At 41.6% G+C, this 72,089-nt stretch overlaps 2 protein-coding genes and 1 long non-coding RNA gene across 5 annotated transcripts; 1 reads left to right on the top strand and 2 right to left on the bottom strand.

Annotated features, from left to right (window-relative positions):
- Positions 1 to 14,040: 14,040 nt before the first annotated feature.
- Positions 14,041 to 26,473, top strand: LOC104605771 (putative importin subunit beta-4). 2 transcript variants are annotated; one of them, XM_010270658.3, is made up of 21 exons: positions 14,041 to 14,453; positions 14,948 to 15,080; positions 15,306 to 15,442; positions 15,564 to 15,609; positions 19,576 to 19,788; positions 19,883 to 20,383; positions 20,463 to 20,597; positions 20,670 to 20,885; positions 20,967 to 21,056; positions 21,160 to 21,407; positions 21,482 to 21,570; positions 23,729 to 23,769; positions 23,914 to 23,944; positions 24,052 to 24,174; positions 24,282 to 24,499; positions 24,618 to 24,713; positions 24,811 to 24,923; positions 25,188 to 25,323; positions 25,419 to 25,523; positions 25,631 to 25,953; positions 26,051 to 26,473. In XM_010270658.3, the coding sequence occupies exons 1-20, from the start codon at positions 14,179 to 14,181 to the stop codon at positions 25,829 to 25,831; spliced, it is 3,147 nt and encodes a 1,048-aa protein (XP_010268960.1). In that variant the 5' UTR covers positions 14,041 to 14,178; the 3' UTR covers positions 25,832 to 25,953; positions 26,051 to 26,473. The 2 variants fall into 2 exon arrangements, with proteins under 2 accessions (XP_010268960.1, XP_010268961.1); XM_010270659.3 differs by having other exon boundaries at positions 14,042 to 14,453; positions 24,613 to 24,713.
- Positions 26,474 to 37,649: 11,176 nt separating this feature from the next.
- LOC104605772 (uncharacterized) lies at positions 37,650 to 57,123 on the bottom strand. 2 transcript variants are annotated; one of them, XR_016081432.1, is made up of 3 exons: positions 54,207 to 57,123; positions 42,248 to 42,837; positions 37,650 to 38,856 (listed from the first exon to the last, which is right to left on the bottom strand). It is a non-coding gene; the product is annotated as an uncharacterized LOC104605772 (long non-coding RNA). The 2 variants fall into 2 exon arrangements; XR_016081433.1 differs by having other exon boundaries at positions 42,248 to 42,523.
- A 596-nt stretch (positions 57,124 to 57,719) lies between these two features.
- On the bottom strand, positions 57,720 to 60,100 carry LOC104605773 (uncharacterized). Its single transcript, XM_010270661.3, has 5 exons — positions 59,894 to 60,100; positions 59,770 to 59,803; positions 59,090 to 59,668; positions 58,213 to 58,557; positions 57,720 to 57,991 (listed from the first exon to the last, which is right to left on the bottom strand). The coding sequence occupies exons 3-5, from the start codon at positions 59,666 to 59,668 to the stop codon at positions 57,872 to 57,874; spliced, it is 1,044 nt and encodes a 347-aa protein (XP_010268963.2). The 5' UTR covers positions 59,770 to 59,803; positions 59,894 to 60,100; the 3' UTR covers positions 57,720 to 57,871.
- Between the last annotated feature and the right edge of the window lie 11,989 nt (positions 60,101 to 72,089).

Raw genomic sequence — 72,089 nt, 5'->3', positions numbered from 1 at the left:
CCGACTACTGGGTGCCACTACCGAGTTCTTCATCTCTCCGTTTGTAACAGATCTAACAGCCTAGTTCTTCATCTCTCCGTTTGCTCTCCGTTCGTCCGCCAACCACTAGGCACCGCCACCACCACCACCGTAGCAATAGACTTCCCATTCTTTCCTTCGTTCTTTGATCTTCACTCTTTAATGGATACAAGAGGTGATGGTTAGACACTTCTGTCACCACACAATGATTGGATACAGGAGGTGATGGTTGGATGCTTTTGTCACAATAGCAACCCCTGTACAAACTCACATCTCCAAGCCTTCTCTTAGTGTCCTCTTGATCTTTGTGAGGCGGGTACATATCGGGGATTCTCCATCCTTGACGGGGCCGGGGATGGGGGTTGAATCTTTACCCCGATATTGGGAATGGGTACGGGGATTTTAGCCACGAGGCAGGGATGGGAGGGGATGCCCCACCCCATTCCCGCCCTGTTGCCATCCCTAGGTACGGGGTATCCAACTATCCATCTATAGAAATCGTCGATTCTATTACCACCATCACCACCGTCGCCACTACCACCCAACTCTTCTTCGGTTTCATCATCATCGACAACTGAAGCAGCAAATGATGAACAGATCAAAGCAGTGGAAGAGGAGGAGCAGGAGAAAACTAAGAAGCAGTAAGCTTTTTCTTTTCGCAGGGGCAAGTTGATATCTGTTTTTCCTTTTTGCAATCTATTGGATATCTATTTCAAACATTTGCATGTGGTTTCTGGCTGAAACCCAAAAAAAAAGGAACCAGAAATGGCAGAGATAACCGAGATTTACTTTCATGATGAAGAGCGAGGTTGATCATCTGGAAGACGGGTATAGATGGAGAAAGTATGGACAAAAAGTTGTAAGGAATAGCCCTTTTCCAAGGTACTAATCTGCCCAAGGTCGCCAAAAAAGAGATAGCTATGGGAAAGTCTCCTTTGCTCTCCTTCGTAGTTTGCAATGATGGGCTCTCCTTCCGATAGTACATAGCAATGTCAGAGGCAAAACAGGGCAAAACAGCAAATGCGTGAGACAGAGGGAAACTCAAAAGTGACTCAAATCATGTGGGACTCACACGATTGGATTAGGTTGCTCTCACGCAGGATCTACTCACAGGAGTAGATTCCATTTCCTACACAAGAGAGCGCCCATTTCATATATATATATATAAGATACGTGAATAATTTCAATTGTGAGACTTACTGGTTTTTCAATAGAAATTAAGCCATCGTTATACTTTGAATATTCCTTTTGCTAGTAAATTATTCGCTTTTAAACATTAAAAATTACATATATTTATAGAGACAACATGTTTTGCTCTTACCAAACTTAAGAGCTAGATATGCAAATTAATAGGCCAAATTCTCTAAATAATTTGTCTTTTTTATCTCTCCCTTTTATGTAGTATGTGATGTTGTCTGATTCAGGGTGTTCCGAACCGATGATACAATCAAATAGTCCTGCTAACCGACGAGGCTGAGGTGGAAGGATAAAGTCGTGCATCAAAATCTGCAATTAGGAGAAATGTTAGATGCCCGAGGAGTTGTTTCTTAGGTAGGTACTCCGATGCTCAAGTCAATAGGATCAAGAAGGATGTGGTCAAGCCGAGTAGGTTGAAATAGCACTAGTCTAGGCCAAAGATAAAGTGCAAAGAGGTATTCAAAGAGTGCAGTTCAAAAAATCCCTTACCTCGAGTGAGAGATGCCTATTTATAGTTGGGTGTTTGTGTCCCAAATGGATAGGGCTCCTGGGGTTGTCAAGATGAAGGCTTCTGCCGAGGTCTTCGGGAGGTTTCCTTTTCCTCGACAGAGTTTGCTTCCTTGCCTGTGTAGGACGCTCCTTTGTAGTCGTGATCTTCCGTTATGCATGGCATTGACATGGCCTAAGAGGGGAGCGGCCACGGACATAGCCACATTGCATCCTCGGCCAGATCAACCATCACCCAAACACCACTCCCCCAATTCTAAAGTCGAGGAGTGTAGTGTTTGGTCGCAGTTGGGCATGGAAGAGTTCTGCGGTCCTCGACTGAGGAACTCAAGTTTCTTTGAGTTGGCTGGCTCAAGGTAAGACTGGTTTGCTAAGCAGACTAGTTGGTTCAACACTTGTATTGTTTCCATTACAGGTCAGTAGACGCATCATTTCGTCTTCTTGAGATCATGTGTGTACAAAGTGCAACGTCAAATCGACACCGTTGATTTGAGCAGATATGGATTGTTGGTTCTCCCTATAAAGGGGAGGTGGTGAGCCATTTCACTTTGTCATTTTGAGTGAGCAATCATAGGAGCTCGGTAAGAGTTAGTCCTTGGCTGGTGTTTCAGGTGTCCTACGATGTAACTCTTCGATAAGATGTCTCATCTTCGTTCTCGTCTTCTTGTTCTTTCTCTTCTTTTAGCTCTTGCACGTCGGGTAGTAAGTCCAAGTTAGGGTCTCACCCCAAGGCTACCATGCTCATGGCCCACAGATTGGTGATGCCTGATCTAAGAATTGAGGTGTGAATGGGTGTTGATCAGGGCCATCGGATTGGTATCAGGTAGATTTAACGGTCAATTTGATGGTTTTGGGGCTGAAAGTTGGGCTTTCTAGGTTTTGGGTGTTTTGGAGAGGTTGGATGGGTCTAATTGGGTGTTTGGGGAAAATTGAAGGTTTAGGCGGTGGACCGAGTAAAAATTGGGTGTTGATAGCTGCCCCTATTTGTTGTGAGGTAGGAAACTATGAAACAACAAATACCAAAAAGAATCACATAGAACCTTGCAAAGGGCAGGCTTGGAAGAGGGGCAAGACAATGAAGGAGGATTATGGTGAGAGAAGGCGAAGAATAAGAGTTCCCGTGCAACATCGTTTCATCATTATCAGACCATTTTATTCTTGGAAAAGTGACCTCACCTAAGTATCAAGAACCTTCAAAATCAGGGTATATTTGCCGTAAAGGAAGAAAAACTAACAAAAATCTACGATAAAAGCAATTCATCACATTAAACAAAATACTTTTGCCATGGCAACCCCTCCTAGGTAAGAACCTTGCGGAATTAGGATATTTGCAAGAATTTCTTTTTGGAAAACGAGCCATCTTGGGTAAAAACCTTACAAAATTAGGGTAAACTTGTGAAAACTAATTATTATTAGAAAAATGACCTCTCCTAGGTAAAGACCTTACGGAATCAGGGTAAACTTGTGAAAATGGATTACTTTTGGAAAAACGACCCCTCCTAGGTAAAAACCTTATGGAATCAAAGTAAACTTGTAAAAACTGATTACTTTTGGAAAAATGACCCCTCATAGGTAAAAACCTTACAGAATCAGGGTAAAGTTGTGAAAACTGATTACTTTTGGAAAATGACCCCTCCTGGGTAAAAACCTTATGGAATTAGGGTAAATTTTTGAAAACTGATTACTTTTTGAAAAATGACCCCTCCTAGGTAAAAAAACCTTATGAAATCAGGGCACATTTGTCGTAAGAAAAAGAAAACACATAAAAAACAACGATGAAAGAAAATTATCATGTGAGAATCAATTACTTTTGGCAAAGTGACCCCTTGGTATAAAAAACCTTACGGAATTAGGGCACAATTGTTGTAAAGAAAAACATATAAAAAACAACTCATAATGTGAGAACTACTTACTTTTTGTAAAAACTACCCCTCCTAGGTATTAGAAACATTATGGAATTAGGGTGCATTTGTCGTAAACATATCAGAAACAACTCATAATGTGAAAACTGATTACCCTTTATTTTTTTTAAAAACGACCCCTCCTTATGAAATCAGGGTACACTTGTCACTAAGAAAACCATGTTAGAGACAAACAGATTACTCATCAAGACTAGGTAGGACAAAAGTTTCAAACTTCTTGCAAGGCACAATCACAAAATACCAACAAATATTATTTATTTTTTTAGTTTTTTTAGAACATTTTGAAAGATTTTAATAACATATTTCAAGTTTAAATAGATGTCCTGAAATTGATATACCATAATTGCTCTTTGACATAGCATTATGTGAAATAATTGTTAAAGAGTTTTCGACATTATTTCTCCTTCAATCTTTCGTTCTTTCTCTCTTTTTTTTTTGTTTTTGTTTTGCTCTTTTCTTGGTTTTTTTTCTTTTTCCTTTCTTTAATTTTTTTATTAGAATTTATACCATCTCCACTTAATTAAAATACTAGTACAAGTCAAAGCAAGGAGACTTTCAAACGGGATTTCTAAAGCAAGTTAAAGCATAGTGGTTGAAATGACCAATGGGATTTTCTTATGCAAGTCAAAGCATATAGGCTACCATGACTAACGAATTTTCTGACGTGAGTCAAAGCATAAAGGCTAATATGACCAACGAAAGACAGATACGAGTCAAGGCAAAGAGGCTGATATGACCAACGGAAAACAAACATAGGACAAGGCATGAAGGCTAATATGATCAATAAAAGACAAACGTGGGCCAAGGCATAGAGGTTGATATGACCAATGGAAGATAGACGCGGGTCAAAGCATAGAGGTTAACATAACCAACGGATTTTCTGACATGGGTCAATATGACCAATAGAAGATGGACGCGGGTCAAAGCATAGAGGCTAATATGACTAACGGATTTTCTAACATGGGTCAAAGCATAGAGATTGACATGATCAGTGGATTTTCTAACGTGGATCAAAGGATAGAGGTTAACATGTCTAACGAAAGACAGACATGGGTTAAGGCATAGAGGCTCATATAACCAACAGAAGACAAATGCGGGTCAAAGCATAGAGTCTACCATGACCAACGGATTTTCTAACATGGGTCAAAGCATAGAGGTTGACATGACCAACAGAAGACAAACGTAGTTCAAGGCATAGAGGCTAATATGACCAACAGAAAATAGACACGAGCCAAGGCATAAAGGCTGATATGACCAACAGAGATAGACATGGGTCAGAAAAACCAACATATAAGAAAGGAAAATGATATAGTATGGTGGTAGAGACAAGATAAAAGGGGGTATGCATTAAAAAGATCTAAGCATCTCCTCAAATTGTGGTACAAGAAGTATTCAAATATCAAGCAATGTATAAGAACATGAAATATTGGAATGGTAAGAAGGAAAAGCTTCAATACTCAAGGGCAAAAGCACCTTCAACCTTAACTCATATGAGAGTAACTATGTCTAAACGAGCAAAACCCGGTTCACATCGTATGAGAGTGTGTATCTTCTCTTCAAGATCATCACTTAAAACTCATTGACTTCAAAAGCATGTACAATAGAATTGTAAGGTGCTGAACAAGGAATTCACCATAAGAAATGCCTTTATCACAGGGGGTTTGCCCTAGTTTTTCTTTTTTGTTTTCTTTTTCTCTCTTTTTATTTGGCTAACACAAATGGTGAGTTATGAAGCTAATACTTCAATAGAGAGAGTTACAACTATGATCCTTCATTGTCGGCCAAATAGGTTTGTCCAGTGCTGATTTGCCAATTTCTCAAAGATCGAGGAGGTCTTGCTCATTAGGACGAAGCGTGGCATGGGATGGAGGTTACAAATGATGGATTAAAAGGCCCAAATAACAATTAACATAGGCATTGGATGCTTGGATCATCTCTTTAGGGATTTAATCCAAGGTCTACCCTCATCATCTTTTTTTCTCTTTCTTCTCTCTTTTTTTTTCTTTTTTTATTTTTATCAAGGCTCTCTTCATAGCCATATAGGTGGAGATTGCTCTTCATATTCTTCATCAACATGAACCATGCCTTCTTATTGAATAGGGAGGACTTAATTTTGGGATGAAATGTCAATAAGTATGGAAAATCATAACTAGTGTGTGGACATCATCGATAAAACCATCTTAATTGCCATAGTTTCTTCTAACTATTTCTTGATTCTCCATTTGCCAATTCACTATTGCATTGGTCTTCATTGCCTAACATTCATTGAGTATTTTATTCTCAATAAAGCTGTTGAAAGTTCATTCTCCTTTTTCTTTCTTATTTTTCTTTATTTATTTCTCTTGTTTTTTTAACCTTTTTCTTCATTTCTCTTCCTTTCATTTTCATTCCTTCCTTTTCTCCTCTTTTTTTTTCATTTTCTTTGAGCTCTTGCTCAATTAATGTAATTACATTATGCTTGCTTAGACACCCACTAGCTAGGAAGTGTTTATTGTGAAGATAAGATTAACAAAAAGGCTTAAAGGGCCAATTAGGGGACTTTACTTTATATTATTAGGATTGAATGTACAAAGTCAAACAAGCAGCCAAGGATGACCTCCCTTCATTTCATTATTGAATGCATGTCATATACTGAAGAAGTACATGTTGAGTATAGTATATGCCAAGCAAAACCCCTTGGGCACTCTCATTCTTCTCTCTTTTTTCCTTTTTCTTCTCTTTTTCTTTATTTTCCTTTTTTATTTTTCATTTCTTTCAACCCTTTGATGACCCATGAGGTGTATCCCATGGATTTGACTAATTTGCCAAGAAAAGGTCTAGTGCATGAGCTTAATTGGCTAATAAGTGATTTTTTGACAATTCACAAGGTCATAAGGAATAAAAAATGGCCAAGGATGGCCTCTAGTATTTTCTTTGATTAATTGGCAGAGCACTAGATTAGGATGGTGTCTTTGTTCTGTGTTGAGTAAGGCATTAAAGGGAACGTGTCATGCTTTGGCAGCTGCAATTCTGTCCCAGTTTGGACAAAGATGATGGTTTTAATATGGGTTAGGAGGTCAAAAAAAAATTCAACTATAAACCTCTTGATTAACAACTAACTTTCCTCATGCATGATTTTGGGACTTTGAGAGAGAAGATAAATTACTACAAAAGAAGGGGCTTTTGGTGACGTTATATTCATGATGTTTAGGAAAAACGTTATATTAAGTATGTGACATTAATCAGTAATGTCATGAAACAATTACTTTTCACAATAGCTTTTCAAAATTGTCATCAAATGTTCACTTCTCCTAACGTTTATTTTTATTTATAGTGACATCTATGCAAAACATCAACAAATAGCAACTTCTCACCACCACGGGCCTTTGCCGCCAAATTGCGCAAAGTGCCTTCAATGACATTTATTTATAAACGTCGTGAACATGGAGCTTATCGCCACCACTGGCCTTTGTCGTTGAATCGTGCGAAGCGCTTTTAGTGACGTTTATTTGTAAACGTCACAGAAAAATCAAAATCTTTTTACCACATTTTGCAAAAAGTTTTTTGATTGTTATAAAATTAGCAACTTATTTTTGTGTCAAATGAACTTTTACATTCCTACAAATTAGTTTTAAAATTGTTCAATTATTTTATATTTTATTATTAATTATCAATTAATTAATTAGGTAGAGAAGCCACCAAAATTCTTTTTTTATTGTGAAAATTTTAGCAAATTTATTATTGTTGCTAATTAACTTTTACATTTCTATCAATTAGTTTTAAAAATTCTTTATAATTTTATATTTTATTAATTAATTAGGCAGGGATGCCATTGGATTTGCCTCACCTAGAGGTGTAAATGGATCGTACTAATATGAGATCTAATCCTATTCTATTAAATTTGGATCTCCCAATATGGATCTTTCAAATAGATCGGATAATAGGATCTGATCATAAATCAGACTGGATTCGGATCCCCTATTTGATCGGAGAAGATCTGGTCCGATATATATGTTATTTATTTATATAAATATATAAAATATATATGTTATTTATTTATTTATAAATGTATTATTTATATTGCATTTCTGTAAATATATTATATTATTTATTTTTTTATAAAAGACATGTATATATATGATCAAAATAGTTCAAAAGATACTTATATTTTTTTGTATTTCTTTATTTAAATTGTCATATTTTATTTGTCTTTTAATAATTTATTTATTTTTTTAAAAAATCAAATCGGATTCAAATTCAAATCTACGTTTATGAGATCTGAGATCAGATCTCCTCTTAACAGTGTCAGGTTGGATTCGAATATACCCTAATTTGTATCCGATCCAATCCGTTTACACCTAATCCATTTGACATTTGTATTTATTGCTCTACAAATATCAAGTCTCTTATTTGATTAACTATCAGATGGAGGCCAGGGGACCCATGCCCCCCCTATGCCCTAGAAATTCATACTTTTGAAAGTCTATTTTCCCCCCTTCCCCACTCCCTACCTTAATGGTTGGCCCCCCCCCAAATAGCCAATCAATTTTTGTTCTCCCCACCCCACCCACAAATCCACTTTAGGTTTTGGCCCATCTCATAAAAAAATTGCTGGTTGCCCCTGTCAACTATGGTTTTTAACATTCCTCCTATGTAAAAAACGTGAGTCTTACTAGAAAAAAGTTATATAAACATGATAACTCATTAGGCTTATGTGTGATGCATCTAAAAGGTCTTTGTACCTTGTTGAATGCCTCAACAATTAATACAGGAAAGCTTGTATTACTATTATTATTTTTTTATTTAACTTTAAAACTTTTATCAATTTGTTATGAAGTGAATTAATTATAAATTTATGTTATAGATAATTTGAAAAAAAATATTTATATTAATGAATATTTTAAACGATTAAATATTTAAATTGTTTTTTATTAAGTGAAAATTTTAATTTATTATTATTTCATTTTAATTTTATTAATGTAGTTAATAGTTTCAAATAATCAATTATATTCTTGTTTTTAATTAAAATTTGAATATTGAAATAAATTTATCTATTTTATAATTAATTATATTTATAGTATATATAATATTTTATATATAGTATATACTATATAATATAAAAATATATTCATTTTTTGTGCTATTGAGCCAAACTCAAACTCATCGAAAATTTAATCGAATCAAGCTCAAATAAAAAATAAGGATTGAGTCAAATAGAACTAAGAAACACAATTGAGACACCAATAAAACCTAGTTGGCTAATGACTAGGACTTCAGCTTTAGACAAATAGTAGTTGACTTGGGACTAGGAACAAGCAATTCCCACTTCATGACTATGACTTTGATTTACTAATAGAATTCTGACTAGCTAAACTCCTAACCTGATTTGGAAACCCCACTCTTAATATTACGGTGATTATGAGTTTATTTATTTATTTGTTACTTATCAAAAAAATAAACTAATGACTCAAATAATCAGAAAACAACTATTAAAAATTAAAACATCACAATCCAAGAATACATAAAAAAGAGGTAAATCCCATAATTAGATCTTTTACACCTACATCAAACCACCACCAAGGACTACAAGAAAAGTAAGATCTAGCCACAGAAATCTTACAACGGACAATAAAAACTATTGTACTACAATCGAAATTTTCTTTCAATTAGAGATATAACTACAGGTTATGCCTGTAGCTAAAACCGTTGGTACATATCATATATTACAACGGTTATAGGTCCACTGTTGCAACAGAAAGACATCTAAGGGTACATATCCCACATAGCAAACATGGGAAGGGAGGAATTTTCCAAAATATTCTATATTTTTCCTTCCCATCCCACACACCAAATAAAGCCTTAGATTAGAATGTAAAGGCCTCTTGATAAGGGTGAAGAATGACGCACGGATGCTTTGTAAATTGATGCTGGTGATCTTGAAGTCCATAGTTAAAAATATGTTTTGAATCAAGGGATTCCCAAGTGATTTTAGAGGTGGTGTAGGTGATCAATCCAGCCAGACATGCCAGTGACGACCGATAGGGAGGGCTTTACCAATTCAGTGGGAAGGACCACCGTTGCCCAAGGCTGCAGTGATGACAGTGGTTTCTTTAACAATCAATAGAGGGAGAGAATCCGTTACTACCTCGCCACTACACCCCCCTATCGAGAGGAAGGGGGAGATGAACAGTGTATCCGGGGAGAAAGAATGAGAGAGAAAAAAATGGGGAAGAGATTAGAGGGAAGAGGTTTCATCGCTGCTGGTTCACTATGCCGTGAGGTGAAAGGAGTTGTAGCCACAGAGGGTGGCAGTGCTTGGTTTGCTTCGAAAATTTAGGGGAGTAGAGAAAGTTTGATAGAGGGTAGGGAGATAGTTGTGGACTGCTACGAGGAGAAAGAAAAAAGATCGAGTAAAAAAAATATGAAGGATATCAAGAGAGAGGGATAAAGGGATTCAAGAAGAGTTACTGCTGCTGCAGTAGCCATGGAGAAGAGAGGAAAATGGAGGGGTGAAGGGATGAGAAGGAGAGAGGGAGAGAGGGAGAAAGGGATTCAAGAAGAGTTACCGCTGCTGCAGTAGCTGTGGGGAAGAGGGGAAAATGGAGGGGTGAAGGGATGAGAAGGAGAGAGGGAGAGAGGGAGAAAGAGAAAGAGAAAGAGAAAGGAAGAAACAAAGAAAAATAAGGAAAAGCCTTAGAGAGAAGAGTTCTGAGGGAGAGAAACCACCACCCTGTTTGCCGCTATGTCTAGAGATTCAAGAAAGTGAATAGTGTCTCGAGGTGGTCCCGTGTTGGTGGAGAGATAGAGACACTGAGAAAGAGAGAGATAGAAAGGAGAGAATAAGAAGAGGTTGTTCGGTTGAGAAGAGGTCGGTGGAGAAGAAGCCGCCACTGGTTTGCTCGGTTTTTAAGGTTGAAGGAGCCGAATTATGTTTTTGTGATAAAATAGCTCAGATTGGGTTTTATATTAGGGTAAAAGGGTAATTTCATAATTTTATGAAGTTTAGGGGTATTTTGGTTAAATCGATTAGAAAAGGGGGTAAATAGGGGTATTTTTGGATAAAATTTGACAGGGTAGGATTTTTGGACATTTTAGATCGATTAGTGGGGTCAGATTGGCCTGTTAGTGCTTGAATCAAGAGAATTTGAAAGGGTAAACGGAGGAATCTGAGTTGAAATTTTGTAGGATTAGATTTTTGAATGTGTTGGAGTAATTGGCAATATTTGATTGATTGAAATGTCTTTGGATTGGGGGAATTTGAGGTACGAGTAATTCAATCAATGAAAATGTTCAAAATAGAATATCCTTTGATGGATGGGCAAATGGAGGAATTTTGAGTTGAAATTTTTTAGGATGGTATTTCTGAGTGTCCTAGATGAATTGACATGATTTGATTGGTTCAAATGTGTCTAGGTCAAGGCAATTTTCGGTATGAGTAATCCAATGTACGAGAAAGCCTGAAATGGAATCTTCGTTTGATGGCTGGGCAAATCGAGGAATTCTGAGTTGACATTTTGTAGGATCAGATCTCTGAATGTCTTGAATGAATTGACAAGATTTGATTGGTTCAAATACATTCAGATTAGGTAATTCGGGGTATATGTGGTCTGACTAATGAAAATGTTCAGAATGGAATCTCCGTTTGATGGATACATAGATCGAGGAATTTTGATTTTAAATTTTATAGGATCGGATTTCTAAATGTCTTGGATGAATTGATAAGATTTAATTGGTTCAAATGTGTTTGGGTCGAGGGAAATTGAGGTACAAGTGATTCGACCAATGTAAAAGGCTCAGAATTAAATCTTTGTATGATAGAGTTTTAGGAAGGCATTGGTAAGGTTTGGGGGACTTGGGAAATGTATTGTGATATAGATTTGTGACTCTAAGATTAATAGGTAAGGAGAGAGCTTGAATCGGAAACATTTCCATAGGAGGGGCAAAATGAGAGTTTTTGGTCTAAAATTTAGTGGATGGGTCGATCAAGAGGTTGAGGAAGGTTTTGCTAAGGTTTGGAGGCCTTGGAAAAAGTGTCATAATGTATATATGTGATTTCATGAGTAGCGAGTGATGAAAGGGCTCAAATCGAAACCTTTTTCATGATAAGGGCAAAATTGGGATTTTAGGTCTGAAATTCAGTGGATGGGTGATCGTGGGGTTGATGTGTTGAGAGGTGTTGGATTATATGTTATGATGGAGATCTTGAATTTAGAGAGTGACTACCAATAAGAATGATCTATTTAGAATCTTTTTAAATGAATGAGTGAAATGGTCATTTTGATATTTGAAACTTGACAATTGAGAGGTTGATGAAGGTTTTGATCATGTCTAGAGTATTTGGATTGTGGGTTTTAGTCGTAGTGTTTGGTTCGTCAAAATGGAATATTTGATTGGTGAATGGCAAAATCAAGGAATTTAAGGTTGATATTTGGATTGTGGGTTTTAGTCGCAGCGTTTAGTTCGTCAAAATGGAATTTTTTATGATGGATGGTGAAATCAAGGAATTTATGCCTAAAATTTGGTGTGATTGGATGTTTATAGGTTTTGTTTCATATGATGGGGTCTGGAAGTGTGATAGGTGTGGTGATGGAGCATAGTAGTGGCCATTAGAAAGGAATCTTGTAGTTTTAATAGTGGATTTGAGGGTGTTTGTGTCGAAATTTGATCTTTTAGGGTTTTGACATGTTTTGGAGAGAATGGTGGGGTTTGATCAAGCATTTGGAGTGTGAGGAGTGGATCAGAGAGGGGATTGAACAAAAATTGGGTGCTGACACACATGATGACATGTGCGACTTCAAACTTTTGAAAATATTAAAATTGTCCTTCGAAATAAAACACTATTCATCATCTTCTATGTAGTGCAAAATCAAAGTTGCATTTAGAACTAGAAAAGAAGTTCCAGTTTTTACCTTGTTAGTGTGGTCTTGTATCGTAATAAGAATAAGCACAAGTCAAAATTGAAACTTTAGAGAGGGAAAAACACTTGATTTTTCCTCTTAATTAAGTGGTTTTAGGTTGACTAGTTGGTTTAAGCTTATGAATGCTAGCTAGGTCTAATCTAAAACCCAAATCAGTAGCAGGAAAAAAAAAAAAAACTAAAACACTCATCCGATGAAGTAAAGAAAACGATTAGGGGAGCTTTGATATGTTCCTAGATAAACCTCAATTACCTTGCAATGTTGTCCCTCTTCCCCTAAAACGTATATGGAAGCAGTGTAGTAGTGGAAAGCCAATCCATTTCTTTGTTTTGATTTCTCCAAGTAGTGATAGAGAAAGAAAAAGAAAAAAGAAAAGGAAAAGACGGATGGAAACCCAGAAGCGTGAAAAACAGGGGGACTAGTGGTGTATAGATTGGCTACAATGTCCTAGAGGAAACTTACTAGATATATAGCAGCATGGGCGCAAATAACCAAAGTTTTTTGTTGGCGGTTACCCCTTCTTACAAATTCATTCATTGTTGAGTGAGTTACAAGATTTGACATTGAGTTTGTGCTTCCCCGGGCGCTTCATGAGATTGGGAGATTATAGATCTAATGTTATGGCCTTGTGGCCATGGTTAGGTTCGGTGGCTTATTCAAACATTATTTGAGAAAGTTTTCATGAGGATATTAGTTGTTGTTCATGCATTTCAATTGAGAAAGTTTTCATGAGGATATTAGTCATTCATTCGCTCTAATCCCTCAATGTTGCCACCGCCACAAAACTAGACTCACCAAACTACTAAAATGAGAGAAGACAAACCTAGTTTAAGATCTAACTTCTAACTCTCTGCATGAAACTTTTGGCCTTTCCCTTCCCTTTCTCTTTCCTTATCTCTACAAATTCAAGAAATGAAGGATAGTAAGCAGTAGAAGATATGAGTGCTACCCCAACAAAGTCCAACAAAGTCCAAGTGCTACTACCATCACTCACACACCGAAGCAGCTACGAGTGCTACCCTAGCAAAGTCTGAGGATGCCAGTACCATTTGGATCTTGTAAAGGATAACCACTTCTGGACTGTTCAAGTAACGGTTGTAACTTATTCAAGGACTATTCATCATTGTGCTGGTTTATGAATAGATCATATTCAAGGAACAATAAACTTCGTTGACTACATAAATACAAGATATTAGTTTTATCTTTATTTATTTTGTTAGTATTTGAATGGTTGATAAAGAAAATTAGATGACATCTAAGAAAGACATTTAAATTCTTTCATATGCCACTTAATAAATTAATTAATGGTAGGTACTAAATTAGCATGTTTTGAAAGTTCAAATATTGGATTATCCTGCTTTAAAATTCGAGGACCAAAATGACACTACGCCCGACTCGACCCCTTGAGCGTTAATGGCCCCCACCCAACAGCCAGAGCTTCCCGTCCTTAATAAAAGAGACGGCATACATTCGTATCCGTATAAAACGGTAGCGCCGCCCGCTCGCATAAAAAGCGAAAACCGAACCGTTTCATCGGGCGTAGGGTTTTGCTCTTCTTTTCTTCCCATTCTCTTCTTTACTACCTCGAAGTTCGAACAGAGTGCCTGTCTGAGAGGGAGAGAAGACTAGACCTGACGATGGCACAGTCATTAGAACTGCTTCTAATTCAGTTCCTGATGCCAGACAACGATGCCCGGAGACAGGCCGAGGACCAAATTAAGCGATTAGCGAAGGACCCACAAGTTATACCGGCGTTGGCTCACCACCTCCGAACCGCCAAGACCCCCAACGTCAGGCAGCTCTCAGCCGTTCTCCTCCGCAAGAAGATCACTGGCCATTGGGCTAAGCTCTCTCCTCAGCTCAAGCAATTGGTCAAGTCTTCCCTCATTGAAAGCATCACGCTCGAACATAGGTATCTCTCCTGCCTCAGTTTATTCAATTTATCAAGTAGTTGATGATTGAGACCCATTGTAACTGATTTGAGACCGTGTTCATACTGTAATGTGGGTGTTAATGCTTTGTTTACTTATGGTCAAATGCAGTTTCAGTTTAGACTTTGTCAAGCTTCAAGCTTTAACTTTTTTGGTCTTGTAATACTCTGCTACTGTGTCGTGGTGGAATCTGTAAATGTTGTTTGGTGCAAAAGGATGTCAATTTTGAGCAGGGCCTCTTTATTAGACCACACAAGTTTTCCCTTAAATTCAGAAGCCATTAATAATGTTTCTATATTCTGTTTTTAATGTGGTGGGACTGGTAAATTTTGTTGAGTGAAACACCGTGGTTATTATTATTTGTTCTATCCCACTTAAATTGGTTCAATTAATTATGCAGAGAGTGTGGGAAATTATTGTCTTGTGGCATGCATCAATTTGATTGAATTTGCATTAATGATATTTTTTTTTTCAGTCCACCCGTGAGGCGAGCTAGTGCAAATGTGGTGAGTATCATTGCAAAGTATGCTGTCCCAGCAGGTGAATGGCCGGATTTGCTGCCCTTTCTGTTCCAATGCAGTCAGAGTGCACAAGAAGATCATAGAGAGGTGAGTATATTTCCATAGGAAGCTATATTCTTTCTGCATTATTTTATTTTTTGTAATAGAGCTACATAAGGGAAATATAACAGACGTATTCAAAAGACCCCATGATATCTACATTTAACATTTACTTCTAGGTAACTTTGGAACTTTATCTTTTAATCATTTATAAGAATATTGATTTAAAATGTAATTGGACTAACACATTCTCTTGCTTTTTGATGATATAAGGTGGCATTGATACTTTTCAGCTCTTTAACAGAAACAATTGGTAGTACATTCCAACCATATTTTTCAGATCTACAATCTCTTCTACTCAAGTGCCTTCAGGATGAGACCAGTACACGTGTCAGAGTTGCTGCCCTCAAGTAATTTTCTTCTCCTCTGCGGAATGCAGCATGCCTCCCCCTCCCTCCTTTAAGAATAATAATAATAATAATAATGTATATGGTTTCTCATGTGGTATTTGGCTTCTGTTCTTGTTATCAGGGCAGTTGGTTCTTTTCTAGAATTCACTCATGATGGGGCTGAAGTGGTAATCCTTTATTTTGCTTGATTGCTGATTTCAACATGTCTGTTTTTTTCTAAGAACTTCAAACATGTCTTCAATTGTTAATGTGTTTTTTTGGAGTCTTCTCTATGTTTAAAATAACTCTGGGTATACTATGCTAATAAGTACAAACGGAAGGGATAATCTTGTCTTGTCTGCTGAGTACGGTACTTCTTTTAATTACTTCAGATGGTTTCTTATTCTGCTGCATTTTTTTGTCATTAACCTTGATTTGTATTAAAAATAAAACGAGAAGCTTCTCAGCATCCATATGGATGAGTAGGCAATACAATCGTCTAATCTGCCAATCAACATTGTTTATTGCTCTGTCACTCAGCTTAATTCTATTGCCTTGTATTGGTTCAGTAGTTGTTAATGGATTCTTGATGTCTTTCATTTTCTTATACTTATTTTATCTTTTGGTCATACATATATGATGTACCTAAAGGCTACAGTGTGCTTTCTAACTAAAATGGATCAAGCATTGGCATATATCTATTCGGTAATACAGTGACAAGGCTGCATTTAGCATTCCTTATTTTAAGGACTAATCGCTTTTTTGCAGTTAAAATGCTCCTATGAATACTGAGTTTTTAACTGCAAAAAGGAGACAATTCCTTAAAATAAGGAATGCCAAATGCACTCTAAGTTTAACTAATATGGAAAAATAATGACTTGACCAAGAGAAAGGCAACAATGTTACGGTGAATAGCAAGAAGAAAAGAAAAAGAGAGGAGTGGGAGAAAGAATGTCTAGTTGGAGAGAAAAATCAATCCAATGAGTTCAGTCAGCTAATATTTATATATTACAAAGTGAAGTACAAAGACTGATGTGCCTCTATTTAAATATGGGGCACACAACTTAAAATAGGGCATAAAAGACTAATTACATTTTATTAAAAGAGAAAAGGCCAAAACACCCTTAATAGGTTGGCTACTAACACTTCCCCTCAAGTTGGAGACTATATATCATATAGTCCTAGCTTGTTGTATATGTAGTTACCTCTTCCTTGACTCGACTCAAGCTTTTAGTAAATAGATCTACCAGTTGACTCGACTCATCTGTAGTGTCAATTACTCCACTAAAATCTTTCTCCTCACAAAATGACAATCAAGTTCTATGTTCTTGGTCCTCTCATTAAATACCAAATTAGAAGAAATATGAACAACAGCTTGGTTGTAACAGTACAAGTTCATGGAGCTGTCCACTGAAAACTCAATCTCTTGAAGTAGATTCTTCAACCACACTAGCAATTAGCACACAAGTAGTATGTGCTATGGCTCTTTCCTCAGCTTTAGCATTGCTTCTTGCCACAATTGTTTGTTAATTATTTTTCCAGGTTGCTAAATTTTCTCTCAAAAAGGTACAATATCTGGTGTTCAATCTTTTGTCCAATACAGAAACAACCCATTTAACATTGGCATAACCTTTATCTCAAGCTTTCCACTAGGGTTTATACACCAGTCCACAATTTGGGGCTCCCTTTAACTACCATACAATTATAAGGGTCTGTTTGGTTCACGGGAATAGGCGCTTGGAATCAGAATCGCAATGGCCCATTCTGATTCCAACCATTTGGTTGATTGGAATGGGATTCTCCTATATGGGGGAATGGCCATTTTGGCCCCACTGGGAATGCGATTCCCATTCTGACTTCCCTATTTTTTTATTTTTTTGACAAAAAGCCTCCATTTGTTCCAAAGCCCTACTTGACTCAAGTCCTTAGCATCTCAGACCTTCCTTCATCAAAGGTAGCCGCCATTGGCCACCATCTCCGGTGAGTTAAGACTAGTCACTAGTTGGTTGTTCTTTCCCTGTGTGCCCAGCCGAATAGAGATTGGAATTCACCCTCTTTCTTCCCCTCTTCTTCTTCTTCTTCTTCATTCTAAATCTCCTGCTGCCACTGTGACAACAGCTGAACAGAGTCTGGAATCCACCCCTCTTCTTTCTCCTCTAACTGGGGTAAAACTGGAAAATTTGGCTGATTTTGATTTCAGCTTCCAGTTGAATCAAACAACAATAATCGGAATCTGATTCTGATTCCTCTCTGAACCAAACAAGCGTTGGGAATAGGCGATTCCAAATTCCAATTCCTGTAGATTCCCCTTCCATTTATGATTCCAATCCTGACCACGGACAAAACAAACTATAATAACTGCATTCCAATGAGGAACCCGAGGACTCTAATAAATTGACTCACCACACTCATTGCAAAAGAGATATTTGGTTGGGTTATAGTTATGTTAATATACCAACTAATCTTTTGCACTTGCCGAATCATCAAACTGCTCCCATGTGTCAGTATTAAGTTCAAAATTAGGTTCCATAGGTGCTTTAGCTAGTTTAGCACCCAACAACCTTGTCTCTTCTTATAGATCAAGGGCATACTTTCTTTGACACAGATTGATGACATGCCTTGACCTTGCAAATACCCAAAAATTACTTCAGCTTGCCAAGGTCTTTCATTTGAAAATGACTATGTAGGAATCCTTTTAATCTTTCAATACTCTAAGTATCACTACTAGTGATTACAATGTCATCTACATATATCACCAAAAGAATCTTCCCCTTACTCCATTGCTTGGTGCCACCTTGGAGAGGCAAGTGCTTCCTAGACATTTTTAGGAACAAACATGGAAGACAAAAAAGAAACAAACTGGTGATGGGAAGATGAAAGATGAGAAACAGAACATAATTAGACATAGGATGAAGAGTACAACTTAATTTACCTTTGTGCACAACCATTGGAAGGTCAAGGTCAGAAGTAGGGGAAATAGTTCGATCTGTTGGCTGAGAAATCTAGAGGATGAATCAGTGTCTACCTATGGGTATACACTTATATGATTGATGGCCTTCCAGTATTGGTAAACACATGAATGGGTGGAGATTTACCAATAGTAGGGATAGGGTCATCAGTGAAAATAGGAAGAGGAAACATAGGAGGAAAAGAAGAAATATCAGAATTGGTAAATAAAGTGATAGCATGTCTCACCATTTGCTTTGCAAAGAGCACACCAATTGAGGGATAAACAATAGTTTGGCCTTTTCTTTTGAAGCATATCTAGGGTATTAATTCTCATGGAACACTTCCCAATAGAAAGCACCTACTCTAGGAAGGAAAATATTATTCCACACTTCACAAGGAAAGGCTTCAAGTTAGGAGGGGGGTTTAAGGTCTGAAAAAAGGAAGCACAAGAGAATGGGCCCAAGGAATTAGAGGTCCATATACGACAATCCAGCTTAGAAGGGTCCATGAAAATCCCTTCAATAGCTTGTAACATGCTAATAACAATGGGTGATTCAGAATCCCAAACGCCCCTTAGTTGTTGCTGAGTATACGGGGTTGCGGAGGAATTAGAGGTCCATATACGACAATCCAGCTTAGAAGGGTCCATGAAAATTCCTTCAATAACTTGTAACATGCTAATAACAATGGGTGATTCAGAATCCCAAATGCCCCTTAGTTGTTGCTGAGTATACAGGGTTGTGGAGGATATATAGAGGACAGACAATATAACTTCTGTTAACTATATGCGTACAGAATTGGGAGTTTGGGCATGAGTATTGTTGACATTCTGCCTCAAATACAGTAAAAATTCTTGATGTATCATGGAGTAAAGTGGAATTACATCAAGGGTTCTTGAAGTGGAATTTATCTTGTGTCATTTGCTTGTAAAACAATTTGAGTTCATGAGCATTTTGTTCTTTCATTACTTGATGGTTTATGTGGTTTTATGAATTCTTGGTTCTAGCAAATTTAAGTGTGTTTCTTAATATATAGTAGTCATTCAAAAGCAGACAAGTCTTTACATTTGTTCACATTCTTTTTCATAATGTCTCAGTCTCTAGTTATTTCATGCTTCTCCAGTAAACGATTGCAATGAATTGTGTCATCATGGGGAGTTGTAATTTATTAATAATTTAGCATTTGTCTCTGTTGTATTTATGTAGGTCAAATTTCGAGAATTTATTCCCAGCATTTTGAATGTATCACGGCATTGCCTTGCCAATGGCGAGGAGGATGTTGCAACAATTGCTTTTGAAATCTTTGATGAGCTCATTGAATCTCCTGCACCTCTTCTTGGAGAATCTGTGAGATCTATTGTACAGTTTTCTCTGGAGGTCTGCTCAAGTCAAAATTTGGAATTGAATACTCGACATCAGGTTAGACTAGAATCTCAAAGTCAACTGTCATGCTTCATTCTTGTTCTTATCATGCTAGATCCCTTGATATCTTCCTCTATTTTGAATGCATCAGGCTATACAGATAATTTCATGGCTTGCAAAGTACAAGTACAATTCCTTGAAAAAGCATAAACTGGTCATCCCCATCCTACAAGTTATATGCCCTTTACTTGCAGAAACTCAGGGGGATGAAGATGATGACCTTGCATCTGATAGAGCTGCTGCAGAGGTTCTTGACACAATGGCTTTGAATCTTTCCAAGCATGTTTTTCCTCCTGTTTTTGAGTTTTCTTCATTAAGCATCCAGAGCACTAACCCAAAATATCGGGAAGCTTCAGTGACAGCATTAGGTGTCGTATCAGAAGGATGTTTTGAGTTGATGAAAGATAAGTTGGAACCCGTTCTTCATATTGTCTTAGGAGCTTTGAAGGATCAAGAACAAATGGTAAGAGGGGCTGCATCATTTGCATTGGGTCAATTTGCAGAGCATCTGCAGCCTGAGATTATATCACACTATGAAAGTGTACTTCCTTGCATTTTAAATGCCCTTGAAGATGCATCTGATGAAGTAAAGGTAAATATAGGTAAATATAGGTAAGTATAGTTAAGATTTCCATACGGCTTTAAGTCACTTGACTCTCTTGTTTTGCCAGGAAAAATCCTACTATGCATTGGCAGCATTTTGTGAGAACATGGGTGAGGAAATACTTCCTTATCTTGATCCTTTGATGGGGAGATTGCTTGCAGCACTTCAAAATAGCCCCCGTAATTTGCAGGAGACATGCATGGTATAAATTGATTTACTTTTTCTGGTGGCATTATGCCTTTTAATCCAACTGCTGACTTGGTTTTCCTTGCAGTCTGCTGTTGGTTCTATAGCAGCTGCTGCAGAACAAGCTTTCATTCCATATGCTGAGAGGGTTCTCGATATGATGAAAGTTTTCATGGTGCTTACTAATGATGAGGACCTTCGTTCACGAGCAAGGGCAACTGAACTAGTTGGCATTGTTGCAATGGCTGTTGGAAGAACAAGGATGCAACCAATATTACCTCCTTTCATTGAAGCAGCAATTTCTGTAATTCACATATAAAACATCTTCACTTAGTAAGCAGACATTTAATTTCTCCAATGGATGATTTATAGTTATTTTTTTCAGGGTTTTGGATTGGATTTCAGTGAACTTAGAGAATACACTCATGGGTTTTTCAGCAATGTTGCTGAAATTATGGATGATGGCTTTGTGCAGGTATAACTGCCTTGTCAAGTTAAATTTTAATGCCAATTTCTTTGAACTTGGTTCTCTAATCATGAATGTCATATATGTAACAAAGTTCTGTTTTGGTAAACAGTACCTTCAACATGTTGTGCCTCTTGCATTTTCTTCATGCAATCTTGACGATGGCTCTGCAGTAGACATTGATGATTCTGATGGTGATGGAAGTGTTAATGGATTTGGTGGAGTTTCTTCTGATGATGATGCTCATGATGAACCAAGAGTGCGCAACATTAGCATAAGAACAGGGGTTTTGGATGAAAAGGCAGCAGCAACTCAGGCCCTTGGACTGTTTGCACTGCATACAAAGAGTTCATATGCACCGTATCCTCTTTTTCTCATATTTTTGCACTAAAAAGTTATGGACATCACTATTTGGGTTCTTTAATTGTTTTAAGCTATTTGGAGGAGTCATTGCAGATATTAGTGAGGCATTCTGGGTACTTTCATGAGGATGTCCGGCTTCAGGCAATTATTGCTTTGAAATGTAAGTAGAATTGTAGAAATTATCATCCATCTGCCTGTTGAGTACTATTTCTACTCTGTACCTTAATTAGAGAGTGGATCCTCTGGACTATTATCTAGATTAACATGCTCTGGCCTACTCAGGCAATTATTGCTTTGAAACGTAAGTAGAATTGTAGAAATTATCATCCATCTGCCTGTTGAGTACTATTTCTACTCTGTACCTTAATTAGAGAGTGGATCCTCTGGACTATTGTCTAGATTAACATGCTCTGGCCTGCTTTTGCAAAATGATCAACATCTTTTGCCATTCCATCCTGTTCAGTGCCATATCTATTGTTAAATTAAAAGCACTTAAATCATTTATTACTACTTCAACTCATCTCCTTTTCAGTCTGCCCCTAGCTTGTCTAGCCCCTTCAACTTGTAGTAGATCACTTCTTCTTACCATTGTTGTCAAAATCTTATGATTTTTTATACGATTCATGATTTGAATAATGAATCCCAAGGGTTTCGATTCGAATCTCATGTCTGAATCCTTTTCTGCAAAAATCTTAACGATTTTATTCATAAATCTTACGATCTTTTTGTTTCAAATAAATTCAATTAAGAATTAGTTCTCTACTTTGTTTTGTTTTGTTTTTTTATATGTTTAGTTTTGCGATGGGAGACTTTTTTTAAAGCCCTTGCTAGAAAATGACTTATTTACATTATTCAAGACTAGAAATTGAGTTTATTTTCTATCATATGTAAGTTAAAGGGCCATTGTATGTATATTTGTTTGATTTTCAAGTCAAACTTGATTATATACTTTATTGTATAAATGGTAAACTCTATTGTTTTAAGTACATATATGGTAGATATAGATGAAAAATGGGGTAAAATCACTTTCCTATATATATTTAGCCTTTTAATATATCTATATTTAAATTTTTGACAAGTTTGTATAAAACAGGAATAATCTTATGATTTACGATACGATTTGATTCAACTTTCTCTATGATTTACAATATGATTATGATTTTCAAAACATTGATTCTTACTAGTGTTGTAGATGGTCTTCTCTGCATGTAGCCAAACCATTTTATCATCTGTTGGAGCTATTCCCATCTTCCTTTGAATGCCATCATTTCTAACTCTGTCCTTTTTTAGTTTTTCTACTCATCCATCTCAACATTTGTATTCCTGCTAGATTCATTTTTTTTTGGAGATATTTCTCGACTTCCAAACACTGCTTACAACATTGCTGCCCTTACCACTGTTAATAGAATTATCCTTTTAGCCTAAATGGTATTTGCTTATCACATAAGAAGACTCCAGATGCACTCCTTCATTTGCCCATCTTGCTTCTCTCCTACTGGTTGTTGCACCCTCGTACATTTCTTTAATGTACAAGGTGAACCATTCTTAATTATAAAAGCATAGAAATCTTTCTTCACTAATCTGATGTCTAATGCTCCAAGGGCAGTCCTTTTCTTCCTTTAGCCAGCTTACATTTATTTTGAGTCTATTATCAAGCCTGTAAATCTAGATGTAGTGGCTGGCCTCATTCTTTGAAGAACAGCTTGCACTTAGCTTTTATGGGTTTTCCCATGCCGGTTGGTCATGAGAAAGCTAGTATGATCTCCCCTCTATGGTTTCTTAATACTCCACTAATAGCTGACTCCCCAGGATTTCTAAAATTGCATTGATAAAAATTCATTAGTTTTTTCCAATGGGGGATGTTGCCACATTGTTCTGGTCTGGGAAGGCATAGTTAGGGAGGGTATCCTTTTATGAAATCCAAAAATTGAACCCCTCTGGATATCTAGAGAGATGCTTATTATGGGTCTGGGTAAATAGCAATAGAGCTAAGCTAAGCTAAGCTATAATGTGTGCTTAGGAAAGTTTATTTTTGTTGATATAAATCTTGTTATGATGTGCAACGTGTACCTTCCTCATGATGCTTGGAAGCTTCTTAATGTGAACATTTCTGAAGTTAACACATTCAAAAGCTCAGATGAGCTTGACAGTCAAGGTTCAACTTCTGTTTGTCAGTTCATGGTTAAATAGCTCATGTCGATGCCATTTTATGTTAAGGTGGTCATAAATTTTATTAATGGGTTGGTGATGCACTCTTAAAATATCAATTATATATTATCTTGTGATGTGCTCACAAAGGCAGCCTTTTGTTTTTTCAGATATGTTGACAGCAGCACAGGCAGTCTTCCAAGGCCACAATGTAAGTATACTTTGACAGTATTATCTCCCCTCAACCCCCACCCCCACTGATAACTTCAAATTTTGATTATGGAGTTTAGTTTTTAGGAGAATTTTTGGTGGCAAATATGCTACTACTTTGCTCATGTCTAACTTCTATGTGCAGGAAGGACAGACAAAGGCAAAAGAATTTCTTGGTATGGGAAAAGAATGAGAAATGGTTTTTGAATAGCTTGGAAGTTGTCATTTAGTAGGCTTAATTCCTTTTTGTCGTATGCTGAATGCAATTCAATATAACTTGTAGATAATGTGATGAATATCTACATCAAGACAATGACAGAAGATGATGATAAAGAAGTTGTTGCTCAAACCTGTATGAATACAGCAGACATCATCAAGGAATATGAATACATGGCACTTGAGCCTTGTCAGTATAAGAGTTTTCCCACATGTTTGTCTTAAACAAAATATGTTTTTTAATGTAGGTTTTCAAGATATCAGTTGGTATATTCAATTTATGTGATCTGATTTCAGATATACCTAGGCTTGTTGAGGCAACTTTAATACTACTGCGAGAAGATTCAGCTTGTCAGCAAGCTGATTCTGATAGTGATATCGATGACACTGATGCTGAACATGATGAAGTGCTCATGGATGCAGTATCTGATCTCCTTCCTGCATTTGCAAAATCCATGGGACCTCATTTTGGTCCTATCTTTGCAAATCTGTTTGAACCTTTGATGAAATTTGCAGTAAGATTGCTTTATTGGTTACTGTGAGAAATATTTTCTATTTATTTCAAACCCTTGATTTTTTTTTCTTAGTCTCCATATGCTTGACCTATCTCCATTGTTCTATTCATGAGTACAGAAAGCTTCACACCCTCCACAAGATCGTACCATGGTGGTTGCCTGTCTTGCTGAAGTTGCCCAGGAAATGGGCTCTCCAATTGCAGGCTATGTTGATGTAAGAATTTTATGTGCAATGGAAATTATCCTTCATTCCTTGCCTTTACATCTTAGGTTACATTGAACTTCAACTGAACAATTATGTCCTGTCCCAGAATGTAATGCCCTTGGTATTGAAAGAACTGGCATCACCAGAGGCAACTAATAGAAGGAATGCTGCATTTTGTGTGGGTGAGTTGTGCAGAAATGGAGGAGAGCCAACCCTGAAGTATCCTTTCTGTAAAATATTAATTTTCCTGTTTATGGATCTAGATTCTATCAATTTCTTCTGCTAAAATTTCTTTTATCAATTTGGGCATATTGTTTCATATGAACCGTTTTTTTATTTATCCCATTTATTTTGTGACTATTTTCACTTGAAAGCTTACTAGGTATATTGCATGAGCACCAAAGCTGTCCATTTTGCTATGAATGCATGTAAATGAGTTGCTCTATGTACTCTGGTCAAAACTTCTCCTTTCATCTAGACCAGATACTATTCAGGTGTACTTCATGGACTTTACCCATTGTTCGGAGAATCTGAACCAGATAATGCCGTAAGAGATAATGCTGCGGGTGCAGTTGCAAGGATGATTATGGTGCATCCTGAGTCTATCCCTTTGAATCAGGTTAATCTTCAGATATTCCATCTTTTCTTGCTATTTCAGCTAATGCTAAATCTGATAGGCATACTTCACTCCCCATCTATTGTTTCAATTCCCAGGTTCTCCCAGTTTTTCTTAAAGTTTTACCATTGAAGGAGGATCACGAGGAGTCTATGGCTGTATATAGTTGTGTTTCTAATCTAGTATTATCTTCAAATCCCCATGTATGTGTGATACTCTGATCTTAATGCTTCATTATGTATCTGAAATCTAAAGTCTAAACTAGTACAACTATGGTTTAAACTTCTCATCTTCCTGGAAATCTGAGCAGATCCTGCCTCTAGTCCCAGAGTTGATCCATCTTTTTGCTCAAGTGGTGGCATCTCCGTCTGAAACTCCCGAGGTTAAGGGTCAAATTGGCAGAGCTTTCTCTCACATAATTTCCCTATATGGCCATCAGTTGCAACCCATCTTAAGCAATCTTTCACCTGCACATGCTAATGCTTTGGCTGCATTTGCACCCAAAAGTTGACTAAGCCAAAGAGGACCTTGTTCCTTTCTTTGGATATATTTCACCATCCAGTTGGCTCCAGAGAATGGTTTGTTTTGCTCATTTTGAGTCAAGAACAGTTAAATATTAATCATCATACCAAGGTACGTACTCACCCGTCTTCTGTATTTATCTATCTACCTCTTCATGGTTTCACCGTTTGCATCACCATAATGCCACATTGTTTTTTTATCCATACAGGTTTTTCTGTCCAGCTACGACTAGTGCCTTCATTTTTCCCCACCTGGAGACACTGCTATTTCTTCAAGTTGGTCGTAAATTTGAGGTTATTTTTTTATGATTGTTTATTTATTGTTTTACCTTTATTTACTTCTGTGTGCTTGTGTGCTTTTTTCTCCATTATTTAATTTTTGTTTTTATATTTAGCTTATGTAGAAGTCATATGGTTTGTGAGAGGATTGTGCAGATCATTGTGGGCTGTCTCTATCCTCTATGAACAATAAGGGTGGAATCCTACCCATTCATGTGTTATACATACATTAGAAGTATTAATATTAATTTGCGATAGAACACATATCAATATTAATTGGTGATGTATAAAGTTTCATCTCATTGGGCCTCTTTGGTTAATAAAGCCATGGGTTTCTTTTCTGCCATTCTGAAGGTTGGGACTGCTTTGATTGTTTTAGTTTGTTATCCACTGTTTAGTGAACCAAGCTTCCATGTAAGACTTGGAACTTTTTGACTTAAGAGTAACAGCTATTCAAGCAGGCATTTTTTTTTCCGATCTACCAATTACCAACTACAATGTGTTATGTATTATTGATGAGTGGGATGTCCAAAATCCATGAATTAACGTTTTGGTGATCACCTAATAAGATACGATATGCCTGGAACTGGGTATGTCGATATGGGGCGATACGTTGAACTTGTCCCATCGGTATTTTCTGATGTGGACTGGTAGAAAAAATTGCAGTAATTTTGCTTTTTTGTGGACCATATATGGACATGTCTCTATTTTGAACTAATATATTTCAGCATGTTCAATTCTAAACCGCCGGTAACATGTAAAGCCCGGTAGGGGCACAGTATGAGACTATGAACACGTCATGGTGATAGACTTGAGAATTGTAGTGATCAAATATCTATACTTGTCTTGAGGTAGCTCAACGTTCAAGCATTTTTACCAAAACGTTTTCACCATGCGATCCCACCTCTAATGTCATAATCAGGTTAAATCATCATCATCATCACCATATAAGCCTTATCCCAAATTATATGGGGGTTGGCTACATTAATAATGACCAATCGAGGTTGGCTCGGTGGTGTGTTTAGCTGATTTGTTTTAACGTTGATGCAGAATTGAATCCTGCAATCAACATTTCGGGAAAAAGGGGTCAAGGGGGAAGTTATTAATGGTGCATGGCACTGAATACCACGGTTCAAAAATTGATATGTATTGGGTTGTATTGGCCGATATATATCGCATTGGGGCTTTTCCGATACATCCCTACAGGGAGTGTTTTGGGTCAGCGAGTGGTTCAGGGGGTAGACTGGCCTTAAACAGGGTCCTCTGAACCAGATTTGAAAAATAAAAAAACAAGAAAAACAGTATCAATACAGGCCAATATGTCCTATCGGCATGTCGCCCTGTATCAATATTTTGAACCTTGTTGAATACTAAAAAAGGGCTACATGATTAATTAGGTTAAATTCTATAGTACCAATTTCACCAAAATATAAGATAAAATTTGTCATCGTTCACATTGTCCTGAGGCTTCTGTACATATTTTTATTTATACTCTTTCCAAACTGACCCTTAAAAAGCCAATCCCACTCAAATATAAAAGGACAAATCCCTTAAAGTATCCTTTTAAGTTTTAGGAAATTGACTTGTACATTACTGTTTAGAAATTGTTTTAAAGTAAACCCAAGATTTTTGACAATTGACTAAATCCTCCCTTGCTGATATTGCTGATAGTGTTCATTAGTGTTCTATCACAACACATGCGATATGATGTGAAGTACAAAATTGTTTTAGAATCCAATATTACCCTTTTTTGTTGGATTACCTTTCATTATTTTTCCAAATTTTAAAATATTATCCTTTTGTTGCCGATCTTACCCTCCATTATTTTTCAAAATTTTAAATGTAAACAATGGTTGTGAAAACTATATAACCATTTCAATTTCATTGAAATGTTACATTGATTGTTTCATTGACTGTGTGTTGCCTTTTCTTTTCTCATTTGGTATGGAGTATGGAGGTGGGACTATCGATATGCCCATCCTGTAAGCACACAAAAACAATTTTTTTTTTCAATTTTTTTTAGAAGGCCCCTTAGGGCAAATTCATTCATCAACAAACTCGGTTTACATCTCTTGTACAATAGTATTGAGGAGGAAATTAAACACTTGAGACCAAGTTTTAACTCTTTGTACAAAGTAAAGCAAATTTAGCCAGTTTATATGCAGCCATGTTCACTCTTCTAGGAATGTGATAAACCGAGTAACTTGAGAAGCAATGCAACAACTGTTTGCAATCAACGACTAAGATGCTAATAGATGACGGTGGATCCAATGAATCCACCAACAAACATTTGACTAAAGTGAGGGCATCGCTCTCAACCAGGATGCGAGAAATACCCACCTCTAAAGCCAGTTTCGAACCCTCAACGGGCTTTCTTTTTGGATGGGAGTTGATCAAGCAAAAAGTTATCTAGCACTGTTGCGAAGAATCATATTGCCACTAGAAGAAATGGTTCCTACACTACCATCTATGTTGTGTTTCACCACTCCTCTTGATGGTTTTGACCACCTAGTTAAGTTGACAATCAAAGGGGAGTGAGACAAGTTGTGAATACTGGATTCATTAAGTGTGTTTTGGATAACCATATTTTCAAAGATCTGAACCTGATTGATAATTGAAGGTGGGTGGAATATTGAACCCTTAAAAACCAAATCATTATAGGCTGATCAAATGAACCATAGCAGGCTTGCGCTTCTCGAGAAATATAATTTTCACCGTTTTGTTCCTTGTCCAACCCCATTCATCGTTCTATCTGTTTGGATTATGGTTGAGCTGGCCCTGGGTGCCACGTGTCTCCTCCGTGGCCATCTTATCTCCTTGGCCACGTCAACACCATGTAAGCTAGATAAGCAAGACTAAGAAAGGAGAATCCCATACGGATAAGGAGGACAGCTCTGCTGGGGATTAGGACTCATCCCGAAGACATCGGCGGATAACCACATCCCGACAACCCCGGAAGCCTCATCCGAATAGGACATAGATCCACAACTATAAAAAGGTAACTCCCGCTCAAGGTAAGGGATCTGACTTTTTGACTCTTCGGCACCCATACTACTATATTGCTCAGACTGACATTACCCTCAACTGCTAGGCCCGACCACCCATTCTTCTCGACTAACTTGAGCGTCGAAGTACCTACCCAAGGAATAACTCCTCGGGCCTTTGACCACTTTCTAGGTTTTAAATCTTGGAGTGTGGCTTCATCCTTCCACCTCGGCCTCGTCCAGTTGGCAGGATTATCTGACAGCAACCTCGGCTTGGGACACCTCAGATCAAGAAGTATCAGATTGGTGCTGTTTGTGGAAATCGCATAAAAAGCCATCTCCTAAAACCACTTTCTGTGCACCCAAAACAGTCATGCCTAGAAACATATCCGACCGCTCTGGAGCCTGTTCCCCATCTTGGGGTTCTTCCTCTCACCACAACACTCCAAGACCAGGTGCCACCGAGCTCCCCAACAACGTTGAGAGCTTGGAAGCACTTCGACCAGCGAAGACCAAAGACCTCAATCAGCATAAGATCGAGGCCACTAAGGGAGAGACCTCGGCCAATGAAGACCAAAGACCTCAGTCATCATAAGATCGAGGCCACTAAGGCAGAGACCTCGACTAACAAAGACCAAAGACCTCAGTCAGCATAAGATCGAGGCCATTAAGGCAGAAACCTTAGCCAATGAAGACCAAAGACATCGGTCAGCATAAGATTGATGCCACTAAGCAAGAGACCTCGGCCAACAAAGACCAAAGACCTCGGTCAACATAAGATTGAGGCCACAAAGGCAGAGACATCGGCCAACGAAAGCCAAAGACCTCGATTAGCATAAGATTGAGGCCACTAAGGCTAAGCCTTGGCCAAAAAAGACCAAAGACCTTGGTTAACATAAGATCGAGGATATTACAGCAAAGACCTCAGCCAACGAAAGCCAAAGACCTCAGTCAGCATAAGATCGAGGCCACTATGGTAGAGACCTCGACCAACAAAGGCCAAAGACCTTGGTCAGGATAAGATCGAGGCCACTAAGCGAGAGATCTCGACCAGCAAAGACCAAAGACCTCGGTCAGCATCAAATCGAGGACACAAAGGCAGAGACCTCGGCCAACGAAAGCTAAAGACCTCGATCAGCATAAGATCGAGGCCACTAAGGTAGAGACCTTAGCCAGCGAAAACCAAAGACTCTGGTCAGCATAAGATCAAGGCCACTAAGGCAGAGACCTCGACCAACAAAGACAAAAGACCTTGGTCAGCATAAGATTGAGGACTCTAAGGCAGAGACATCAGGCAACGAAATCCAAAGACTTTGGTCAACATAAGATCGAGGTCTCTAAGGAAGAGACCTCAGCCAACAAAGACCAAAGACCTCGATCAGCATACGATCGAGGCTACTAAGGTAGAGACCTCGGCCAATGAAAGCCAAAGACCTTGGTTAGCATAAGATCGAGGCCAGTAAGCCAGAGACGTTGGCCAACAAAGACCAAAGACCTTGGTCAGCATAAGATCAAGGCTACTAAGGCAGAGACCTCGACTAACAAAGTGCAAAGACCTCGGTCAGCATAAGATTGAGGCCACTAAGGCAGAGACCTCGGCCAACAAAGACCAACGACCTCGGTTAGCACAAAATCAATGATAGTAAGGCAGAGACCTTAGCCAACAAAAGCCAAAGACTTCAGTTAGCATAAGATCGAGGCCACTAAGGTAGAGACCTCGACCAACAAAGACCAAAGACCTCGGTCAGCATAAGGTCGAGGCCACTAAGGCAGAGACCTCAGCTAGCAAAGGCCAAAGACCTAAGTCAGCATGAGATCAAGGCCACTAAGGTAGAGGCCTCGGCCAATGAAAGCCAAAGACCTTGGTCAGCATGAGATCGAGGCCAGTGAGCCAGAGACCTTGGCGAACGAAAGCCAAATACCTCGGTCAGCATAAAATCGAAGCCACTAGGGCAGAGACCTTGGCCAACAAAGACCATAGACCTCAGTCAGCATAAGATCGAGGCCACTAAGGCAAAGACCTCGATCAGCAAAGACGAAAGACATCAATCAGCATAAGATCAAGGCCACTAAGCTAGAGACCTTGACCAACGAAGACCAAAGACCTCGGTCAGCATGAGATCGATGCCAGTAAGCTAGAGACCTCGGCTAGCGAAGACCAAAGACCTCAGTCAACATAAAATCGAGGCCACTAAGCCAAAGACAAAAGTTAGTGAAGAACAAAGACCTCGATCAGCATAAGGTCGAGGCCAGCAAGACAGGGACCTCGGCCAGCGAAGACCAAAGACCTCAGTCATCATGAGATCGAGGCCACTAAGGCAGAGGCCTCGACCAATGAAAGCCAAAGACCTCAGTTAGCATGAGATCGAAGCTACTAATCCAGAGACCTTGGCCAACGAAAGCCAAATACCTCAGCCAGCATAAGATCGAGGCCACTAAGGCAGAGACCTTGGCTAACAAAGACCAAAGATCTTAGTCAACATAAGATTGATGCCACTAAGGCAAAGACCTCGGTCAACATAAGACCATGACGAACAAAGACCAAAGGCCTCGGTCAGCATGAGATTGAGGCTAGTAAGCCAGAGACATCGGCTAGAGACATCGGCTAGCGAAGACCAAAGGCCTCGGTCAGCATGAGATTGAGGCTAGTAAGCCAGAGACCTCGGCCAATGAAGACCTAAGACGTCGGTCAGCATAAGACCTCGGTCAACATAAAATCGGTGCCACTAAGCCAAAGACCTCGGTCAGCATGAGGTCTAGGCTAGCAAGCTAGAGGCCTCGGCTAGCGAAGACGAAAGACCTCGGTTAGCATAAAACCTCGGCCAACAAAGACCAAAGACCTCGGTCAGCATAAGATCGAGGCCACTAAGCCAAAGACATCGGCTAGCGAAGACCAAAGACCTCGGTCAGCATGAGATCGAGGCCAATAAGCTAAAGACCTCGGCCAACGAAGACCAAAGACATCGGTCAACATAAGATTGAGGCAAGTAAGCTAGAGACCTCGGCTAAGAAAGACCAAAGACCAAAGACCTCAGTCAGCATAAGATCGAGGCCACTAAGGCAGAGACCTCGGCCAACAAAGTACAAAGACCTCGGTTAGCAGAAGATCGAGACAAATAAGCCAGAGACATCGGACAGCAAAGACCAAAGACCTCAGCCAACAAAGACCAAAGACATCGGTCAGCATAAGATCAAGGCCACTAAGCCATACACCTCGCCCAGCGAAGACGAAAGACCTTGGTCAGCATGAGATTGAGGACAATAAGCCAGAGACCTCGGCTAGCGAAGACCAAAGACCTCGACCAACAAAGACCAATGACCTTGGTCAGCATAAGGCTTTAGTCGTTAACTAGGGGCTCCTCGGCCCTCTCCTTGGGTAGATGAAATGACGCATTTGCCGACCCATCTCGAAAAATGGTACCGGCATCAAGCCGGCTGATTCACCCAAAAACTGGTTCAACCCCAAGTTGTGCAACCCAGAATGTGCGCTCAACCAAACTTCGAATTCAGAGTTCCTCAGCTGAGAACCGAAGAGCTCTTCCACGCACACCACGGTCGAGAACTATACTCCTCGACTTCGGAACCAGAGGAGTGGTGTTTGGGTTATGGTTGAATTGGCCCCGGGTGCCACGTGTCACTTTCGTGGCCATCTTATCTCCCCGGCCACGTTGACACCACGTAAGTTGGATAAGCGCGACCAAGAAAGGAGAATCCCGTATAGATAAGAAGGACAACTCCGCTGGGAATTAGGACTCATCATGAAAACCTCGACGGATAACCTCATCCCAACAAACCTAGAAGCCTCATCCGAATAGGACATGGATCCACAACTATAAAATGGTAACTCCTGCTCAAGGTAAGGGATCTGACTTTTTGACTCTTCAGCACCCATACTACTATACTGCTCGGACTGGCATTACTTACAACTAATCGACCTAACCACCCATTCTTCTCGACTAACTTAAGAGCTGGAGTACCTACCCAGGGAATAACTCCTCAGGCCTCTGACCACTTTCTTGGTTTCAGATCTTGGAGCGTGACTTCATCCTTCCACCTCGTCCTCGTCCACTAGGTAGGATTATTTGACTACGACCTCGACTCAAGACACCTTGGATCGAGCAACATCACTATCCAGTTCTATCCAACACACAAAACAAGTAAACAACCCCAACCAAACAAACATTTATGTTTTTTGAGGAAAAGCTATATGGCTAATTCATTGAATAATTCAGTGGGGAGTCCCCTTGCAATAGTTGAGCATAGAAAATCTGGTAAATCTGACCAAGTATAAGTTCGGAAAAGAGATAGACCTTTTTTCATTAGAACATGGGCAACTTTATTACCATATATAGAGAGGGACATAGGAAACTAAGCAAGAGGGAAGGTGTCGAAATAAAGCCCTGTAGTCAACAACAACGGTTCAAAGTTGCCACGATCGATTAGTGTGACCTGTCAATAGAAGCTTAACAATATATTGAGCATCACCTTCAATTAAGACATGGGACAAGTGCAACTCTTCAACAAATAGAAGACCTTCAAGGAAAGATGTAGCTTCAGCTTTAGAAACTGAGTATAGAGGAATAGGGGATGATATGGCAAAGAGGAACCTCCCATTGCGATCTGAAGTAAGGGGGACTGAAGCATCAACATTAATTTTAACATTTCCCACAGGTGGACTACTCCAAGCATTAATTCTTTCTGGAGCTATTGCACATGTTGTCTCCGAATCCAGTCTTGTAAAAGCTAGTAGATATGCAATGGAGGCATTAGCTTTGGAAAATAACACTGTGGGGATTAAAGGGAATATCATTAAATAGAAGAAAAAATCTCCTCTCTTCAACATTATTTACATTATTAATAGTAAGTCTTGAAATTGGAGACCATAGAAGTAGCCTTTCGAACTTTTGAAACGAAGATGCCTGTGAGTGTTTTTGCTGAAATATATGGCTGATTTATGGTAATTTATGATCTGCCCCGACCATGAGCTAAAGAGAGCCCTGACCATGAGCTAAAGAGAGCAACTTCTTGTTTCAAAAAATCAATTTCATTTAAAGTGCACTTACCAAAAAGCAATATATCATCAATAAAGAACAAATGATTCAACTTGATACTCGACCTACCAAATCTAATACCATTCAAAGACCTCTCTTCTAGTCTTTGGATAAGCATTCGAGATAACATCTCCATACATATGATGAATAAATAAGGAGACAAAGGGCAACCTTGTCGCAATCCCCTAGTTGGACAAAAATACCTACTAGTAGAGCCATTCACATGAACCGCCAAATTTAAGGTAGAAATATAGTTATCACTGATATCATAGAAATGAGGACAAATCCCAAAGAACTAAGTATTTTCATCAAAAAATCCCAGTCAACTCTATTATATGCTTTTGATAAATCTAGTTTAAGCATAAAGTTGCAATGTCTACTTTTTTTCTTTTGAAACGAGTGTACTATTTCATGAGCAATTATGGTGTTATCACAGAGTTATCTATTGGATGTGAATGCACTCTAGAAAGGGCTAATGATTCTTTGTAATGGTGGCTTCATTCTATTCACTAATATATTTGCTATCACTTTATAGAGGACATTGCTGAGGCCAATTGGTCTAAAGTCTTTCACCTCTTCTATTGCTTCATCCTTAGGGATTAGGCAAATGTGAGTAGCATTAATGCTTTCACTCTCAAGAGGGTGTAGAAAGAACTTTTGTACTTATAATAAATTATCACATATAATATGCCAACACTTTTGAATGACCATAGCTTGCGCCCCATCTAGGCCAAGGGCCTTATATGCTCCGATATTAAATGCAACTTCATTGATCTCATCAACTATTAGTGAGGATTATCAATTGTAAAAAATATTGGGAAACTTTTATGGCAATTTCTAAACAATAAGGGTAGAGTAAGCCAATTTCTTAAAACTTAGAGATACTTTAATTTGGCAAATATAAAAAGACCATAAAAAGCCAACCAAAATTACAAACTCTAAACAACATAGCTTTAAATAATATGCAAATAGGGATGCAAACGGATCAGATCGGATTCGAATCAGGGTATATCCGAATATGATCCAATTGGGTCGGATCTCATAAATACTCATTCGAATCTAAATCCAATCAAGATGTCAGATATTTGAATTTGGTAAGATCCGATCAGTTTGATGTAAACAAACATTTATCTGTAAATGAATAAAGTGCTTTGTTGTTTCATGTTCATATTAGTGTGTTTTTGTGTATTACCCCTTAAACTGGGCACTTATGAAACTCGTGTTAGTTTAGAATGTTTTCAACCATTGGATAGATTTGGGAAATTTATCCTGACAAGGCTGACACTGGTGTGCTATCAAACAGTTGGAGCAACTTGTTTCAATTGTTAGGGTTAGACCCGAAGCACAAGCAGTGGGTGTTTGAAAGAAACAGTGAAGCCGGACCAATTTCCAATTATGCTTTGAAACTTGGAGATAGATAGGAAAAACTAGAAAGTTACACATAACCCTAGACCTGATTATGATACTGTACTAAATAATAGACCGAATTGCCTTTGATATGCCAACCAGTGAGATCCATCAAGGGTCAAATACCTGGGCATGTTGGGGTAGTTTGGAAAATTACTTGAGTGGGTGATCATAGTGGTAAGATCGACCCCTTTGTCGGACAAAGTGAATATCAGGGTTTACACTCTCTTTGATGGAAACCTAAACTGCCGATAATGGATTTCATTTGTGTTTGAAATCTGTTTTTGTAAAATATATTTATACATTATATTATTATTTTATAAAAAAAGTTTGCAAAATGTTTTAATCTTGAGATCCATCCGAGCAAAGAGTGTGACACTACACTTTGCAGATATGGGAGAGGTTCTTCCTTATTAGGCAGTGTTTTGATGACCATTATAAGGCTAATTACCTGATGAGATTTATGTTATATAAGTCCATTATCCTTGGGTCTTCATAGGGTGACAGAATCCATGGATCATTTAAGTGTAAATGTTGAGCCCAGACTGAATCCATGTTGATTGGCTCAAGGGCTCAAGGGTTCACAACCCTAAGCAATGAATTAAGCCCAATCTCTTTCAAAGGTGAATCCAAACCCTCATGGACTTGTGTGAGACATTTGTGGAGTCCCACGCCATATAATATCAGGCCCAAAGTGGCTATGCAACACTTAGGGATGTGAGCCTTTAAGAGAAATGGGCCTAAGGCCCATTACTATTATGATTAGATAAGATGTCACATGACAACTTTGATTTGGGTCTAAATTGGGTCTTGATCTGAGTATGGAGAGGATAAGTGCTTCGTTGGTAGCAGACATCAGAGGTAGAAAGTCAGTAAGGAGTAGAGGGAGGGGAGGAAGGGGTAATGTCAGTGTTTAGTTTTGTTTGTAGGTGGAAGGCTTGGCTGTTCGGTGTTGCTATTGGTGTATTATGGGTTTAGAAAGGTTTGATCTCAATGTTTTTAGTTGCTCTTGTTTTGGGTTTTTGTTGGTTTGGGAGGTTGATGGAAGGCTCTTGGGAGGTTTCAGATTTGTTGTGTTTACAATTCAGTCTCGTTTGTAAAGATATTTTTTCTTTTTAATAAATTTTTATTTTGATTCTTATAAAAAAAAGGAAGAACACCATGTAGCGATTTAGATGAAGAGTTGGATTGTATAACTTTAACTTCTAAATTAAATAATTGACCATTCCTATCTGGTAGCCACACCAATTCGTCTTCGAACTCATGCCCAATAGTCAATCACAAAAGAATCTCTAGGACCTCCTATACCATTTCATCATCAAAAGTTCCAAGCAACTTCTCTCAACATCCCACTGGTTTGACACATGTACCAAATAGATACCAGTTGTCACTATTTGGACGAGTCACATTGAAGTCACAAATAGTTGGTACCCAATAAGGATCGTCCCACATTCGTATCTTGTAACCATTCCCAACTTGCCAACAACATCCAGATAGTTTGAAAATAATTTTGTACAAAACATTGCAAAGACTTGTCAACCTGAAATGATGGACTCTTTCAGGTCGAGAAATCATTGGTATTAATACAATATTTGTTTTATTCAAGAAGAACAAGAAAAAGAGAGAAAAATTACAAATTCATCCCACTAAATGTATTTATTCTTCATGGTTTTCAAACACGAAATCTAATTTTCTCAAACTGAACAATCTTCCTCTTTGGGATCTTCATCTTCATCGATGACATTCGTTGAGACAACCTCATTCATCTTCTTCTCTAGTTTAGAAATTTCAGTCTGCTAAATTTGAATTTCAGTTTCAAAACTTTTACATTTCCAGTGTAAATATTCGAAGCCTTCAGAGTTGACATCCTTTATTGTTATACTGAAGGGCTCTGCAATTTTTTTAATTGCTTTATGGGTGGCATTTTGTTCTGTCTCTTTCTTTTTACTTGCTAATTTTCCAAAAAACTTCCATCTGTCTCCACCAATATTAAGAGTAATTACCACTCTAAGTTCTCGCTCTACAAACTAAAGTACAACTCTTGTGGGTGGCAAGCCCATTCTCAAGCTTAATTCATTAAAGACATATTTGAATGAAATTGAATATTCATTCTTTGTTGCCACCGTTTCTGAAAGAAATAAATAAATAATCAAAGTTGAACTTTATTTATATGATCATAGTTACAAAGAAATCAATGCAACTCTGAAATGGGTGCAATTAAAATTTCTATCCCTTTAATCTTGATGGAGGTAGGACCCCAGGTCTCCGCTACAACCAAATAGCTAGTTGGCACCTCTAACATAGTCTTGAGTTCAAAAACCTTATCATGTCAATCTTCCAATTGAGAGGTGGTATAAGCTACATAGTAAACTCCATTTATTAGAGCATAAATAATTTTCAATCTCTCTCTAACAATTTTATTCACTCTGTGAGGAGAATAACAATTTTGTGTTATGGGTTGGGATTGTTGTCAGACCACTACCTAAGCCAAGCTTGCAGTGAAGAGTTACTCAACTGTGTAAACCAAGCCAAGTATTCAAGAAGGCCTACGTTCATAGGGAAGAAATGCTCGGTTAAAGAGGTAGTTATGTGAAACCAGAAAAAATACGCTACCTAAAACTAGAAAAATATGTAACCAAAACCACATAAGTAGAAAAAACATGCAACCAGAAAAACATCCTCATAAGTAGAAAATCTATCTACCAAGAGCTCTCACCTCAAAAGAGACAAAGTTACCTTAGATGCGTAATACTACAAGTAGGAAAATCATCAACTCTCTGTCTTCTTCCACTTGTTGTTGTGAACTCAATCTTTGTACTTGGCTAATGATAAATTTATAGGAGCATTTGCTAGACAAGTCTTCTAGAACGGTTTCAATCCAATGGTCAAGCACAAACACATCTTGACTCTCTTCTTGAATTAAATAGTAAATTTCGGCATGCTCTGATGAAGCATTTTCTTACCATTCTTCCATAATAAATTACACTTATAGCTCTGTAATGAAACATTATAGGTGAAGCTGATGAATTTCGAGTGCCAAATTCTACAACTCTGCAAAATCATTTGTCAATGGTTTAGCATCCAAGAAATACTTAAATAAAATCAATCCATTCATCCACGGTAAATCCTCTCTTCAACGGTTTGCAAGAATGGAACGATTTCTCTCTTTCGAGTATCTGCAAGTCTGCAAAATCTTCTCTTGAATGGTTTGCAAGAGTGGAATGATTGCTCTCTTTCGAGTTTCTACAAATCTGCCAAATCTTCTCTTCAACGGTTTGACCTCCAAAACAATCACTACAACAATAATTTAATTCAGCTATAACAAAATGATTATGAGGATTTGATCTTAATGCATCAAAAAAGTTCTAGTTACCAAAAGAAGATGATCAGATTGCAAGAATGCAAGAACCCTGTTTCACATTGAAAATTCTAGAAGCCACTACGCCCCATTTGTACTTTTATACATAGTATAGATTGGGATGGAAGAGTACTTGAATAGAAGAATTGTTGAACCATATTTATGATATTAGCACCACCAATCGACCAAGTTTGTTGAAAAACCATAGCAACAATACCATCTGGTCCTAGTGCTTTAATTGGGCTGATTTGGTTGACTACACCTCTTATCTCGTTAGCGTCCTATAGCCTCATCAAGAAGTCAATGTCTTCCACTACTATGGAACTCCAAATTTGAATAAACCTTGAAAAATCCAAAATAACTCCTCCCTACCCTCCAGTTGCCTTGTCTCCTTAATAACTTATTCTCTTCGTCTCCTATGACAACACCACATTTCTTCAAACTTTAATTAAATAAGATTGTCGTTCCTATTATGCATCCAACAAATCAGCTAGCTGGTATAGGTGGACATGGATTGACAGAGGAGTCTTCAAAGGAGGGACGCCACTGCTTTCTACCCTCTGTTTCTGCAAGTACAGGAGTAAACAGAAATCATACTCACAAGATGCTATTGTCGTCGCCAACTTTGCATCCATTACCACCTCTACTTCTCCTACAATCAGGAAAGAAACTCATCTACGGAAAAAAAAGAGCTTTTAGCTACAGTCACAAGCTACAGCCACTTTCCGGTATCCACCCGACGAGTATCTGCTGGATATCGGGATTCAAGTGACCATTGCTCGCTGTCCTACTGCACGGATGGTCTGATTGATGCCATAATGGGGTTCACCAGGATTACAATATCCGACAACTACTTTTCCCATCACAATGATGTAATGCTGCTTGGACACAACGATGAGTATCCGCTGGATATCGGGATGCAAGTGACCATTGCGTTCAATCACTTCGGTGAGGGGCTACATCCACATCATTAACAATGATTTCACGTAGTGGCAGATGCACGCAATCAGCGGTAGTGCCAATCCCACCATCAACAGTTGGGGCAACCGCTACATTGTGCCGTCGAACCCAGACGCCAAGGAGGTACAGTGGTAATAGTACTATAGACTACAATATTAGGGATTTATCGATACCATGTGCCCCCGTTGCTGTGTTCTTGCTAACGTGCACTTTGTGGTGTGGGTCGGGTTGGAGAAGGTGACAAAGCAGGTGGATACGGATGAGGGCGAGTGGACGAGTTGGAACTGGAGGATGGAGGGTGACATAATGGTAAATGGAGCGTTCTTCGTGCCATCTGGGGAGGGTCTAGGGGTGAAGTATGCCAAAGCATCGAGTGTGGAGCCCAAATCGGCTGGGCTCATTGACTAGTTAACCATGAATGCCGGTGCCTTTGGAGTAAGCAAGTATGCCTTTTCTCTCTTCTTGGGTTGTTCACTCATCGACGGTGACCGAGGAGTCTTCAAAAGAGGGACGTCACTGCAATCCTCCGTAGGTGGAAGCGGAGGCGTTGGTGACGGGTTCGAATCCGCCACCACTGCAATCCTCTGATCTCGTGTTTCCTTCCACTCTTTCAATTGAGATTTCTCGCCAAAGTTATTGTTTTACCTCTTCATCAGAGATACTTCTTTTGGGTGTTATTTTCTTGCTGGAATTGAAAGGTAAGAGAGGACAGTGAGGGAGGGGAAAAGAAGAGAAAAAAGGGAAAACAATAGGTTAAATAGGTTTTAAAAAAGGGCAAACAAAAGAAAATAAAAAAAGTTTAGTGGGGTATTTTAGTAATTTAAAAATAAAAAAAGTTTAGTGGGGTATTTTAGTAATTTAATGCATTCCGTCATCTAACTTAACGGTCAAGGGGGGTCTTTGTCTCATGGTCATAGTATAGGGGGGTCTTTGTCACAGACCCCATAGTACGGGGGGGGGGGGGGGGGGGGGGGGGGGGGGGGGGTCTTTGTAATTTACCCTTTTTTCTTGAAGGGAGAGATTAAAGAAAGAATAGGTTCTATGAGTAGACCTTAGAACCGACCCTAGAACTGCCAAGCCCAGAACCAACCTTCACAGGGTAGGTTCTAGTTCCAAAAACTTGGAACTAACCCCTACAGGGTAGGTTCTAGGTTCTACCATGGAACTGAACGTCCCATGCTCACCCCTAATGATGATTAGCCACCTTGTAAGTCTCATGAACCTCGTCTTCTACTTAGCACAAGGTGCCCAAAGGAGGATATCACATCCTCCGTACCCTTAGTATAGAAAATTTCCTGTACTAGACTAATAGCAATCTGCCCACCATTTAAAAAAAAAATCACTTATTTTGAAATGTGTAGGAGAGGTCGGATGGAACTCGCATTAAGGTAGCAATCATTTGTGAGTCCATATGAATTAATGACCTCCATGTTCACATCCTTGCACCAATGTCCAACTAGCCTGCGACTCCTCCCACAACTAGATACTATACTTCAATGTAAACCTCATCAACACCCTATCCACCACATCCTTACTATACTTGGGCCCCATTTGGTTCGCAAGAAAAGGGGTTCGGAATCAGAATCAGAGTGGTCTATTCCGATTCCAACTATTTGATTGAGCAGAATCGAAATCCCATTCACATTCCTACTGGAATGGAATTCCCCCATTTGAGGGAATGACATTCCCCCATTCTGATTTCGATTCTGATTCTAACTATTTGATTAATGACCTCACTTTTAGGTCAATGTTCTTATCCCAGAACAGAGCCAGACCTCTAGAGAAGCCAATCCAACCGCATCCGCACCCCAACAACTCCAGGAAAGGAGATTTCTAAATTTACTTTTGTAGACACTAAGGGAACATTTTGTTTCACTCAGAAAGATTATACTAGGCTTTTCCTTTCTTAGGGTCTCTTTTGCTGCTGGAATTGTCTTGGGGTTCTCATTGACACCAAGGAGTTGTTCAGGGTCAACTATTGCAAGCCCTTTCTTATTTTCACTCAATTTGAAATTTCCAAACAGAACATACAAAGAATCCACAATAATAGGTTTACTGCCTTTTGATCCCGACATATAATCATTTAACACCGAGAGGCAATTGTCCATGGCTCCTGTTCCCCGAATACCAAAAGGGTTAGGAAGGGGATTGAAAGTTTTAGAAATTTAGTCCACAACAGTAATAACCAATTTCCTTACTATAACATTTTTTTTTCCAATTTTTCCTTTTTGCTCAGTCTAAATCTCTCCTCTAAAAGGTACCCCTTTCTTAACCCTTTAGAAATAGAATAAGAATGAAGATCACAAAATAACACATGTTTTTGAAAATCATGATAACAAGTATTCTCCAAAACAAATGAATATGTACCTCCATTAGACGATTCAAAGCGGTTTCTGAGCCATCCTTCTCCTCTTGATGTAGCACAATGTCTGAATTGAAGCATCTCAGGACCTCTCGTTCGATCTACTGGTCTTCATAGTGAACTCTCTTCATCACTTCCGCCCCTTCTCATTATGTTGCTTTTCACTGTTTGGTTCAGAGCTCGTTGGTAAGTTCCTTTTTTGTCTAATAACCCACTTTGGCAAGGGTGGTTCAGGTCCCAAGCAGACAACCCATATCCTTACCTGAGTTTGGATCCGACACCTAGTCAATAAAAATTAATTTTTTTGGGGTCAGTCCCTTGCCAGTCTTCTTCGTAATGGAGCAGTCATCAGTCTGTGCAGTTGCTATTTTGGATCCTTTGTCTTCTTTTCGAGGAGCCAGGAGCTTCGGACCTACCACAATGTTGTTTGACTCTGGGATTTCTTCAATGACAAGATTTCTGCCTTTTCTCAACTGGTTAAGAAAGGAGACTTAAACTTGGTCGATCCTACGGCCTTTCACCAGAAAGGTAATATCAGAAGCTGCCCTTCTATTCCCACCTCGAGCCCAGTTCCCGTTGGAGAGGAAGGTCGGTCCTGGCCAAAAGACTTTTGTTAGAGAAAAAACCACTTTGAAGTTACCCTAAAAGTTGCCGGAGCTTAACAGGTCTTGTCCGTTGTTCTCTCCTTGGAACTGCTCTTTTCCTAATCCAAGATTCTTTGCTTGATCAGATTCTAGTTCTGGGACTTCAGCCATACTTGGGTTCTTCTCTATTTTACATGCCACCTCATCACCTTGGTTCTTCTCGTCTACAAGATCTTTGGTTTTTTTTCTTAGCCATTTTTTTGAAACTAAAATTGATGAATTTGTCTTCTTCAATTCCAACATCAGCTTTGAGCCAAGGTCTGTAAGCCACAGGTCCTCTTGATTCCTCCATCATATTCGAGCCCATGCTTTTAACTAGTTGCTCTACTTCTAGGGCTCTTGAATCTTTCTTCACAGTACAGTTCTTCTCAACATGACCAAGCTTTCCACACCTGATGATGGAAGATTTGGCCCGACCTCGTAATCACTCAACACGTGGCAAAGGCAACAGCTCGGCACAACAGCGCGCCCAAGGTGTGAGCACCGAAGGGAGGAACCAGCAGTCCGAACTCCCTACAAGGAGCCCGAACTCTCCCTTAGGCCCCAAGCCTCACACAAGGCAACAACCTGAACTGGCCCGCCTCATGGCAGTTCGGGACACTCCCCTATCCGAACTCAAGACTTCACCTCGCTCACCACTCTAGCACTCCGCCTCCAGGACGCTGAACTGAACAAACGTACCATACCTGACACCGAGGAGGTCCGTATCCAAGGGCGGCGCACCTAACTGACTTGGGATCTGACGCTTGACAGCCGCACTTCAATAGCCACCTGCCACCGCCACCTGCCACCGTCATCGCCAGTCGCTGAGACGGCTCCGACAAAGAGAGCAGTGGCGGTTCTGTCTAGCAGAGGGGATGACACCCGAACTGGCAGGAGCTCAGAGATAATCATACCCGATCTGACAGAAGCTTAGAAGTGAGTGCACGAGATGGTTATAAAAGGCTCCCTACCCCCCAAGAACAAGGTATGTGAACTTTGCGCCATCTGGTTTTATCTTGCCTTTGAGAGAATTCTAACTTGAGCTTCGGAGCAATCTCACCGGGTTCCCCCCGAAGTTTCCTCATCCTCTCCGTTTCAGGTTCCCTGTAGCTCCGTTCAGAGGCAAGGTCGTTGACAGCTAGGACCGGCCGGATTGCGCACCATCAATTGGCGCCGTCTGTGGGAAAGCTTCTAAAAGCCTCCCTCTAAAACTCTCATAACCTCTTCTTTTTCCAAAAACCCTAACACTCATGGCTTCTTCTAGCAATGCCGGACGTGGCACAAAGATGAACACCACCGGGGAACAACTCCAAGTCCCCGTGGTGTGCATTGGACAGTTCACCATCCCCCTTCCGGTGGATGGGATCCCCAGCTTGAACGCTCCACAAACAGTGGCGCCCGTAAACCTTCCTGCCATGAATGTCCCTCTTCCACTCCCTCTCGAAACAACTTTTGCTGAACCAACTGCTGTCCCCCTGGCGACCCACCAGAACCAGTTTGACGACCTGATGCAATGTATGCGGGCAATGCAAGCCCAAATGCAACAATTCCAGCAGCATCAACTTCAACAGCACCAAGTACTACACCACCTCTCTCAACATCACTATCAGCAGCAGTTCCCCCAAATACCCCTGAACCAGTCACTGCTTCCACCTCGGCACCCTGCTCCGGAGCCGATTAAGGCCTCCCCTCAGGGTGGACGCCCTCACCGAGGAGAAACCTCTCAACTCCAGAACCCCCCTAACAGCCAGGCCTCATCCCCAGGCCAAAGGGAAAGGAAAATCACCCCCGCCTCGCAGCTTGCAGGTGGGTCGGGAACCTCGCCCGCAAAGTCAGCACCTCGGCGCTCCAAGCCTGAGTTCCCACTCACAGAGAACCAAGTCAATGCCCTAGCAGCAGACTACCAACATTCCGGGCCCATCGAGCTCGGCAACACAGAGGCTAGCAGCACCAGTACCAGGCCCACTCAACAACGAAGGCGCCGACGAAGTCGCCGAACTACCACCCTTGTCCTAACCGAGCTCATAGGTAAGGAAGAGACGAGCTCGGACGAGGTAAAAGCTGCCCCAATTCTCTCAGTTCCTTCCCCCCTCGCATCAGAACTCCTAGTAGTCCCCATGCCCAGAGACTTCAAGCTCCCACCTTTGGACAAGTATGATGGGTCCTTTGACCCCAACGACCACGTCGATGCTTTCCAGTCCCAAATGCACCACGCTAGGGCCAGTGAATCGTGCATGTGCGTGGCCTTCACCACCACCTTCAGGGGGTGGCCCGCACCTGGTATAGGAACCTGGCCCCCGGGTCAATAAGAAGCTGGACCCAGTTCGTGCAGGTCTTCACCGCACACTTCATTACCAGCAAGCGGTGCCCCAGAACCGAGGAAAGCATCTTCAGAGTAGTCCAGAGAGAAGGAGAACCCATCCGGGGCTACATCAAGTGGTTCAATGAAGCGTGCTTGCAGATACCGCGATTAGACCCCGCGGTACAGCTCGTGGCGGCCAAGAGAGGAGTAACGGACAAGGAGTTCAAATGGCACATGGTAGCCAGCTAGCCCGCGACCGTGGCCGAATTCCTCAAGCTCGCGGACAAGTTCATGAGAACAGAGGAAGAGATCAACCAAAGGACCGAAGGCGGGGTCAAAAAAAGGAAAAGAGAAGGTGAGCCCTCCAACCCAAGTGACAGAAGAAACCCGGCCCGGGAGGCGAAGCCAAGCCAGCCGTCCCGAGCTCCCTTAGCAGTTCGAACGGATTACAGACCGTTAAACACGAGGCGGACCGAGATCTTGATGACGATCAAAGACGCCCCCATACGTAAAGTGGCCACCTCGCCTAAAGGGGAATCCAAACAAGAGAAATAAAAATCTGTACTGTAGTTTTCATAGAGATCACAGTCATAGTACCGAACAGTGTAATAATCTCCGGGACGAGATAGAGGGACTCATCCGTCGCGGATACTTGAGAAATTTTGTACAGCATAATAATAATAATAACAATAAGGCAGGTCGGCAAGGGGAGCACAGAAAGGATGCCCCCGAATTCAGTAGCAGACCAGCCGAAGCGTTGCAACGACAGCCTCCGGAAGAGAGGCCAGTTCAGTGAACCATCCATGTGATAGTGGGAGGTTCGGTGGTAGCAGGGTGTACTTCGGCAGCAGCCCGAACGTCAGTTCGCGAGGCAGCCCGAGAAGAACAGAACCCTCCAAAGAGGCCGAAGACAGAAGAACCGATCTTCTTCACGGAAGACAATGAGCGAGCTGTCCACTACCCCCACGATGACGCGCTTGTCATAAAACTAAGGATCAGCGACTTCGAAGTCAGGCGTGTACTTGTGGATTCAGGTAGTTTGGCGGACATCCTCTTCAAGTCGGCATTTGACCAGCTATAGTTGCAGAGAAGCGAGCTGAAGCCCGCGAACACTCCTCTGGTGGGCTTCAACGGAGAAGAAGTCAAGCCCCTCGGAAAGATAACAGTACCCATGGAAGTCGGCACATGGCCTTGTGCGGTCAGACTCAACCACGATTTCCTGGTGGTTGCGACCCCCTCCCCATACAATGCCATAATAGGGCAGCCAATTACGCATATTTTGCGGGTAGTGGTCTCCACCTACTATCTGGCAATGAAGTTCCCTACAGACTTCGGTGTGGGGGTAGCGCGGGGCGACCAGCTTGAGTCCCGCAAGTGTTATGTAGCCGCCCTAAAGGGAAAAACCAAGGCGGCCGACAACCTCGAGCTGGAGCGGCCTACGGAGCAGGGCGAGGAACGAGCTTCGCCCACAGAGGAAATGATCACAATCCCGACTTCGGCTACGGAACCGACTCGAACGCTTCAAATCGGTGCTTCCGTCAAGGAGCCTCTACGAACCGAACCGGTGAGTTTCTTAGTTCAAAATTTAGATATTTTTGCATGGTCCGCGGCCGATATGCCCGGTATTGACCCTGGCCTTATAACTCACAAACTTAACACTGACCCTGTAGTCAGACCCATTAGACAGAAGAAACGCAACTTAGCCCCGGAGCACTAGAGGGCGGTCGACGAGGAGGTAAAAAAGCTCATCGCAGCAGACTTCATAAGGGAAGTTCATTACCCGAGCTAGGTAGCCAACCCAGTACTGGTGAAAAAGGCAAACGACAAGTGGCGCATGCGCGTCGACTACACCGACCTGAACCGAGCTTGCCCAAAAGACTGCTTCCCTCTCCCCAGAATTGACCGCCTAGTGGACGCGACCTCGGAACATGAGTTGCTAAGCTTCTTGGACGCCTACTCAGGCTACAACCAAATCAGGATGGACCATTCCGATGAGGAAAAAATCAGCTTCATAACCGAGTTCGGCCTGTACTACTACAAGGTCATGCCCTTCGGACTGAAGAACGCTGGGGTGACCTTCCTAAGACTTGTAAATAAGCTGTTTCGGCCCTTAATTGGCACGAAAGTAGAATGTTATGTAGACGACATGGTCGTTAAGACACAATTCTCACAGGAATTAATACAAGACTTAGATTCTGTCTTCCAAATTCTGCGTCAATTTAGCATGAAACTGAACCCCAACAAATGTGCCTTCGGTGTCACCTTGGGTAAGTTCCTAGGGTACATTGTCAACCAGCGCGATATTGAGGCCAACCCGGACAAGATAAAGGCCATCCTAGATATGAGACCACCCTGAAAAGTAAAAGAAGTTCAGAGGCTAAACGGCCGCATAGCCGCTCTGAGCCGCTTCATGTCCAAGGCAAAGGGTTCGAATGGACCCGAGACTGCCAGCTCGCGTTCGACGAGCTAAAGAGCTACCTCGCTACTGTGCCAACCTTAGCCAGGCCCGAGGAGGGCGAGGTCTTAGAATTGTACCTCTCGACAAGCGACGAGGTGGTCAGTTCGGTACTAATAAAAGAAGTAGATCGGGTCCAGCGGCCTGTCTATTATGTTAGTAAAATTCTGCAGGGAGTAGAGGCGAGGTACCCACAGATAGAAAAGCTAGCATATGCACTGGTAATTGCAGCTCGGAAACTCCGCCCATATTTCCAGGCTCACACTGTCGTGGTCTTGACCGACAAACCTCTGAGGCAAGTCTTACTCAAGCCCAAGGTTTCCGGTCGGCTAACGAAGTGGGCCATTGAGCTCAGCGAGTACGACCTCCACTATAAGCCACGAACTGCTATTAAGGCCCAAGCCTTAGCAGATTTTATTGCTGAGTGCACGTTCAGCCTCGAAGCCCCTGGGCCGGTTGAGCCCGAGATCCCCAGTTCGGGTGAGCCCAGAGCTCCCAAGCCAATAGAGTCGAAACCTCGTGAAGTAGCAGCCAGTGTGGCATCTCTCCTGGTTAGGCCAAACGCGAACTGGGATGAGGAGCCCTGGATCCTTCTCGTAGATGGCTCCTCGAACCAGCAGGGCAGCGGGGCTAGAATAGTCCTACGCGGCCCGGGTGGCACAAAATTGGAATACGCACTACGCTTTGAGTTCGCGGCATCCAACAACGAGGCAGAGTACGAGGCACTGATAGCCGGGCTGAACCTAGCGCAAAAGGAAAGAGCAAAGCACATAGTTATCTGCAGTGATTCCCAGCTCTTGGTCAACCAGGTTACGGGCGAAAACGAAGCACGCAAGCTCACTATGATCGCATACTTGGCAAAAGTAAAGGAGGCTCTGCTCAACTTCCAGTCACACTTCATCAGGCAAATCCCGAGGTCAGAGAACACTGAGGCCGACGCCCTGTCCCGGTTAGCCAGCACGAATCACAATACCATGAGAACCGTGTACATAGAGGACTTACCTCGGCCTAGCATTTTCGGTGGGGCAGAGGAGGTCGCTCCCGTCCTTGAAGCAGAGCCGAGCTGGATCGACCCACTCGCGAGCTTCTTGCTAGATGGAACCCTCCCCGCAGACCGCAATGCAGCCAAGAGGGTGCAGCGCCAGGCAGCCAAATACGTCATAATAGACGAACGGTTGTACCGACGGTCTTACACGCTCCCCTACCTGCATTGCTTGCGACCTACCGAAGCCGAGCTCGTACTCCGCGACACTTATAAAGGTCTGTGCGGCGGACACCTGGGGGGTAGAGCCCTCACCCAAAAGGCACTTTGACAAGGATACTACTGGCCAACAATGAAGGCAGAGGATGTCGAGCTCGTCAGAAAATGCGACAAGTGTCAGAAGCATGCCAATATCCACCATCAGCCTACTGCCGACCTCAAGTACCTCACCAATGCATGGCCCTTTACGCAATGGGGCATCGACCTCCTGGGGCCATTCCTGCCAGCAACAGGTGGGAGAAAGTTCCTAGTGGTGGCAGTAGATTACTTCACAAAGTGGATAGAAGCTGAACCTCTGGCAACAGTTACAGCACGAAACATATAGAACTTCTTTTGGAGGAACATAGTATGTCGCTTCGGGCTACCTCGGGTACTGATCTCCGACAACGGCAAGCAGTTCGAGGATATCAAGTTCCAAGAATGGTGCCAAGATATGGGAATTCATCAGAACTTCACATCGGTTGCACACCCGCAGGCAAACAGTCAGACAGAAGTAATGAACAGAGCCATCCTCCGCGGACTGAAAGCACGACTAGACCGAGCTAAAGGGTTGTGGGCGGACCAGCTACCAAGTGTTATATGGGCTCACCAAACTACGAAAAAAACCGCCACGGAAGAGACCCCCTTTAACCTCACCTACGGCACTGAAGCGGTAATCCCGGCGGAAATCGAAATACCTACACTGCGACTAGAAGCATATGACGATCAGACAAATGGAGACGAGTTACGTACCAACCTCGACCTACTGGATGAGGTAAGAGACCTCGCGCACATCCGGATAGCAGCCTACCAGCAAAAAGTAGCTCGGTACTACAATGCCAGAGTAAAGAAGCGGAGCTTCCGCGTCGGCGACCTGGTTCTCCGTAAGATCATGGTACCCGAACCCAGCGTGGGCATACTTGGACCAAATTAGGAAGGGCCCTACAGAGTAAAGAGGACGCTCGGGGGGGCATACGAGCTCGAAACCTTAGAGGGTAAACAAGTACCCTGAGCGTGGAACATCGTCAACTTAAGGCGATACTACCTATAGACCACCAAGCGAAGTGGACAAAATCACTACCAGAGCCTAAGGGCTAGGGTGCCGAGCTAACGAAGGAACCTCAACATAGGCAAGCAAAGAAAAGTGTCAGCCAAAGGCGAACTCAGAGACTAAGTATTAACACCAAAACAGGCCGTGCGAGTGCAATAACCCGGGCAAGAAACAGATCGGGCGTATGGTCAATTCGGCAAATACGGTCAGTTCGGGAGAAAGAACAACCAACACTTAACCAAATGAAAAGTCATTCCATTTCAAAATAAGGGAGTGTACATTCCGAACAAAAAAAAAAAAAATTTACATTTCACAGGCCCGGAGCTACTTCTTCCTTATCGAAAGGCACTTCAATGATACCCGAAGGCCCTACCTCGCCCTCGGAATCTGGCTCACCATCAACAGCATTGGCCATCTCCTGAGTTATGCGCGAAGTGGATATGGCACTGATATCGAGCTCGGGGTACGTATTCCGGATCATCCACCGGCTTAGTTTAAAACCCCTTCTGTACGAGTCCACCATCAGGTCATCAAAGCGCGGCGAGGCGATGTACTCATCAACGACCTTCTTCTTGGCATCTTCGATGCCTTGAGAAAAGATCTGCGTCCTCTCCTTAATATCCTCCTGAAGGTACTCAACCTGATGTTGTAGATCCAGTCTCAGGTCCGCCATGTGCTTCACCACTACTCCCATGGCCTCGGCATCTCTCTGAGACCTCGCCTGCCTGGTCTGTGCAACGCGAGCAGCTGCCTTGGCAGCGCGAGCAGCCGCCTTGGCAGCTCGGGAAGTCGTCTCGGCAGCACAGAGAGCCTCTTCGGCAGCTCGCGCCTGCCTCGAGCTCCTTTCCACCTGGGCCGCCAAGGCATGGATAGAAGAGTTCACCTACCAAAAGGAAAGAACAAGTGATCAAAAGAACGACAGCAAGAGGGATAAAAGCAAAAGAGCTCGGCAAAAATCTGACTTACCACCATGGCATGAGTGACAGGACGACAGGCCACCAGGTTCAAAGGGAGGTCGGTCCACGCCACGACCTCCTCAGGGAAAATGGCCTCCCTACTCTTCTGAAGAGCATGGTTCGGCGACAACACACTCCTGAATTCCCCTTGGGCCCCCGAGCCTGAGGGCCCAGCTCGCGTATAAGCAGACCCAGAGTAAGCGGAGCACCAGAGTAAGCGGGAGCCCCCGTGTAAGTAGTCTCAGCATAAGGGGCCCCTGCCGCTTCTTGCATTGGAGGAGCCATCTCGGGCTCCCTGGGCGAATCCTCTGACAGGTAGTCTGGAGCCTTGGACTCCGCATCTCGGGGCAGCTCGGCACGAGTTCGTTTGGCGACTCGCTTCCTCTTCTTCATGCCTTGAAATAGGTGCCCACCTCGAGTCCTTTCTGAGTCCATCACACCTGCAAAAGGAGTTCGACATCAAAAAAAAGAAAAGAACAGAGCAAAGCAAAAAATCTCTGAGTAAGGAACCTACCCGAACTTAGGCCGGCCGCAATGAGCTTGGCCTCCGTCAGATACTGATGGCATTTTAGCCCAAGCCACGCCCATTGCCGGAGGCCCTTCACCGTCTCTTTATCAAGCATAACACCGGAGTCAGGGGCGGCCATCCCCCACCCGGTCTGAAATGGCCACCCCAATACACTTCGCACCCCGAAGTAGTCCCGCTTCCACGCCGGGACCTTGTTGGGAAGTTAATGTAAAAGCTTAAAACCCGGGCGAGGAGACAGGTAATACGCCCGCCTACGCCCGGGAAGGGGACCCGCTTGCTTCTTAAACATTAAGATGGAAGAGAAGATCTCCAAGTCTAAAGGAAAGCCCTGTTCGCAAAATAGGGAGATTGTCCCCACCAAGTTACGAATGGAGTTCGGGTGAAGCTGGCCGACAGTAACGCTGAAGTGGTTCATGACTTCGACAAGGAGAGGGTGAAAAGGCAGGCGCAACCCCGCTGTCACGTCTCCCAGCGGCACGCTTTTTGAAATAAAGCGCGCACTGTCACGTCTCCCGGCGGCGTGCTTTTTGAATTTCTGAAATAAGGCGCGCGTTGTCACGTCTGTCAGCATTTGTAGGCAGGTCGGTGCGTTTCCCGCCTTTTGGGCGCTCGAGAAACCCAAAGAACCCTGACAACGCACCTCGCGCTATCAGTCAACCAAAATTCGAAGTACGGGACAAATCCACCCGCCACCTCACGAACTCCCCGCGCCAGGGCAAGACCCTTAGCACGAGGAGTGGGGGGCAATTGATGAAGGAAGATTTGGCCCGACCTCATAATCACTCAACACGTGGCAAAGGCAACAGCTCGGCACAACAGCGCGCCCAAGGCGCGAGCACCGAAGGGAGGAACCAGCAGTCCGAACTCCCTACCAGCAGTCCGAACTCCCTACTAGGAGCCCGAACTCCCTACAAGGAGCCCGAACTCTCCCTTAGGCCCCGAGCCTCACACAAGGCAACAACCCGAATTGGCCCGCCCCATGGCAGTTCGGGACACTCCCCTATCCGAACTCAAGACTTCACCTCGCTCACCACTCCAGCACTCCGCCTCCAGGACGCCGAACTGAACAAGCGTACCATACCTGACACCGAGGAGGTCCGTATCCAAGGGCTGCGCACCTAACTGACTTGGGATCTGACGCTTGACAGCCGCATTTCAACAGCCACCTGCCACCGCCACCTGCCACTATCATTGCCAGTCGCTGAGACGGCTCCGACAGAGAGAAGTGGCGGTTCTGTCCAACAGAGGGGATGACACCCGAACTGGCAGGAGCTCAGAGATAATCATACCCGATCTGACAGAAGCTTAGAAGTGAGTGCACGAGATGGTTATAAAAGGCTCCCTACCCCCCAAGAACAAGGTATGTGAACTTTCCACCATCTGGTTTTATCTTGCCTTTGAGAGAATTCTAATTTGAGCTTCGGAGCAATCTCACCGGGTTCCCACCGGAGTTTCCTCATCCTCTCCGTTTCAGGTTCCCTGTAGCTCCGTTCAGAGGCAAGGTCGTTGGCAGCTAGGACCGACCCTAGAACTGCCAAGCCCAGAACCAACCTTCACAGGGTAGGTTCTAGTTCCAAAAACTTGGAACTAACCCCTACAGGGTAGGTTCTAGGTTCTACCATGGAACTGAACCGAACTGTCCCATGCTCACCCCTAATGATGATTAGCCACCTTGTAAGTCTCATGAACCTCGTCTTCTACTTAGCACAAGGTGCCCAAAGGAGGATATCACATCCTCCGTACCCTTAGTATAGAAAATTTCCTGTACTAGACTAATAGCAATCTGCCCACCATTTAAAAAAAAATCACTTATTTTGAAATGTGTAGGAGAGGTCGGATGGAACTCGCATTAAGGTAGCAATCATTTGTGAGTCCATATGAATTAATGACCTCCATGTTCACATCCTTGCACCAATGCCCAAATCGCCTGCTACTCCTCCCACAACTAGATACTATACTTCAATGTAAATCTCATCAACACCCTATCCACCACATCCTTACTATACTTAGGCCCCATTTGGTTCGCAAGAATAGGGGTTCAGAATCAGAATCAAAATGGTCTATTCCGATTCCAACTATTTGATTGAGCAGAATCGAAATCCCATTCACATTCCTACTGGAATGAATTCCCCATTCTGATTTCGATTCTGATTCTAACTATTTGATTAATGACCTCACTTTTAGGTCAATGTTCTTATCCCAGAACAGAGCCAGACCTCCAGAGAAGCCAATCCAACCGCATCCGCACCCCAACAACTCCAGGAAAGGAGATTTCTAAATTTATTTTTGTAGACACTAAGGGAACATTTTGTTTCACTCAGAAAGATTATACTAGGCTTTTCCTTTCTTAGGGTCTCTTTTGCTGCTCGAATTGTCTTGGGGTTCTCATTGACACCAAGGAGTTGTTCAGGGTCAACTATTGCAAGCCCTTTCTTATTTTCACTCAATTTGAAATTTCCAAACAGAACATACAAAGAATCCACAATAATAGGTTTACTGCCTTTTGATCCCGACATATAATCATTTAACACCGAGAGGCAATTGTCCATGGCTCCTGTTCTCCGAATACCAAAAGGGTTAGGAAGGGGATTGAAAGTTTTAGAAATTTAGTCCACAACAGTAATAACCAATTTCGTTACTATAATTTTTTTTCCAATTTTTCCTTTTTCCTCAGTCTAAATCTCTCCTCTAAAAGGTACCCCTTTCTTAACCCTTTAGAAATAGAATAAGAATGAAGAACACAAAATAACACATGATTTTGAAAATCATGATAACAAGTATTCTCCAAAACAAATGAATATGTACCTCCATTAGACGATTCAAAGCGGTTTCTGAGCCATCCTTTTCTTGATGTAGCACAATGTCTGAATTGAAGCATCTCAGGACCTCTCGTTCGATCAACTGGTCTTCATAGTGAACTCTCTTCATCACTTCCGCCCCTTCTCATTATGTTGCTTTTCACTGTTTAGTTCAGAGCTCGTTGGTAAGTTTCTTTTTTGTCTAATAACCCACTTTGGCAAGGGTGGTTCAGGTCCCAATCAGACAAAACCCATATCCTTACCTGAGTTTGGATCCGGCACCTAGTCAATAAAAATTAATTTTTTTGGGGTCAGTCCCTTGCCAGTCTTCTTCGTAATGGAGCAGTCATCAGTCTGTGCAGTTGCTATTTTGGATCCTTTGTCTTCTTTTCGAGGAGCCAGGATCTTCGGACCTACCACAATGTTGTTTGACTCTGGGATTTCTTGAATGACAAGATTTCTGCCTTTTCTCAACTGGTTAAGAAAGGAGACTTAAACTTGGTCGATCCTACGGCCTTTCACCAGAAAGGTAATATCAGAAGCTGCCCTTCTATTCCCACCTCGAGCCCAGTTCCCGTTGGAGAGGAAGGTCGGTCCTGGCCAAAAGACTTTTGTCAGAGAAAAAACCACTTTGAAGTTACCCTAGAAGTTGCCGGAGCTTAACAGGTCTTGTCCGTTGTTCTCTCCTTGGAACTGCTCTTTTCCTAATCCAAGATTCTTTGCTTGATCAGATTCTGGGACTTCAGCCATACTTGGGTTCTTCTCTTTTTTACATGCCACCTCATCACCTGGGTTCTTCTCGTCTACAAGATCTTTGGTTTTTTTTCTTTCCCATTTCTTTGAAACTAAAATTGATGAATCTGTCTTCTTCAATTCCAACATCAGCTTTGAGCCAAGGTCCGTAAGCCACAGGTCCTCTTGATTCCTCCATCATATTCGAGCTATGCTTTTAACTAGTTGCTCTACTTCTAGGGCTCTTGAATCTTTCTTCACAGTACAGTTCTTCTCAACATGACCAAGCCTTCCACACCCATTAGCAGAAAACTGGTAGTTTCTCATATTGAAACGAGAACCAGTCCTTTCCTTTCTCAAGAACACCCCACGATCCTTTTGCCAGGGGCTCCTTCACATCAATCCTCACTCGAACTCTCGGTCCTTTATCCCACAGAGGTCTTCTTCTGCTATTCCTTGACATTGGTTCTTTCATGATCACCAAAGCTAACGTCCTTTGCTAGCAGGTTTGCAGTCACACTGGACCTATTTTCCACCGAAACATCCAACTCTCGAACCTAGATATCCATCGTATTAAAGGTAATGTTTCTGGGCTTCACTCCGGTGACCATCTATGGAGTAGCAGAGGTAAATCTTTGATGCTCCCATGGTTCATTGGAGAGCATCCTCTAGGTACTCAGAGTTTCCAAAGTGGATCCATATGATGTTACTATCAATTTTTCCACATAGTAGCCGTTCGAGAGAATTTTCACATACAAGCTATTGTTTCCTAAGGTCTCTGGTTCTTCAACTTTTTTGAGATTATTCTTTTTCAACACCGCAGGGTTGTCCATCATCTTTTCTGGGTTCTCCATCCAAAAACTACTGTGAAAAGATGAGGTATCGAGGTCTCTCTGCTCACAGAGAGTAACTCATCTCAATGATAGAGCACACTCCAGCTGAAGCAAATGTTTAACTTTTGCAACCCTACCTCCTCTTTCACCTAGCTAGCTCCTAATGATAGAGCACACCTAGCTAGCTAGCTCCTAAATCCATTTATAAAAGGAAAATGTACGGAAATATACGATGCAGAATTCTGAATTTCAACCCCCTACAACGCCCTCTGCAATTACATCATTTAGCCTGTACTTTGGGCCTAGTAAATTCTGATGTAGGTTGATCGGTACTTCTCCTTTTATAAAAACCCTTATATTAAGGCTATTTTAATAATTTAATAAGTGGGGTTGCCGAGAAAGCACTGTTCATCATCTCCGCGCCATTACATTTCCGTGTAGCAGAAGCGACCGTTGGAATGCTCTGAATCGCGTTTCCGAAGTAGTATGGATCGACGTTGGAAGTAGGGAGCTTTCTTGCTCGTGTGACCGAACGCCATAGCTGGGCGCAGAGAAACTGGAAGAATGAAATCTCGACCGTCTGACCGGCGGTTTCTGTAACTATGGTAGTTCAAAACGGCAGAGAACGCTATAGCTGGGCACAGAGGGAGCTTTCTTCCCGTTGGGGTTCTGGTTATTATCACTTTGGGACCGCCCTCAGGGAACGTCACCTAGGGACCGCCCTCAGGGAATCGAAGCATCGCCTGTCGACGACGAACGGGGAAGGGGAGTGCAACCCTTCCAGCTCCTGCTACGGTGAACGACGAATGGCGAACGGGGAAGGGGAATCGAAGCACCACCTGGGGCATCGGTAGAGAACGTCACCTGAACCTCCTCCTACTTCTGGGTTTGAACGGAGAAGGGGAGTGCGACCCCTCCAGCTCCTGCTGCGGCGAACGGCGAACAATGAACGGGGAAGGGGAATCAAAGCACCACCTGGGGCGTCGGCAGAGAACGTCACCTGAACCTCCTCCTGCTTCTGGGTTCGAACGGAGAAGGGGAGTGCGACCCCTCCAGCTCCTGCTTCTGGGTTCCAACGTCACTGTCATCGAACCAACTCAAGCCATTCCTCACTCCCTCCTCTTTCTCAAATTTTTCCATCGAACCAACGTCACTGTCATCTTGGAGAAATAAGGAAAATTTCCATCCCCAAACCATGTCATTTTATTTTCTTTTATTTCGTTATACTTAGTGCTTCATCATATAATCCACTAGTTGTAACAACTAACAACAAAGCTTATTTGGGTTGAATATGTCAAGCTGCTCTGTCTACACGTTATATTTATTCTATGTACTACTTGGGCTTCTTTCTTCCCTTTCCAAAAGTTCAATCAGTATCCATGTTGCACTACATGCCTTTCTATGCTTTCTATGATGGGCGCACATCATTACATACACTAATTGCTCACATGTCATTTGTACTTTTAAAACCACATCACATTAAAATAGATGCTAAAAACCAAAAAGAATTGCGCGCATGTGGCAAGAGCGCAAATGCAAATATAAATATGTATGGTTCTTCACGGATGCAACAGTTATTTAAAGCAACATGGTTTTCAAAATTGGACCGGATGGTCGGATCGGAAAATCGAGAATTGGTCCGTTTTTCTTCAAAATTGGATTTTTCCTAAAAACTGTTTTGGTCAGCAAACTGCTGACCCAGACGGTTAATCGTTCGAACTGTTCGAACGGTTTTGACAGTTTTTTTGTTTTTTTGTCAAAATGGACCAACCGTTCAATTCGAATGGTCAGACCGTTTGACCCAAGAACCGAACCCCTAACTGGTTCGTTCTCCAGTTCAATTTTAAAAACCTTGCAACATTGCTCCCATTTTGGATGCAAAAATGTCAAAAAAAACTTGCTTTCATTTTTAATACAAAAACGTATTCTCATCCATTGCCTGCAAAATTGCAGAATTCACTTTGATTCAGCATTTGAACTCTTACCAAATACAAAAAGAAAATACAATTGAGATGTCTCTTTGGAGACATTAATAAAGTTTGAACAATACATAAAAGAAAAGAAAAATGGGATGATCTGTAGCAGTTAATGTTAACACCCGTTTCTACTAAAAGATATTATCTCCATCTTGGTCTTGCCGGTGAATAGATGAACTCTCGCACGACCATGAAAGTATCTTAGTCCTTAACACCTCAATGTAATCGGATCTTTCGGAACTTCCATTCACCTGGTCAATAGAGATAAGATAATAAAGTTTCAATTTCTTTTTTTCTAGATCAAAATAACAACAATGATAACCCTACTTATAGTAGTGAAGCTGGACCAACCCATGGAAATAGGACCCTAATAAAATCATATTAGGATGATGATGATAGGACTACTAGTCACATAGGTAGGAAGGAAGTGCAAAAGAGACAACATGATTAAGGATAAGATCTAGAGAGTTACATGAAGATGTAGATGGTAGCAAACTCTGTCATCAGAGACTGGAAGAGCCGAAGCACTGACAATTTGCATTCCTTCACCTTCAGCGTTAGCAATTAGAGTAGACAAAACACTAGAATTTTCTCTCTTCATGCATATTTGAATGATCACTTCCCCTTTTCTAACTTCAGTTACTGAAACTGTGGGAGTTTCGAATTCTGAAGGTGAAGCTTGGATGGGAGTGATCTGCCTCTTTTCTATCATGGAGATCATTTGTTCCTTCTTCTGGGTAAGATCCTCAATCTCAGTCTCCAACTCTGGAATGTATTCTAGAACTTTACCCACTACAACAGGAGCACTCCATTTCTTCTGCAAGAACACCGACAACCAAATTCTGTAAGCAATTACACTATATACTAGATATCCTCTTTACTGAATGAACTAAAAGGAATACCCAACTGTAATACAATTGTCATAATGAGCTTGGGTGCTTCATATGCTCAAATCTAGGGTAGAAGTGGGTTGATCACATGCATTTTGGTCGGGTCAAAAATTACCCATGCATTGTTCGCAAGTTCTTCCTTGTGCCCCGAAAAAGGTCGGTTCTACTACGTTCTACAGTACTAAAACTCAGTTTGATCAACTACACAGTTAGAATCTAGCTGAGTAGTGAAATAATTCTCATGGTTCGATCCATTAACTTGAACCCAGAAAAAGATGAAGCAGGTAGGTTGTTGGTCTGTTGAAGGATCTCCTCTTCTACCCAAGTGAAGCCAGTTTGATTTAATTTGTACCACCTCACAGGGACCAGATCTAGAAGAAATTAAATTAAGTAGTTGCAAGATACAGGGAGAATCCTTGAAGATGAAAGAGGGAAAAAGTAACAGTGGTTGTGAACTACCTTTGACCTATGAGAATCTGGAAGTAGTGAACGAAGAGCCAAATAGGAAGCATTGAGCTTCATCCTACGAACCCTCTCCTTTGCATTGTGATCGTGCTTTTTCACGAGCGACCCTTCGTCTGTATCAGGTTGCACCACTAGCTTTCCAGATTGAAAACGCTTCAACCGGCGGGCTCTCTTTTTATTGTTCTGATTCACACTACTTGCAGCCAAGGCTTCCTCTGATGGTTGTTGCACCATGATTAAGTCTTCTTGATGAGGGATAATGCTTGTGTCTCTCTCACCTGTGATAATATCTTTCTGAAATAGTAGCCATGGATTCTCAGAGGTTTCAGCTGGATCCACCATATTGTTTTCTCCATCATTTTGGTTATAAGGTATGATATCCTCCTCAAATGGTGGCCATGGATTCTTAGAAGTTTCATCTAGATCGACAAAATTAATGTTGTTCCCATCATTTTGTTGGTCGTACGTTGTGGGATCCTCCTCAAATGGTGGCCATAAATTATTTGAAGTTTCAGCTGCATCTACCATATTGTTCGCTCCATCATTTTGATGGTTATGTGGTATGCGCTGCATCTAGACACAAAGTTTCAACAGCTTTAAATTTGGATAGGAAATAGATGAAGAGAGAGAGAGAGAGAGAGAGAGAGAGAGAGAGAGAGCCTTAACAATCTTACATGCGTATGGCCCAAGAGAGAATCAGTTAAGTGCCTGTTTTAATTGCACAAAATGATGAGATAAGTTGGATTACAAAATAAATTATGAAGATTGAATTAACAGAATATTGATTTTAGGACGTACCAGAAATCTGCCTAGAAAACCCCAAATCCCTCAAAACGACCAAGGGTTCCAAATCGAACCACAAACAATTCCTCGAAGCTTCATAAGACTCCTCTGGTAAAACTAGAAAGTATTCCCTTTAGCATTTTTGGTTGATCCATTCTCAATCCTTTTTCCTGACCATGGCTGACAATGATTCGTGAATGAGAGCTGAGACATACAGAGAAAAGATTAGGGCTTATCTTCTGCATCAACATTCCACCACGCCCAGTAATTTTCAAAGGTTTGCTTTTGACCAAATTTTGTAAGAAAGGATGTAGCTTCTACAGTGGTTGGATTAAAGATTCCGACCACCTCTTGATTCTCATGCCTAAACCCTAAAATCTCAACTCTAAAGTCCTAAAACCTCAAAACCCTAAACCCTTAAATCCCTATAGCCTAACTCTAAACTCAAAAACTAACCAATAAAATGCCTTTTGTTAGACACATGTCCTCTAGGCTCCAACCATGTAGGAGCCAAATATTTTCAGTGTCGAACATGCATGGTTTTAGCAAATACTACTAAGGGTTTTACAAGAGTACCTGAAAAAATTACGGTATAATATTAAAGGAAAAATTGAACACTCTTCCCCCTTAAACTATCCTTGATGTTACAAATTATTTTCTCCGTGTTAATGAAATCCTGTTATCCAGTTATAATTTGATGCAAGTATAAAAAAGATTGCTCTAATCTACATGAATTTCACTTCAAGAAGAGGTAGGTGACAGGCTTGGAATGACAAGAATGAGATTAGGGTTCAACTTTTGGTGGGAGGTCACTTTCTGTTTCTATTGAAATAAAAGCCGGCAACGAGACTTGTAGAAAAGAGCCCTTATCGTTTTAATGGGAAGGAACTAGCCCTCCTTCAATGCTTCAGATCTGGAGAGAGGTTTTCTTTTCAATGTTTTTCAAAGGTGGAGGGTTCACTGCCTCGACCTCCCGTTACATGCTTGGTACTGGGAGGATTTTAAGGAAATTGGCAAGGCTTTAGGTCGTTTTTGGGGTGATGACTAAGAACCTTAGTTGATCGGATGTTGAAACTCTGAGGTTGGTAGTTAGGGTGAATGCCCTATTCGAACTTCCCAAGTCTTTGAAGGTGGAAGTTAGGGTGAGGAAATGGGTAGGTTCTACCCGGAACCAAATGGAACCAAGCTCGAACCGGCCTTGAACTAACCCTACCCGATCTTATTGCAGGGTAGGGTCTGGTTCCAAATTCTTGGAACTAACCCCCACTCAGGTCAATTCTATGGTCTAGGGGTTTACCCTACCCGAACCGGCCCGATGAACCGGCCTTGGAACCAACCTTGCCTTGAAGTAAACCCCAAAATATTTTTAAGGATGTGAAGGTTTGAGCCCAAACACTCATGGTTACAAAAGCCATGGTTTCACTTGACTATCAAGTTACTTAAGTGATTTGATCATTTGTTTCTTTTTAATATTTGTATGTGTATAATAAACAATATAAAAGGTAATATTTAAAAAATTAAATTATAATGACGAATTTTTAACCATATATTAATATATTATGATAATCTACATATTAAATTATTCAATTTAACCTATAAAGATAATATAAGTTTTAAATTATATATTACCATTATTGAAAATCAAGTTTTTGAAGGACATGTTTCATTTTTCTCTTGAAGAGTGAAAGAACAGGTTCCACAGGTAGACCCTAGAATTGACCCCAAAACCGCCAAGGCTAGAACCGACCTTCACAAGGTAGATTCCAGTTCCAAAAACCTAGAACCGACCCCTATAGGGTAGGTTCTAGGTTTTGCCATGGAACCGAACCAAACCGACCCATGCTCACCCCTAGTGGAAGTGTTAAGGGAAGTCTTTGTTATTAGATTAGTGGTTGAGGGCCTTGAGTCCTTGTTTACACGTTTTAATCATAGACTTAAGTGAGTGTTAATGGATTCAGAGAGAGTGTTTCAATCTATTGAGGGTAGTTGGCATTTATAGAGCTGGAGCCTTTGGTAGGTGGTAGTTAACATACAGTTAGCACCAGAGAAGAGACTTGAGATAAGTCTTGAATTGCTTGAAGGAGTCATTCCCATCACTTGGGGGCATAGATTGTTGTTGTGTCGCCAAAGTCGGGTGAGCAGCTTTCTCTAGTCCCACTCCTCTCAGAGGGGGTGGATGCTTAAGTGGGTCCCAAACTGACTTTGATTGTTAATTTAAGTTCAAATTATGCCATGGAAGTGGTTATTGGGCATGATCTTCTTGATTTAGGGAATGGGCTTGGCTTTGCACCTAGAAGGAAGGCTAGGGCCCAAGGGTTGGTTTAGACCGTGGAGAACACTAATGAATTGAGTTTAAGTCCTGACAAGAAAACTGAATAACCCAACTGAACCAAGAAAACCAAATAGGCAAATGCAGTTAATCGAACCAACAGGTTTATATATTTGTTTGTATATTATATATTTTTAATATATGTCACATATTATCTATATTATATATAAATATATGCATATATTATATGATGTAGGTGCTTTAGGCAGGCCAGTAGCACGTCGACATGCGGCTGAGCGTGGCCACACACGGCGACCTCGGATGGCAGTCTAAAGTATAAATAGGCACTACCCCCTCAAGGTAATCATCTAAAACTTGGGCTGGAAACCCGCTACTCCAAACACTCTAGCTCCTGGGCGACCTCATCTAAGCTACTCTACTTAGGCCTCGTCCGCCCTCTTTGCTATGCCCTCAACTTGACCATCGGAGTCCCCGCCTCGAGCTAGCTCCCAGGGCCTCTAACGTCTCCTTCTTCGTAGGTTCTCGGCCTCGGCACTCCTTGGACCCCACTGGTCCTCGGCCTCGGCCTTCCTCGGACCCTACTAGTCCTCAACCTCGGAACCCTTCGGACCCCACTGGGCCTCGGCCTCGGCCCCCCTCAGACACCACTGGCCCTCGTTCTCGGCACTCCTCAGACTCCACTAGTCCTCGGCCTCGGCACTCCTCGATCTCAGCCGACCTCGGCCATAACGAACGCTTCCGTCTACCAGCTCATCTGAGAAGCAAAGTTATAGAGTTGTCCTCAGCCCATTCTGAGCCTCAACAATTGAAACCGTCTGTGGGAACGACTACTAAGACTTCCCCCAATCTGTAGTTAAGCTTCCAACGAAATGGCTAGAAACACCAAATGACCCCAACAGCCTCGATGGTCACACCTCAGCTAGCCCTCGGCGATCACACCTAGACTGGTCCCTTTCTGGTCACACCCCCAACGGACACCTTGATGGCCCCCTCCGCCACACTGCAGCGGCCCCTCAGCTGCCCCCTCAACAGTCAGACCTCGACGGCCACACCTCGGCTGCCCCCTCTACCCGCCTCTCGAAGCATCATCACTTCAGATAGCGGTCCCTCTACATGCCTCTCGACAGATGCCTGTCCCACGCACGGACTCATCAACTACTCTAAAGCACACAACTGGGGGCACGCACACCTCGTACCCATGCAAAATACGGTCCTCAGCATCGGCAGTCCTCAGCTTCAACAGCCCATAGGCTTCATAGGTCCTCGGCCTCCGCAATCCTCGACCTCAACAGCCCTTGAACTTCACAGGTCCTCGGCCTCAATAGCCCTTAAGCTTCATAGGTACGAGCTTCACACGTTCGTTATGGCTGACCTAGGCCATAATGGGCGCTTCCATCTACCAGCTCATTCGGGAAGCGAAGTTATAGAGTTGTCCTCAGCCCATCCTAAGCCTCAACAATTGGCACCATCTGTGGGAATGACTACTAAGACTTCCCCCAATCTGCAGTTAAGCTTCCAACGAAATGACTAGAAACACCAAATGACCCCGACAGCCCCAACGGTCACACCTCAACTGGCCCCTCGGCAATCACACCTAGGTCGGTCCCTTTGTGGTCACACCCCCAACGGACACCTCGATGGCCCCCTTCACCACACCGTGGCGGCCCCTCATCTGCCCCCTCAATAGTCACACCTCGGCGGCCACACCTCGGCTACCCCCTCTACCAACCTCTCGAAGCATCGTCACTTCAGACAGCAGTCCCCTCTACATATCTCTCGACAGACGCCTGGCCCACGCACGGACTCATCAACTAATCTAAAGCACACGACTGGGGCCACGCACACCTCGTACCCGTGCAAAATACGGTCCTCAACATCAGCAATCCTTGGCTTCAACAGCCCATAGGCTTCATAGGTCCTCGTCCTCCGCAATCCTCAACCTCAACAGCCCTTGGGCTTCACAGGTCCTCGGTCTCAATAGCCCTTAAGCTTCATAGGTACTCGGCCTCAACAGCCCTTAGGCTTCACAGGTCGCTGGCCTCAACAGCCCTCAGGCTCCATAGGTCCTCGGCCTCAACAACAACCTCTAGGCTTCACAGGTCCTCGGTCTCAACAGCCCTTAGGCTTCATAGGTCCTCGGCCTCAACAGTCTTCAAACTCTACAAGTCCTCAACCTCAGCAGTCCTTGGACTCCATAGGTCCTCGACCTCAATAGCCCTCAAGCTCCATACGTCCTCGGCCTCAACAGCCCATAGGCTTCATAGGTCATTGGCCTCAACAACCCTTAGGCTTCATAGGTCCTCGGCCTCAACAGTCCTCGACCTCAATAGTCCTCGGGCTCCATAGGTCCTCAGCCACAACAGTCATCGGACTCTACAGGTCCTCGGCCTCAATAGTCCTCGGACTCCACAGGTCCTTAGCCTTAGCAGTACTCGGGCTCCATAGGTCCTCGGCCTCATCACCTCCACACCAGAAGACCACTCTCAAGTCTCACCAGCTTGGCTATAGCCAAGGCCCTCGCCATAGAAGACCACTCGGCGCCTCCTAGCAAGGATGACACACTCTTTTCGGCTGAAACGAGGTCCTCAGCCAAGACCTCTACCGCGACCTCGAGAGTGGGGGGCAAATGATGTAGGTGCTTTAGGCAGGCCAGTAGCACGCCGACATGCAGCTGAGGGCAGTGCACAATGCGGGACCAATGGCGCGGCCACACGCGGCGACCTCGGATGGCAGTCTCAAGTATAAATAGGTGCCACCCCCCTCAAGGTAATCATTTGAAACTTGGGCTGGAAACCCCGCTACTCCAAGCTCTCTAGCTCTTGGGCGACCTTGTCTAAGCTACTCTACTCAGGCCTCGTCTGCCCTGTTTGCTATGTCCTCACTAACTTAACCGTCAGAGTCCCCGCCTCGAGCTAGCGCCCGGGGCCTCTGACGTCTCCTTCGTAGGTCCTCAGCCTTGACACTCCTTGGACCCCACTGGTCCTTGACCTTGGCCTTGCTCGGACTCTACTGGTCCTCGGCCTCGCCACCCCTCGAACCCCACTGGTCCTCGGCCTCGACCCTCCTTGGACACCTCTGGCCCTTGGCCTCGACACTCCTCGGACCCCACTGGTCTTCGGCCTCAGCCCTCCTCGGACCCCACTGGCCCTTGGCCTCGACCCTCCTTGGTCTCAGCCGTCCTCAGCCACAACAGACTCTTTCATCTGCCAGCTCGTCCAGGAAGCGAAGCTACAAATTTGTCCTTAGCCCATTCTGAGCCTCAACATTATATATTTCTATAATATTTATAATATATTATATATCATTTATTATTTATAATATAATGTATTATATATATTTATTTATTTATAATATATGTTATAATTATAAAAAAATGGAAAACTGAAAAATCAAACTGGTTGAAAACCAAAAATGATCAACTGGTTAATTGGTAGTACCAGTTCAGTTTTGGTTCGGGGAAATGTAAAAACTGGTAGAACTAATTTGGTTTCAGAAAAATGCTAATGGTTTGGTTAACTGAACTATGAGCACCCCTAATTCCTTCTTATTTCAATAGCATGGGATTGTTTGAAGGTTGTTAACTCAAAGAAGGGCTAATTTGAATTTAAACCTAATAAGAAACTTTTGAAATTTGATCTTGTCTACATGTGTGCATAAAAAAGTGGGTCGAGCTCAATGAGCTTTCAACATAGTGACCCAGGGTCGAGTTCTTCTACCAAAGGCTTAGAGATGATTGAGAAATGCTTAGAAGAAGATATTCAAGTTGCAAAGGTTTTGGGCCTCACTTTTTAGGGAGGTGAGGAATTTGCTAGGGAAGCTTTTAGGAGTGAGATAGAAACTCAGGAGGTATAGATGCGAGCTACAAAAGACTTTTGACAAATGAGGACCAAGAGTACAATATGTCCCTGGATGAAGTCGATAAATATTTCAATCTTTGGGGTCTTCCTGGTAGTGGGAAGCTAAGGAATTTAGTTGATTTTTATGTAGACTGTGTGGTGAAGGCAAAGAAATGGAAGAGTAAAGCTACTAAAGGAAGAGGACATGATGGCAGAGACTAGAAGGAGCCTCTTCTAAAATTTTTTCTTTCACTGTTTTTTCGAAGAGTAAGATTAAAAAAGATTTATTAAAAAGAAAAAGGAGAAGTACATCACAGGACTAGCGACTTGAGATCAACTCAAAACACAGTAGTCATACTCAATCTCTAGAAAAACAAAAAGGCAGACGGGAAAGAGGTATTCCCACCAAAATTGTTAGTTTGTATTGATCAAGTTGTAAAACAAGCATAGTCCAATCCAATCACGTACCTAGAGTGTTATCCCTCTGTTATCAAATGCTATTTATTGTAACCTTATCCTTTGTACTCTATAAATAGTAACCCATCAATGCAATTGGAGACATCAAGAAATCCCATTTCACTCAATATCTTATCTTGGTATCAGAGCCACTAAAACGATGGCAACTTCTTCAACTCAATATCTCTCTCCTTTCGGAAAATTTTCCAACCTAGCTAATCACAATGAAGCTTGATAAGTACAATTTTCTTCTTTGGAGGGCTCAATATGAGCTGATGCTTGATGGACTTGGCCTTCTCGAATATCTTGTTGGGTCATTTAAATGCCCATTATAGCACATTACTACAGCTAAAGAAGATGGATCTCTCTCCAAGACTTTGAGTCTTGAATAAAACACTAGTTGGAATACACAGGATAGGATAAACTTCTTCTCAACTGGTTGCTAGCAACCCTCACAGAAGCTACTCTGGCACAGGTCGTTGGATGCAAGGCTTTCCATGAAGTATGGAGCACGTTGATTCATCCTTATGCCCCACCTTCCCATGCTCATATCATGCAATTGAAGCATGACTCGCATAATCTTCATAAAGGCTCTAATCCATGACTAAATACCTACAACATGTGAAGACTCTTACTGATGCATTGGCAGCAATTGGGCATGGCCTAACTATAGACGACATAGTTCTCTATATTGTTGCAGGGCTCAGTTCAAACTATGACCCTTTAGTCACTGCTGTTAAAACATGATTTGATCCCAGCTATCTCGTTAGAAGAGCTTCACAGTCTTCTCCTTCAACATGAACCTCTGCTTGATCGACAGCACAACACTCTTTCTGATTCTCAAATGCAGTGGTCCACCGCCCTGGCAACAAACCACTTCCTCTCTCAATTGGACAATCTCCTCATGGTCGTGGTGGCCAGTTGTCTCATGGTTGTGGTCATTCTTAATCCACGCATACCCTAATCAGCCCAAAGTTACCTACCAAGTATATGTGGTTGTGTTGGTCACAGTGCATTATCATTCGGGGGCTTGCTCTGCTCCTCTACAGTAGTTTATCTTGTCCATCTTGTTATCAAGGCAAACAAACCTCATAGGCTACCGTATCTCTGTTCTTTTGTTGCTTCTTCTCCTCTACAATTATTATAATCGGACCTTCGGGGGCTTGCTCCCATTGGTTCTACCAGTGGTTATCGTTTAGTAGCATTATCAAGCAAGGTTAAACTGCTTGGTTCAACACCCATCATTTCTTCATCATGTTTGTCGACTTCACCATTATTCCTTGTATGGTTTATGTTAGGATCCTTGTGCTTGGTTTCAATGACTATGTGACTCTCTCCTTGCTCGAGGCTTTATTGAATCTAAAGCTGATGCTTCTCTGTTTGTTCATCATACCACCACTGACACTACATTCTTGCTAGTTTACACTGATATCATCATTATTGGCTCTATTTCATCACTTGTTGAATCTATCATTCATTCTCTCTCTCTCTCTCTCTCTCTCTCTCTCTCTCTCTCTCTCTCTCGCTCTCGCTCTCTCTCTTTTCTGAATTTGCTTTGTGTGATCTTTGGGAGTTAAACTTTTTCCTTGGCATTGAGTCTAGAACGATACCTCATTTCATTTACTTGTCTCAAACATGGTATGCTCAAGATTTGCTTAGGCAGACCCACATGCTTGATGTGAAGCCATGCAATACACCTATGGCTTCATCCCTCGTGCTTCCTACTTCAAATTCTCAAATGTTTGATGATCCTACATTATACCTAAGTACTATCAGAGTGCTACCATACCTCACTGTTATGCCCCCTGATCTCTCCCCTTATGTGAATATGGTGGCTCAATATTTGTCCCAACCTTTAGTAGCTCATTGGTCAGATGTGAAGCACATATTGCACTATCTCATGTGCACCCTCACCATGGGCCTCAATATCTAACACTTTGATTTTACTCAGCTTCATGGATATAGTGATATTGATTGAGCTGACTGTATTGCTGATCGTCTGTCCCATGGTGGATATTGTGTGTTTTATGGTGATAACTTGGTCTCTTGATTCTCTAAGAAACAAATGATCATATATATCCTATTCAAGGACAGAAAGCAAAATACCTGCTCGCTATCCCATCTTGCTGCTGAATTGATTTGGTTACAGATGCTTCTCCATGAAATGGGTTTCTCTCCTTCCTCTCCTCCCATCTTGTGGTGTGAAAACATTGGGGCTATTTATTTAGACTTTAATCAAGTAGATCACACTTCGAATTGGACTTTCATTTTGTTCATGACAAAGTACAACATCATCTCCTTAATATTTGATTTCTCTCTACAGTGGATGAAACAACTGTTATTTTTACCAAAGCATTTCATGTCAAGCACTTCAGTTTGCTACCAAAGCATTTCATATTATAGAGTTTGTATTGATCATGTTGTAAAACAAGCATAGTCCAGCCCGGTCACGTACTTGGAGTGTTATCTCTCTATTATCAAATCTGTTATCAAATGCCATCTGTTGTAACCTTATCCTCTGTACTCTATAAATAGTAATCCATTAATGCAATTCGGGACATCAAGAAATCCCATTTTACTCAATATTTTATCTAAACCATCTAGAGTAGACAAAATAGCAGAGATAATAAACACCAGGCCACAACCAGATCTTCCATATCAACGCAAACCTTGCCCGAAGCTATAAAGTCCTGTGCATTTACACTACTAAGATGAAAGTCGAGCCCTGCCACCCCTACCTCTTCCTCTACTGGACTTTGCCCACCTCACATCCGCCTGAACTGAGACGTCAACATAGAAGTCTTAAGTTTTTTTCTTTCATTCCTTTGTATTGGTTGGTAGTGATCGATTTTGGGGTGCAGATGTGGGTTGTGGTCCATTGCTGGGTATTCCTTTGAAGCCTCTGGGCTAGCTTAGTGCTTTTTGGGGGCTGATTTAGTTAGCTTCTTGTTCTGAGGCGTCTTATTGTATATTCCTCTCCTTTTTCTTTTTCTTTTTCAATATTTATTTTTCTTTTTATCTTCAGAAAAAAATTTCCCAACAATGGATATTTTGTTTTTTTTTTCTTTTACTTTTCAGATAGTAATTTGATGATTACTATCATTTGAAATTGTCAAAATCCTCCAACTCTCGATTTATTGCTTCCGAGACCTTCAATATTGATACCATACAAAATATAATGTGATACATATCGATACTTTCAACTTAAATTGTTCTCTACTAATAAAGTTTCAATGTTTACAACTTTCAATAATAAGGTTATGATCTGATTTTTGAAAAATATGAATACAAATGCAACCCCAATGCTTGGAATTGAACCCTGCCATCTTCATCAACTGACAACTTACTAAAGAACTTTCCATTGCAAAAAAATGGGTAACATTTTCTTATAGAAAGACTTTGTTTTTTAGTAAATAAAACCTCTTTATGGAGAGAAGAAAAATGGAATACAAACAGCAAACAAATATGGAAGCAATATAATTGTGGATACGCACCCTGCTTCTGTGAAATATATTTGTCCAGTCATGTTCAAACTCTCTATTAGTGTAAAAATGATGAAATCAATATTATTACAGAGCCTTTGAAATTAAACTTTGGTAGAGATTAAGGGGGTGTTTGCCAATGTCAATGGTTTTGTTTTTTAAAATAAAATAACTGCCAAATCAGCAAAAATGTATTGTGTTTTGCAAACATGGCATTTCTTTTTGTTTTAGAAAACAAAACCATTGGCAAGCATCCCCCAAGTGCTAGAGAAAGTATTGATCCTCAAATTTATTTATGTTGTTTTGTTGTGGTTAATTACCACAAAAATTGGTTTTAGACATTAACGTTGTGTTTGGTTTGAAGAAAAAAGTAGGGAAAGGAAGGGAAAGATAATCCATACAAAGCTTTGTAAAGGTTTCTTTACCTTTCCCTTCCTTTCCCTACCTTTTCCTTCAAACCAAACATAGCCTAATATATAACGTTGCCATATGAAGACTGCCTCCAAAATCAAGATATTAATCCTCAAATCTTTAAATCACATGTCTGCGTAAGATTTCTTTTTCTTTCTTTTTCTACTGTATTAAAAGAATAATCAGGATTAATATCGAGGGCACACTACACGAATGGTGTAGTGAAACTAGGGGTGTCAATTGGACCGGATTTGGTTCAACTCGATCCAGTCCAATATGAGTCCATTACAAATGGGCCAGGTTCAATCCAATCCAATAAATAATTTGGACCATTTTGGACTGGTTCAATTCAATGTTCAAATCGTCCCATTTGTTCAAGTTCATTTTAATTTAGATTAATTTCAATCCAAACCGGGTCTCATTTTCCTCTACATTCATACATACATGTATATGAATGCACACGTGTATGTATTGTGATATGCGAGTATATATGCTTGCATATATACTTGCATATATATGCTTGCATATATATGTTTAGCTATATATGCTTGCATATATATGTTTCCATCAGACAAATCATATTTCAGTAGGGAAAAGCATGAGGCGAGTTATTTGGATCACCAGGCTCGGGACTCGGGAGGCATAAACCTTGGTAAATTAGGTTAAGTTTATAAGGTTACGTTTTGCTCATAGGAACATGAAGTGAAATGAAAAAGAAGTGTAGAGATATCGACTAAAAAGGTACTATATTTTATGCAGAAACTAAATTATTCGTTTTAACATCAGAAAAGAAAATAAAGTTGGGGAAAAGTTTGCTTCAACATTCTGTCTACTTAGAAGAATGGAGTTAATCGTTCAATTAATATGGAAATGTCGTAAACACCATAAACTTCTATCCCAATAAAGGATTGTGAAGAAAGTGTTTCAGTCTACTTAGGTTGTTGTTTCGGTTTTTGTTGCTAAGAGTTGTCAGGTTCTGTTTGGTGTGATTGTGAGGCTGGTGGTCTCTTCCGGTTTGGAGTTGTCTCGGTTTAGATGGGAGGTTGCATTCGAGGACAAGTGTTTCTATTGTTTGGAGGGTTTTTTTGGAAGCTTTTTGGTGTTCCGTTGAAGAGCCCTTTTGTGCCAGTTCTCTGGCTAGCTCATCTGTATATTCTTTTCTTTTTATTAAAATATTTTCCTTCTTATTCTTCAATATATATATATATATGTTAGACAGTTTTGTATGCCCTTAGCTTCAATCAGAATGATGTACTTTATGAGTTTATTGTAAATGATTAAAAGTGCATATTTGATTCATGCTCCCTTGGTATGTTTCTATGTAATACCCTTAAACTGGACACTTAATTAGATTCGTGTTAGTTTAGAATGTTCACAGCCAGTGGGTCGGTCTGGGGAGACCTATCCTGACAAGACTGACATTGTGGTGCCACCAAGTTGGTTGGGGTGGCCTGTCTCAGCTGCCAGGGTGAAACCCTAGGCACATACAGTGTAGGATTAATTGAATCTATGAACTGGACCAGATTTCCAGTATTGCCCTAGATCTTGGAGATTGATGGGCAAAACTGGAAAGTTACACCCGACCCTTAGACTCGATTATGATACAACACTAGGTGTTGGATTGGGTTGTTTTTGATGTACCAATCAGTGAGATCCTTAGCGGGGGTCAAAACCTGGGTATGTTGGGACAGTCTGAGAATTCATCTGAGTGGGTGATCATAGTGATAGGATCATCC

The sequence above is a fragment of the Nelumbo nucifera genome, chromosome 1 (genome assembly GCF_055504915.1).
Source record: "Nelumbo nucifera cultivar China Antique chromosome 1, China Antique-T2T, whole genome shotgun sequence".
Classification (NCBI taxonomy): Eukaryota; Viridiplantae; Streptophyta; class Magnoliopsida; order Proteales; family Nelumbonaceae; genus Nelumbo; species Nelumbo nucifera.
Note: the sequence above shows the minus strand (reverse complement) of the source record. Positions and strands in the feature narration are given on the sequence as shown.

Bases quoted from the DNA above. Each gene is read 5' to 3' on its own strand.
- LOC104605773 (XM_010270661.3), bottom strand. From the start codon at position 59,668: ATGCAGCGCATACCACATAACCATCAAAATGATGGAGCGAACAATATG. The intron at 58,558-59,089 runs GTAGTTCACAAC...GTGTTCTTGCAG, and splicing joins CAGATTCTCATAGGTCAAAG to AAGAAATGGAGTGCTCCTGT. The intron at 57,992-58,212 runs GTAACTCTCTAG...TCTATTGACCAG, and splicing joins GCTACCATCTACATCTTCAT to GTGAATGGAAGTTCCGAAAG.
- LOC104605771 (XM_010270658.3), top strand. From the start codon at position 14,179: ATGGCACAGTCATTAGAACTGCTTCTAATTCAGTTCCTGATGCCAGAC. The intron at 15,081-15,305 runs GTGAGTATATTT...TGATGATATAAG, and splicing joins CACAAGAAGATCATAGAGAG to GTGGCATTGATACTTTTCAG. The intron at 20,384-20,462 runs GTAAATATAGGT...TTGTTTTGCCAG, and splicing joins ATGCATCTGATGAAGTAAAG to GAAAAATCCTACTATGCATT.